This window comes from Xyrauchen texanus, chromosome 22 (assembly GCF_025860055.1).
Source record: "Xyrauchen texanus isolate HMW12.3.18 chromosome 22, RBS_HiC_50CHRs, whole genome shotgun sequence".
Classification (NCBI taxonomy): Eukaryota; Metazoa; Chordata; class Actinopteri; order Cypriniformes; family Catostomidae; genus Xyrauchen; species Xyrauchen texanus.
In genome coordinates, this window is record NC_068297.1 from 22,564,550 (window position 1) to 22,629,882 (window position 65,333).

General features: G+C 39.5%; 1 protein-coding gene across 1 annotated transcript; it reads left to right on the forward strand.

The window, feature by feature from the left end:
• Positions 1-1,208: 1,208 nt before the first annotated feature.
• eef1akmt2 (EEF1A lysine methyltransferase 2) lies at positions 1,209-7,519 on the forward strand. Its single transcript, XM_052153928.1, has 6 exons — positions 1,209-1,333; positions 1,633-1,698; positions 6,442-6,556; positions 6,704-6,811; positions 6,975-7,191; positions 7,282-7,519. The coding sequence occupies exons 1-6, from the start codon at positions 1,212-1,214 to the stop codon at positions 7,377-7,379; spliced, it is 726 nt and encodes a 241-aa protein (XP_052009888.1). The 5' UTR covers positions 1,209-1,211; the 3' UTR covers positions 7,380-7,519.
• Positions 7,520-65,333: the final 57,814 nt, after the last annotated feature.

The following is a 65,333-nucleotide window of genomic DNA, read 5'->3' on the forward strand; positions in this document are numbered from 1 at the left end:
TTCTAGAAACTCATTATAAGAGTAAAGACAACCATCCCTGTTAAATAATTGGTCAACAAAAATAATGTTATTATTAAACCAGTAATCAATAAATAAAGATTTGTGTTTAAACAATATGTCTTTGTTGTTCCATATGTAATATTTGTTGGGTGAAAAATTGTGTTTGAAAATAAGAGACCATGAAAGGAAGGCCTGGCGGTGAAAGGCTGACATTTTTATCGGGACTTTATCAATATTATAATTACAGGTTAAGAAATAGCTCAACCCACCCAGTTTTGACAGCATATGACATGGTATGACATTCCAAATAGAATTAGGGTTTTTAAAGAAATGTTTCAACCAATTTACTTTAAAAGTATTATTAAGAGTACAGAAATCAATAAAGTTTAATCCACCCTTTCCATAGTCGTTTGTTAGAACAGACTTCTTCACATGATGAGTTCTATTTTTCCATAAGAAGTTAAAAAGAAGCTTGTCAATGAGCCCGCACAAACCTGACGTGCTTGATTTTCATAAAATATATATGCGCTTTGATTTGTACATCCCGACACTTTTGGACTAAAATTAATAATAATCTTAATAAGACAGATAAAAACCTGTTCATTAATACACATTCTTCTTAGGATTGATTTAATCATCTTGAACACAACTGAAAATAACGAATAAGTATTTTGTCTCAAAATAAATGTGACAATTTCAGGGATTTTCATTAAGAACATAAATGTGCAATGTTTTAAATAGCAGATCAAATTACCTCACGATTAACCTTTAGAAAATACATGACCTCATGGATCAAGATAATTTTGGAGTTTAATTTTGGATATAGTAGTCTACTACTGCTAAATTAGTAGTAGAATTATATAGTTATATATGTTAGAGTAGTAGTATATTTATTTGTCCCTGTGGAGAAATGCTGTAATAATAATAATACTTATTATTATTAATTGTTCATTTTTTTTTATTTTATGATTATGATAAAATCCATAATCCAATTGTCAACCTACATTTGTCATATTCTACATCTGTCTCTCTCTGTGCAACTGAGATAAACGGGGATAAAACACAGGGATTGTAAGCATTCAATGTTAGACACTTAGTGACACTCAATGTTGTTGTTTTAAAAAGTAATCAAATAATCCACACCATGCTACTTTTATTTTGAAATGTTGTCCAGTTGTCTGGCAAATTCACCATTACGTCACCGGATGTTGATGAGATGTGTCTTTACGATGATGGATCCGTCAGTGAACACACATGGAGCAGAAGACTGTCCGGCGCAGTGTACTGAGTCACAAGATGATTTTGCTCCATCAAAACTGGGAACAAAAGAGTTGTAAGAGACTGTAATTTTTAAAATTAGCCCTGGTATTAGGCACTAACACAGAGTAGGTGTGTATTTCTTTTCTGAAAGCACAGTTGCATGTTGTCTTTTCTACCTAGCAACTTCTGCAAGTTAAAAGTTACAAAATTATCTAAATTGAATCATCTGACATTTGTCTTCTTAAGTTTTTGTTTCCCGTCACTTCATTTTAAAATACCCAACTTGTGAATGAATTATGATTAAAACAATATTTGTTTTATCTCAGAAATAATCAAGTGATTTATTTTAACCACTTTACTGTTTCCTTAAAGCTGGGATGATGCCTATAAAAGGGAGCTGCAGACTTTCAAGGATATTGGGGATGTGGGAGAAATATGGTAATTTTGCCTTTTTGTTGTCCCTCTCAGACATTCTTGGTTGAACTCTGTTTCTAAATGTGCTTCCATGCTTATTATCTGCTCCAAAGCAGATAATAAGCTATGACTCGAATCAAAACAATGCCAAAATATTTAATGCACTGATTTTGGCCATGACACATTTCCAAACCACATCTAAAAGTACTGTATTAAGGATATACTTCATGCAAAATCGAAAAACGAAAGGTTGTGATGTCATTTAGAACAAAATGTGGCTGAAAAAATAAATAAAATCATTTTTATTTTAATTTTTTGCATTTGTTCGGTGGTTTGTAACAGCTTGCTGGGGTAAACTATAAGGAAAAATTCTTACCGGCTGTTAAACACCTTACTGCCATTTGTCCACGTCATTGGGAAAGTGTGACCCAGAGCTTCACCTACCTTGTGGTTGATGGATAATTCTGTTTATTTTGTTCAGTGAGTCAAAATTAGTCAAATTTACACATCGATGTGCAGAGTTATTAGTGAGCTCGAACAAATGTACCAACATCTGTATGATTGTTCACTCAGAGACATTTTCCAAGTCCATGTCATGTGATTGTTTTTCTTGTCTACTAAAGGAATCAAATCTTCTCAAATAATCTCAAGTGCCCATTCACTCATGTGCCCATTTGCCATCTGCCATTCACACAACTGTCTAAATTAAGATATGCCTCTATCATCATTGTTTTATCTTTGTTTTGCACATGAACACTTTTATACACTCATCTTTGCAATGGTATCACGGTCATCATAAATCACAATAACAGCGCATATGATGGCCGTGTGTAGAATTAGAAACGCACATTAGCGTCATGAATTCATAATGTAAACAAGCCGAATAAAACAGTTTCTACTACATATATATTACTTTAAATCATACAACATCGTTTTGGTGCCACGGGTGGGATTGGTGCTCCCTCCAATGGATGATTCAAAAAGTCCTAGTCCATTTACATGGCAGTCACAAATTGCAAGCTGCATAAAGGCAGTCAGGCTACAAGTGCACAGTAGGGCTGGGTGATATGAAAGAAATATTTTCATGATCATTTTAGAAAAAAATATTGCCATGTCCAATTACCTTGTCAACCCCCCCTTGCTTTATTGTTTTTGCTTTAAAAATTTAACTTATGTTTTGAAACATGAAAAACTTAAACCAAATATATTTCTAAATTCAAATTACACATCAAACGAAACGAAAAAGCTATAAGAATAATGAAGTGGTAAAAAAAAATAGAATCTAAGCACCCTTCCTTTTGCCATCGTGCAAGTATCCATCTCCAGTCTGTGGAAAATGACTAATACAAAGTGAGATCCAAAGACAATTATAAATGTAAAAATAATAATGATAATTCAAATATAAATACATTTTAGGTTCAAGATGAACTTGTTTAGGTTGTATGTACATCTGCTAGATAAAGTGAACCTGCCGCTTTACGTGTGTTCCAGGAAACACGCTCCAGCTGTACTCCGCTGAACAAACAGCTTATCAGAGCGCATCAAAATATATAGTGTTTCTTCAAGCTCGTGTCGTTGTGTCTGAAGTTCAGCCCACTGTTGTCCATAATTTTAATCCTGTTCTTTGTGCATCTGTTCAGGTCCCAGCCAAAGAAAAAAACTTTAGGCTATGTGAGAGGCCCTTATGTTTGTCAGTATGTCCACTTTATTTTCATTTTGAGAAGACAAAGTTTCAGCACCTTTGGAACGGACTGCTCCTGTAAAGAAGCACTTACGTGCTGCTTTATAACGAGCAATCTACTGTGGTAGTTTGGGAAATGTTAAGAGGATCGTAAAAAAGAAACCTCACTAAGAATAAATTGTGCCTGGTAAATGCCCTATTTTCTATTACATGCTCTCTGTACTGGTTTAGCACCCCATTCATTAAAGGAATTATGCAGATCAGCCAACAGTGTAAACACGCCCACAAAAAGTGTGCAGAACACAATTCGCAAGCACAGTTGCAAAGGCCTCAGAAGCTTCCACCAATTACTACTTTTCAGGGTGATGAAATTGATTCTTGTTACTTCATATACATATTTTGAGATTTTAGTTGATGATAGACTTTCTTTTCAGCCCCGTATTCAGCAGCCTACAATAAACTGCTGAAACTGGGATTTGTATTTCTTTGAGGCTAAAAGGAGGCTGGTGTTAGCCACCTTTTTGCCTGTGCTGGGCTATGGCAGTATTTTATATATGAATGCTTCTGCCCAGTGTTTGAAATCAATTGACACCCTTTACCATGGAGCACTGAGATTTATTCTTAACTGCAAAAATGTTACTCATTATTGCACTTTATATGAAAGGGTTGGCTGCTTCTCTAGGCACCCGTAGGCTCAGTCACTGGCATGTTTTTATCTTTAAAGCCATTCTGGGGTTTCTCCTGTCTTATTTGTGCATTTTTATTATTTTTAAAAGTAACTGTTATTCACTGCAGTCACAGGACCTTATTTTTACTAACTGTCCCCAATGCTATCTTGTCAAAAGGGTTTTTATGTACTCCGCTCCATCGGCTTGGAATGCCTTACAATGTAGCTTAAAAATGGAAAAACTTGTTCTACTAAGGGTTTTTAAGTCATTGATGAAAGCTTATGAGACTGATTCTTTGGTTGAAAATGTTCACAAACATCTCTTAAAATCCATTTTACTACTTTTATTTGTAGCAGTAGCATGATCTAAACTGCGCCACAGCTCCAGGCTATTTTTGTGAATTAAGCGAAATTTACAATGAGCATAATTTACATAGAAATTAGGTGTCTTTTCACAGAAAGGATTGACAATGTCTGGGTTTCCTGATAATGTTGCAATTTAAATGTTTACCTTATCAAATGTTGCTAGTTATTTTAAGATGGAGTAATGTCTGTCTCTCAAACTAGCACTTAGATCCCTCTTTATAAAGTTCAAGGTAAAGTGATTAGTTACGGGAGCTGTCCGGTCCAAAGGAGCTATGGTAAAAATATGTCGTAGAGTTTGTCTTCTAAACATAAAAATAACGTGGAAATACTGACAAATAGAGAAGTTGTTTGTAACCTTGTCGTGACACCTAAATGTATGAACTATAACAGAATTTACAGACATAATGTTGGCTTTAGTAAGATGGGGTTTCAAATGTATTAATTCTCAACTTCATTGAGATTAATAAAAGTGAAAAAAATAAATAAATTTAACATGAATTTACGCGATATGCACCATAAGGGGCTCTCCCGTATTTGTTTCTTTGGCTGGGACCTGAACAGATGCATAAAAAACAGGATTAAAATTATGAGCATCAGTGGGCTGAACTATAGAAACAAAGTTATGTGCTTAAAGAAACACACTTTTATATTTTGAAGAAAAGATGACAGAATAATTTTTCAAAAAATATCATGAAAATATTTCGCCCAGCCCTACTGTGCATTTGTAGCCTGACTGCCATTATGCAGCATGCAATTTGTGACTGCCATGTAAACAGACTAGGACTTTTTGAATCATCCATTGGAAGGAGGAGGAGGAGGGAGAATTTATCACTCAATGCCCAAGTCCTCGTGGTGGCGTAGTGACTCGCCTCAATCCAGGTGGCGGAGGACGAATCTCAATTCTGAGACTGTCAATCCGCACATCTTATCACGTGGCTTGTTGAGCGCGTTACCGTGGAGACCTAGCGCATGTGGAGGCTCACGCTATTCTCCACGGCATCCACACACAACTCAACACGCACCCCACCGTGAGCGAAAACCACAATATAGCAACCACAAGGAGGTTAACCCAAACATGACTCTACCCACCCTAGCAACCGGGCCAATTGGTTGCTTAGGAACTGCTTTTTTTTATCCTCTGAAACCATTTCCAATTATCAAAATGTATTAATATGATTTATTAAATGTCCCTTTGTATCTGATAAACCGTGTAAGAGGCGAGAACAGTACATGCAGTTGCACTTAATGGGTTTAAGAGCAGTTCATAGCTCTAGTTAAAGTGTTTCTACGTGCTACTTAGATAATAATATTTTAAGGAAACATGCTGTAGTAAGTACAAATTAAGTACTACTAATGTTCAACTTAGAGCTTCGGGAAACCCAGCTCAAGCATCACCCACGCCGAGTGCAACTGTGCGAATGTGTGTCTGGTTTTTTTTCCAGGTTAAATTCAATTCATACCTCTGCTGTGTCCGGATCCCAATAATAACTTTGTGCTGATGTGCCAAAAGATGAAAAAGGATTTCTAAGTTGCTAAATCCTAAACTGAAGTATGATTTAACTAAATCATACACATCCATTTCTTGCATTGATGAAACTGCTGGCTCTTCATTCTGTCGTTGTGATAATGATGTGCCGTTTCTGGTAATTTTGACTTAATTCTCAAAATATTACTACTTTATTCCTGAAATCTTCTTTTTTACTTTTTTTACGTGGCACTAAAACGCATTCGAAAAATCATCATCGAGGTGTTAAAGCATCCTTTTTCTGACCTCATGTGAATTCTACTCAGAATGAGGCACAAAGTCATTGATATCACATTTTTAAGGTTTTACATGTAGCGTCCTCATATTTAAATGCACTTCTAAATGCCTCCCACATCGGTGTGGACTGTGTCTGAATGTTCGGAAACAGTGACTGTCACTCGGCTGTTTAGAAATTATTTTTACCCCTGAACAAAGTATGAAGAAGAAATTCTATGGAGGTATATCGAGGCCTACTCCAGGGCAGCTGATTAGTCAGTTTTTAAACATTTTTTTTTTATCAACCTTCAGGTTTGGTGAGGAAAGCATGAATAGAGTGATCAAATGGATGGAATCCAAAAATGTACCTGAAAATGCTGCCATACTGGACATCGGGACTGGAAATGGGATCTTCCTTGTGGAACTGGCAAGTCAAAACATTAATACATTTATTGATTGCTGCATTTAATTATTTATTTTGTAATACATTTTTATTCCATCAATTTAAGTATAATTTTAAATAAGCATAATAAATAAATGTTAAAATTATAATAATGTTGAATTATTCCCAAAGGCCAAGCATGGTTTCTCAAACCTTACTGGGATCGATTATTCCAAGGCGGCTGTAGAGCTCACCATAAATATTCTGGAAGAGCAAGGCTTAAAAAATGTTCAAATTCAGGTAGGGAAATTGCTATATATATATATATATATATATATCTATTCTATTACTATTACTGATACAGTTTCAAGTGCTAGCAGGCTACAATCAGAAGTAGATTCATTTAAGAGGATTTGTTTTTCTTTTTTGGGGTTTCTGGTCTTGGTTTTACATGTGATTTCAGGTGGAGGATTTCCTGAACCCCAGCACAGAAATGAAGAGTTTTGATATATGTATAGATAAAGGCACATTTGATGCGATTAGTTTGAGCCCAGAAGACCGAGAGGAAGCCAAAAATCGTTATGTTGCCTCTTTAAGAACTGTTATGAATCCAGAGGGTTTCTTCATCATTACCTCCTGCAACTGGACCAAAGAGCAGCTGCTTCAGATCTTCAGACCCGGTACAGTGGCTAAAAAGCATTTTTAAAACGAATTATGTTCTATTAAAAAATTCTGATGGTTGTAATATAGTTGGAATGCATTGGTTGCAGGCTTTGAGCTGGTACAAGAACTGCCCACTCCTCGCTTTCAGTTTGGTGGTGTGACTGGTAACAGTGTGACAGCTTTGGTATTAAAATGCATTGAGTGAACTTCAAGTTTAAGTTTAAACCCTCTCTTTGTGTTTTGTTTTGTTTTTTAAATGACTTATGTTTGTGTAATGTCTCATAATGTCAGTTATGGAAATTGTTATTAAATTATTTGGAACATTTCTCATTGGCTAATGTTTTTTTTTTTGTGTGAAGTCAATGTAATGTTTAATATCAATGTAATGCCAATTTTAACATATTAATAGTAAAATAAGTTAAATAAACATCCATGAAGCACGGAATGACAACATGCAAGTGATGTTTTTATATTCTAATGTTGAAAATGATGATGTTAATTAGAAAATTGAGATTTGAAGATTTTTGTGAAGTTGTAGTATTTTACTACAAAGTTATGGCAAAATGGCTTGGGATATCGGCAAATTACCATTAATCTGGCGTAGCATACAGAAAGGAACACAGGAGGGCAGTATTGAGTTGTGTTTTTATTAGTTGCCCATTGTACAAAGGTGCTAGGACTAGTTCCTTTACATGCAGGAGATGCCCTAATTCCGACCCCATCCCTAATTTTTATTTAGGGCATATTTCATTTACCTAATAATAAGGAGCCTGTAAGGTTGAGTAACATGCCAGGAAAAACACAGGCATCTTTCTCACATCAAGATATTAGTTCTTGTGTCTAACACATGGTGTAAAAGTTGTCATTTCCTGTATATATTGTCATATAAGATTCTGTTTTGTCCTTGCATGTAGGGTTCTGTGTGAAGCATTTTTCAAACATCTATTGCATATGTTGTGCTTGAAAAGTCACTTTGTTTTGTGCATGTATTCTGACAAAATGTAGGCCATACAATGACATCGAATATAAAGAAAAGTCAAATTTTGGGGAAGTTTAGTTTGTAGATCTTTAACAAATTTTATATTAGCATTTCATATTTTGGTTTTAATTTAAAGTTTGCAGACATCACTAGCATTTTTTTATTAAAATTTTTTACCACCAAATTGAAAAATCAGTTTAGCAAAAGCACAATATTGTCAGATGGCTCTTTTATTTGTGTTGCATAATCTGTTAATCTACAATTAGTGAACAAAATTTTACATTTCCATTATCTGGCCTTTTTTTCTAACAGTTTTTAAGCAGCTGAGCTTCACCCTGAAGCTCTCAAACACACAAAGTTATTATGCCAGTGTGAATGTGTGGCTAAAACCTGGAAATATAGAGGACACTGAAACAAATGTCACTTGGGTCATGCTATTGGCAACTCAAAAATAGCATCTATACATTCTCTGTAACCTCTCTCTTTCTAGGGGTCATTTTAAGAAAAAGTCTTGACAGCTGTACCTGGTAAGGAAATGACTGAGGATCCAGGACACGATTGCTCCCACAGCAACAATGCAGGAACAATAAAAGACTGGCCATGATGCTGTGGTACTTTTAAGTGAGAGAAATCCAGAGGTGGAAAGTTGATGAATTAGTAACAAACTACTCTCGTTACAGTACATGAGTACGTTTTACAGTACATGAGTACATTTTGTATTTTAAGTATAAATAAAAGTACTTTTACTTGAGTTGATTTAAAATAAAGTATTCACCTTTGCTAGTTATTTTTCACCACAATTCCATACAAAAAAATACATAATATTTCTGAATTTTTGGGAAGAAGAAATCGGCAATTTAAAAGTGCTAAATCAGTTTATAAACTAAAACATGCTGTATGTGGCACGACGGAAGCCCACAGGGCACAGCATCATAAGCACAGCTTCATTTAGGTGGGAGGGAACCATCTGAACACGTTTAACCACTGATCAAATTTCACTTGTTTTTAAAAATTTTTTAACTGTCAAACATTAACACAATGTAGTTGGACATATACACTCACCTAAAGGATTATTAGGAACACCATACCAATACTGTGTTTGACCCCTTTTCGCCTTCAGAACTGCCTTAATTCTACGTGGCATTGATTCAACAAGGTGCTGAAAGCATTCTTTAGAGATGTTGGCCCAATTTGATAGGATAGCATCTTGCAGTTGATGGAGATTTGTGGGATGCACATCCAAGGCACGAAGCTCCCGTTCCACCACATCACAGAGATGCTCTATTGGGTTGAGATCTGGTGACTGTGGGGGCCATTTTAGTACAGTGAACTCATTGTTCAAGAAACCAATTTGAAATGATTCGAGCTTTGTGACATGGTGCATTATCCTGCTGGAAGTAGCCATCACAGGATGGGTACATGGCAGAGTCCTGCAACGGGTCCCGTACCCGCGGGTACCTGTGGGTACCCGCATAAAAGTGTCTAAAACGGGTGGATTGTGACATTCCTAAAATTCACGGGCAGGGATGCGGGTGGATAATGAACTCCTTGCGGGCGGGTAGTAGCGGATGAAAAATATGCGCAATATTTGTATCTAAATTACCATACACATTCGCAACAATGATATGACCTTTGGACCCATTACGTCACCACTGCAACAGTGCGACTTTCGTTGATGCTTCTCGTAGCCTAGCTGGAGCGTTGCAGGAGTAGCTATGGATGAAGTAAAAGTAAAGTTGGCGAGCGGAGTATATAAAATTGTTGACAACGAGTCTTTAAAGGCAAAATCGGATGTGTGGAGAAAGTGTGGTGTAATACGTGATCAGGAAAATAACATCATAAGCGGATTTGCGGCTTGCAAAACATGCCATAAAGTTTTGCCGTTTGATAGCTGGAAGCTGGGCACGTCTTCTCTTAGGAAGCATGTCGAGACTTGCAGGAGCACAGCAGGGGTTTCCAGTGCTACAATTGACAGGTATTTTGCCAAAGGGTACAAACCTCCAAGAGGGGAAGACAAGGAGGCGATAACACAATTGGCTGTGCAATTTGTGTGCTGAGACATTAGATCATTTGAGACTGTGTGCGGCGATGGATTTTTGGAACTGGCACAGGGCTTAATTGACACTGGGGCACGAGCTGGCCTTGTGGACACGCATCAGCTTCTGCCCGATCCAACTACTGTCTCCCGTAGGATCACTACATATGCCGAGGATAAAAGACAAGGCATAATTCCGGAGCTGAGGGAACAATTGACCGAGAGCAACGGGGCTGTGACGCTGGATTTGTGGAGGGATGATTTCCGAAAAATTTGATATCTCTGTGTGACAATACATTACATTAAAAGCAATTGGGAACTGCAGGAGCGAGTGCTCTGCACAGCTGAATGGGACAGCAATTTACGTAAAACAGCTGACAACCTCAGGCCAGCCATCGTCCAAGCACTCTGCAAATTTGGACTGGATGAGTTCTTTCCCAAACTAGTGTACGTAACTGACAGAGGTGCAAACATTGTTGCAGCCCTCCGCACAGCCACGAGATTGAGTTGCGCAGCACATATCCTGAACACAGTATTGCATACCACACTTGGGAAACCTGCTGGGGACGATTTGTTTGGCGAAGAGGGATCTGGTGTCATTGAGTCTGCTAAGTCTCTTGTGACTTACTTTAAGCAGTCACATCTCCAGAATCGTCTGCAAAAAACACTGAAAGCATCCGTGGAGACGCGATGGAACTCGCTTCACACGATGCTGGACTCCATTAGCAGCCAGTACGATGCCATCTGTGCTCTTCTGGAGGAACGTGACGGAGAACACCGTTTAAACTGCATGAGCAAGGAGACTTTGCATGACATTGTGAATTTTTTGGCATGATTCAAAGAAGCCACCAAAGCCCTGGAAGCATCCAAAACTCCGACCATCCACTTGACAGCTGTGTGGTTGGAGCGCCTCAGACGTCACCTTCAGCCGTCTTCTACCAACAGTCTGACATTGTCATTGCTTAAAGAAAAATGCCTCAAGATTTTAACTGAGAAATTTGAGCTGCATCTCTTGCACAAGCTGGCAATGTTCTTGCATCCAAAGTTGAAAAGCCTGAAGCTGCTGGCAGATTTTTGAAATTATGGGAGTTCATAGCGAAGCATGGCGTCTTGTGAAAGGTAAGCTATTCAATCACAAACTTATATGCTACTTGTCTTTAATAATTAACAATTATTGTTAATGGGCAAATTAATAATTTAGTGAAATATATACATCCATGTGTCTATTTCTTTTAAATAGAACTCGGGGAGAAATGCGAAGATCTGCTACCATGCCACAGCATCTCGGCAGGCCCAGCTGCGAAGAGAGTTCGTTTGGTTTCAACAGCTGATTGTTTGTCAGACGTAGAGGACTCCAGCGATGACACTGTGCTGCCCGAGGATGAGGTTTCTGCATACATCGAGTTCAAGCCACCCAAGTTGGATCCTTTCGATGTTTTGTTGTGGTGGAAGGAGCATGCGAAAACATTTCCCAACCTGGCAATGATTGCGCGGAATGTTCTCTCCATCCCAGCATCGAGCGCTGCGAGTGAGAGAGATTTTCCACAGCTGGATTTATAATTCAAGAATGAAGAACGCAACTTAAACCTGGGACTGTGGACGATATCCTTTTTCTGCACAGTAACCTTAAGAGAAAGTAAATGCATAGGCATAGGCTATTGTTTGTGAGTGACAGGCTCAGGTAGGTTGTATTTTTTTCTGGTTCTTTTTTCACATTTTTTATTAATAGGTCTATTTGCGTTATCAGGTTCCATAGCCTATTTAGGTGCCGATGTAGGCTACTTGAATGGCGCAAAACAAAGCACACTTTAGCCTGTTTCATTTGCCCATTCATGAGGCTATTGTGATGTTGAGAGAGGTGCGAGATAAAAAATAAATCACTTTAATTGGAATGATTTTAGTGTGTGTGACTTATCGCGGGCACGGGTCAAATATTAATGGGTCTGGGCGGGTGCGGATTTAATTTTGATATTATCACGGGTGACGGGTCGGATCTGGTGCTGAACTTTGCGGGTACGGGCGGGGGCGAGTCTCCAAAAATGGACCCGTGCAGGACTCTGGTACATGGTGGCCATAAAGGGATGGACATGGTCAGAAACATTGCTCAGGTAGGCCGTGGCATTTAAACGATGCCCAATTGGCACTAAGGGGCCTAAAGTGTGCCAAGAAAACATCCCCCACACCATTACACCACCACCACCAGCCTGCACAGTGGTAACAAGGCATGATGGATCCATGTTCTCATTCTGTTTACGCCAAATTCTGACTCTACCATCTGAATGTCTCAACAGAAATCGAGACTCATCAGACCAGGCAACATTTTCCAGTCTTCAACTGTCCAATTTTGGTGAGCTCTTGCAAATTGTAGCCTCTTTTTCCTATTTGTAATGGAGATGAGTGGTACCCGGTGGGGTCTTCTGCTGTTGTAGCCCATCCGCCTCAAGGTTGTGCGTGTTGTGGCTTCACAAATGCTTTGCTGCATACCTCGGTTGTAACGAGTGGTTATTTCAGGCAAAGTTGCTCTTCTATCAGCTTGAATCAGTCGGCCCATTCTCCTCTGACCTCTAGCATCAACAAGGCATTTTTGCCCACAGGACTGCCACATAGTGGATGTTTTTCCCTTTTCACACCATTCTTTGTAAACCCTAGAAATGGTTGTGCGTGAAAATCCCAGTAACTGAGCAGATTGTGAAATACTCAGACCGGCCCGTCTGGCACCAACAACCATGCCACGCTCAAAATTGCTTAAATCACCTTTCTTTCCCATTCTGACATTCAGTTTGGAGTTCAGGAGATTGTCTTGACCAGGACCACACCCCTAAATGCATTGAAGCAATTGCCATGTGATTGGTTGATTAGATAATTGCATTAATGAGAAATTGAACAGGTGTTCCTAATAATCCTTTAGGTGAGTGTATGTGGGTATATCTTGTTTACTTACTACTATATGTATAAAACAAACTTTTTATATTCCTTAAAAAGATACAATGCCAATAGTGTCAGAAATTAACAGGGAATATCCCCAAAATTCTAAATATGCCCACGCAATGAATTCCCGTGTTTTATTAATAATATCCGATATAGTTACAATTACATACATTGCGATCTTTTGATTTTTCACTGAACATTATGTTTTCCAGCCGTCCGGTTCCTCGCACCATTGCGCTCACATACGGGCTGTCCGCTTCTATCAATCCACATCAGTTCGGTATTGTACTCCCGCGTTAAATTCTGTAACCGTTCGCCCCTCTTGTTCAAAATAATCCCGCTAGAGGCCAAAAGTGCGCAAGAGATGGATGTTATATAAAGAAGGAATGAAAAATCACAAAACATAATGTAAGCAAATGCTACAATTTACTTAATAATACTATCTCAATATGTTAAATAATCATCAAGACTTTATTACAACTGTAATACAATAGCCTTATACATATACAGAACAACCACTTTTAGTGTTTGAATCAGTCATATCGCTCACTAAATGTGTGAAATGTTTATTTTTGCCTTATTTTATTCAGTTGGCATGTAGGAGTTGATAACAGTTTACTTAATAATCTAATTCCATATCTTGATAATTGCAGCAATATCATAGAAAATACATTTCCTCCTCTATGATATTTCATTATATTAGTTTTGTAGTACAGTATGTTGAATTAATAGCCAAAATACTTGGACATACGTTGATGTGTTCTTGGTATTGTTATACATGAACATACAGACACATACAGAGAGCTGTTCTCATGTTTGACATCTTTACTGGGTTGCCTTGTGTTCTCAACTACTCACAGTTAAAGGAACATATACACTCTTACTGTGAAGTGTACCAACTACATACATGTGTGTGTGGGGCCTGGACTGAACCACTCACTGCATATATTACATTCCCCTTCTTAAGGTTTGATTAAAGTAACTACAAAACTTAAAACAACATAGTATACTGCAGACATCATGAGTGTTCCAATAAACATTGTTATGAACAGCAATATTAATACTAATTTATCATATTTAAGTAAACATAATTTTTGAACCGGACTGGTCATCTGATGGTTCTTCCAGCTCTTGTGCGTTCAGTACTTTGTGCAACATTTCTTGCCATGTTTTGAGGTAGATCAACTCAATCAGGTTCTGGAACAGTATTATCACTCAAGTCACTGTCACTGTGTATTGAGCAGTCAAGTTGTGGATCATGTCTGTCTGATCTGTCAGGTCTGATGTGCCGTCTGTTGCTGCTGTAAGTTGTGCCTGATGGTGTGACAACATCATACGAACGAGGCTCATCTCTGGTTCTGACTACTGTTGCTGGCTTCCAAATGTTTTTAATCCTGATATTAAAAACCCCATCTCTTTTGTTGTGATTGATGATGCTGCAGTGCTGATTGGACAAGCTCAGGTGTGGACGGTTGCAAGAAAGTTTTGCTTTTGAGCGCAAAACACGACCCATAATTATCTGGGCTGGTGAGTACTTGAGAACAGTGACAGGAGTGTTGCGGAGAGTCAATAGAGCAAGGTGTGGGTCAGTGCCAGATTGAGTAGCAGCTTTCAACATAACTTTAACAGTCTTTATGGCTCACTCAGCCATGCCATTTGATGGAGGGTTTTTAGGGCTGGAGTGTTTGATGCTGAATCAGGCACACCTTGTCTCGCAAATACTGCCTTGAATTTGGCTATCAGAGAACCTGAAGTTTTGTCTGACAGCTGTAGGACCTCTGGGTATTTAGAGAAATAATCTACTCTCAAAAGGAATGGTCATCCTTGAAAGTAAAAAATGTCTGCAGCTATTTTCTACTAGGGTCCATCTGGAACTGGATGTGAGATAAGTGTCTCTTTCTGATTCTCAGGAGAGCTCTCTTGACAGGGACCACAGGATTCAATCATCCTGCGAATAGCATCACTGAGACCTGGCAGGTAGAAACATGATCTGGCGTGAGCTAGGGATCTCTGTGTATCCTGATATGCAGCATGAAGTCGTTTCAGCCCTTCTGGTCGCAGTGCACGAGGGATAATAATGCGATCATCTTTCAAGAGTAGACCATCCTCGATGCTAATAGTGTGTCTGACGGACTAGTATGCTTGAGCAGCTAGTGGGACGCTTTTCTTTTTGTCAGGCCATCCTTTTGTATGTAGCTGCTGTATCTGTTGAAGTTCCGTATCTGACTGTGTGGCTTGATGGATCATGTGCATGATGTTTCCACAAAGTGATTCTCCATTCATGATGTAGATGACTTTCTCTTCACCCAAGTCAAAGCTCTCTGCTCTGTCAGAGTGAATATACGCTCTGGACAGCGTGTCTACAATTAACATTTGATTTCCTGGGGTTTACACAATGTGGACGTCATACCTTTGTAATTGAAGCAGCATCCTCTGAAGTCGTGCTGGTGCTGCTCAAATAGGCTGGGAGAATATTGCCTCTAGCAATATTTATGATCTGATTGGACTCTGATAGGGACACCATAAACATATTGGTGAAATTTCTTTAAAGCAAACACTATAGCCAGAAGTTATTTTTCTATCTGGGCGTAATTCTTTTCAGCCACTGATAGTGCCCTGGAATATGCTATGGGCTGTCGTTTTTGCATAATTGTGACTCCCAGACCATCTTTTGAGGCTTCTGCCTGTACCTCGATAGGCTCTCTACGGTCAAAATATCTCAGAACAGGTGCCGTTTTTATGGCTGTTTTCAGCTGCTCAAGTGGTTTTTCTGTTCTGGGTGCCATTGTCAGGATATATCTTTTCTTAGCAGCAGTCTGAGTGGCGGTATAAGAGTGGCCTCATTGGTAAGTATTGTGACAGGTAGCGTGTCATACCCAGTAGCTGTTGAAGGGCCTTTCTGTCAATGGGAGGAGGAAACTGCAAGATTGCTGACACCTTCGATTCATCAGGTTTCACTCCCTCTGCTGTGATGACGTGGCTTAGGTAAGTCACCTCATTGACCATATATTGCAGTTTGTCTCTGCTGAATTTCACATTGAGGCTTACTGCTCTGTTCATCACTTTCTCTAAGATGGCATTATGCTCTGTTTTGGTCAATGCTGCTATGATCATGTCATCAGCCACCATGAAAGCACCTTCAATGTCCCCGAAACTCTCTGAGTTCAGACGCTGGAACACTTCGCTCACTGATTTAATGCCAAAGGGCATGCAATGAAACCGGTACCTGCCCAACGGCATGTTGAAAGCACAAAGGTCAGCTGACTCCTCATCTAATTGAATCTGCCAATAGCCATCCTTTTCATCCAAGATTGTGCGCAGCATTTTTCCAGCCAGTTTGCCTCATATGTCCTCTAGGGTCGGTATTACATAGTGCTGTTGCAGTATGGCCTTATTTAAGTCTGTTATGGAACAGTAGGGTCAGTGTGAATATAATAGAATCCCGGAAACTGGCCTAGACCTTGAAACACAGAGGCATAGCGATTAAGGAGTTCAGTCTTTGTCATGGGTGATGATAGTGTGAGGGCATCTACTTTTCTTATAAGGTCTAACTGCACACATACCTGTCTCCCGAGAAGAGCTATGCCCGATGCAGTGGTCACGAAAAAACATCCTGTTAGTAGTTTTATTTTTAGCCTGCACGTGAAGCTTAGCAACACCTTCTGGTTTGATGCGCATGCCACCATATGATACAAGCACTGTGTATGTTTTTTGCATAGCCACAGAGATCTGCAGTTGATCAAATATTTTCTTTGGAAGGATATTCGCTTCAGTTCCTTTGTTGAGCTTGAAGTTGAAAACTGTGCCTCCCATGTGTAGATTTGTATGCCAGCATGTGTAATACTTGTTTGGCTGAACTACAGTCCCTATAAACAGTGAGTCTATTTCTGATAGCTCAGAGTCTATGTCAAGTGTGGTCATATTATCCCTTGACACAGTAGCAAAATGGTTCTTTATGCCACATTTTATGCATACCTCATTGTAGGCAGGGCACGGTCTTGGCATGTGAATGCATCTGCATCCTCGTATGAACTTTGGAGTTTATTGGTTTACTGTTTATATGCAGGCTGTGACCCCTTCTTTGTAATGGCATGCACAAATTGTGTTTCTGTTGATGCTGCCATAGCACTAGCTTGTGCTTTAGTGACCTCTTTAGCTCTGCATATATCAATGGCTTTTGCAAGTGTCAAATCAGAAATGGATAGCAGTCATTCACGAAGCCCTGTGTCTGTTATACTGAATACAATTTTGTCTCATATCATGAGATCTTCCATGCCTCCAAATTCACATGTGTGTGCTTTGTTTCTTAACTCTGTTACAAATTTGTCAATGCCTGCATATTCAGAGAATGTGTGGGCCCAGGATTGATGTCATTCAAAGACACGGTGCACAGTATTTCTTGAATGCCGCGAGGACCTCTAATAATTTTTCGTCTTGCGGATCTGCATACTCGATCTCAAGCGAGTTATAAATGTCAAGAGCCTCTTCTCCTATGCAGTGTAGCAGCACAGCTATTTTTTTCTTGACTCTTGATTTATCCACTAGTGCAGTGGCAGTAAGATACAAATTAAATCTTTGTTCCCACTTACGGCAATTTTCAGCCAAATTTTCCGTCAAAGATAATGGCAACGGTGGATGCAGTGATTGCATGTTGTCCATCTTGTTAGCTTGTAGCAGTTGCATGGATAATCTGGTGTTAATGATTTCGGTGCTGATTACTCACACAGCGATGATCTATAGTCGTTTTCTGAAGCGTGCAGGGTTAATTTGCGAATACAACCTCTTCTGACACAATGTTGTGTTCTTGGTATTGTTATACATGAACATACAGACAGACATCTTTACTGGGTTGCCTCGTGTTCTTAACTACACTAGTGATGGGTCGTTCGCAAACGAGTCGGCTCTAAGAGCCGGCTATTGTAGGTGAATGTTGGGAGCTGGCTCGCATATCAGGAGAGCCGTATTTATTTATAAAAAATAAAATAAAATGTATGAATAGAATTAACTACTTCAAAGAATGAAAAAATAAATAAAATAATATAGACCTAAATGCTCAAGTGCACACACATTGCTCTGACTGTCTGCTCAGACTAACAGCCTCACCTGTTGTTCCTGTCAATCAGACATGCAGTGTCAACCAATGAACCAAAGATGCGTGAGGGAGGGTGGAGCTTACTTATTATGCTGTTCAGATTGTATTAGTTTTGAATTGTTACATTTATCGGCACTTCAATGAGCCAGCTCACTGAAAAGAGCCGGAATGCCCATCAATAAACTACACACAGTTAAAGGAACATGTAAACTTACTATAAAGTGTACCAACTACATACATGTGTGGGTGGGGCCTGGAATGAACCACTCACTGCATACACTACATACGTGAATAAGAATAAACCTGAAATATGAATGTGTTTGTCACAATGCACATTTTGTAGAGATGATTTATGAGAATGAGACATTTAGAATGTTACAAATGGCTATTTATTTTTAAATAAATGTTGTATTCTTAAAATGTTCTGTTTGTCCAAGAATCCTCTTGCGGTGATGCCAGTCTTTGGCATATAGAAGCTGCTAGTTTAGGACCTGTGAGGAGTCTGTTTCTCAAACTAGAGACTGTTATTTACTTGTCTTTTTTGTGCATCTGGGCATCCACTACTCTCTCCATCCTGGTTAGAGATTCTTTTTTTCAAAACATTAATGCATGGAATAGCATTCATCGCTCACATTTTTTTAACTTTTGGATAAAAGAGAATTTCAGGAGAAATGTGTTCCTTTTTGCCTATTCTTAAAACCAAAATTAACTTGGAAGTATAAAGCAACTTGTAAGAACTCAATACTTCAGCAAATGGGGAAACCCCCCAAATGTATTGTGATTTCTGCATGGTAGCACAACAATTTTCAATTGTTCTTATAATAAGAAAATTTCTTGAGTACCAAATTAGCACTTTAGAATGCTTTTGTAAGGAATAAGTGACATAGTAAATGTTTGCCATCACAGGTAAAGACAAAATGGATTAAATACCACTTAAAACAATTATTTTAAACCATAATAATAATTAGCAATTAATGATTTTGGCAGTATTTGTTTTTTATCAATTTAATGCATCCTTGATGAAAGAAAGCATCAATTTCTTTCAAGAACAAAACTGTCTTCGTGTTCTAATTGTTAGGGTTACCTTGTCTTGTTTCACAAAAACTCTGGTCGGCGCTGCACTGTCTATTGTCCTGTTCATTGTCAGTAATTTGTTGTACTGTCCTGTACTTTTTGCACATGTTTGCATGTGCACTTTATATAGGTATATATAGGTAGTTTATATAGGTATTTTATTTCGTTGTGTAGTCTCATGTGGTCCTATGTTGGTCCTTTGTTGTTTTTATGTAGCACCATGGTCCTGGAGGAACGTTGTCTCGTTTTGCTGTGTACTGTACTAACTGTATATGGTTGAAACGACAATAAAAACCACTTGACTTGACTTGACTTGACTGTTGCCCTTTTGTTTGCCATTTTTGTCACTTTTGCATTCCTTAGTTTTCACTTTTGTCCCTTGTGTAGCTCCATAGTCTCCCTGTTAGCGTTCGTGTTCTCTGTCATTGTTTTCACCTGTCCTCATTAGTTCACCATTGGTTCTGTTCATTCACCTTGTTATCTTGTTTTGAGTTCTGTTTGTTCATTGGCCCCTTTGTCCTTTGTCTATGTATTTAAACCTTGTCTGTTTGTTCTGTCGGTGTCTATCGTTGAATGTTGTTAGCCTGGTGTGTGTTCCCTGCCCGTTTTCCTCAGTCTTGTGTTTATTTCCCCATTGAGGGTTTTCCTTTGTGTTTGTTGAGTGTCTAAGTCAATAAAGTAAGTTTGCATCTAGAGCCGCTCTCCTCGTCTGCCTCCATTCGTCACAGAACGATAGACCGCCAAATATGGATCTAGCAGCTTTCTTTAGGGAACTGGCCCAGGCGGATCTGACCATCCGCGAGTACTCCCACTTCTTTTCCGCTGTTGCCATCCACACCGGCTTCGACGACACATCCTTGAAGACCATCTACCAGCTCGGGCTACCAACATACCAGCTGAGGGAATTGCCGAACTCCGGAGACCTAACGTGGAGGGAATACGTGAGTCTAGTCTTGGGAGAACTCGCTGCCGGGGAACCACCTCTCTCGATCCCGGTTTCCGCCTCTGGGCTTTCCGTGCCTGCCACGGCCAACGAGCCAGCGTTGCCAGCTTCATCCGCCCGGCGGAGGAGGAGAAGAGGAAAGGCTTCTGCTCCCCAGTCTCCACCTTCCACGGCCAGCGAGCCAGAGCCCACGCCTGCCACGGCCAGCGAGCCAGAGCCCACGCCTGCCACGGCCAGCGAGCCAGAGCCCACGCCTGCCACAGCCAGCGAGCCAGAGCCCACGCATGTCACTGTGAGCGAGCCTGTCGCCTCAGAAGTCAGTGAGCCAGTGCCTGTCGCCTCGACCGTCCCCGAGCCAGTGCCTGTAGCCTCGACTGTCCAAGAGCCAGCACCAGTAGCCGGAACCGTCCAAGAGCCAGCGCCAGTAGCCGGGACCGTCCAAGAGCCAGCGCCAGTAGCCTCGACCGTCCCTGAGCCAGCGCCTGTAGCCTCGACCGTCCCCGAGCCAGTGCCTGTAGCCTCGACCGTCCAAGAGCCAGCACCTGTAGCCTCGACCGTCCCTGAGCCAGCGCCTGTAGCCTCGACCGTCCCAGAGCCAGCGCCTGTAGCCTCGACCGTCCCAGAGCCAGCGTCTGTAGCCATGACCGTCTAAGTGCCAACGCCTCCCGAGCTTTCCAGAGCTCTGCCTCCCGAGCTTTCTAGAGCTCCGCCTCCCGAGCTTTCCAGAGCTCCGCCTTCCGAGCCTCCCGAGCTTTCCAGAGCTCCGCCTTCCGAGCTTTCCAGAGCTCCGCCTACCGAGTCTTCCAGGGCTCCTCTCGAGCTTCCCAGAACTCCGCCTCCCGAGTCTTCCAGGGCTCCGCCTCTCAAGTCTCTCAAGTCTCTCGAGCCTCCCAGGGCTCCTCTCGGGCCTTCCAGGGCCCCGCCTCTCGAGCCTTCCAGGGCTCCTCCTCTCGAGCCTTCCAGGGCTTCTCTTCTTGAGCCTCCCAGGGCTCCACCTCTCAAGCCTCTCGAACCTTCCAGGGCTCCTCCTCTCGAGCCTCCCAGGGCTCTGCCTCTCAAGCCTCTCGAGCCTTCCAGGGCTCCTCCTCTCGAGCCTCCCAGGGCTCCACCTCTCAAGCCTCTCGAACCTTCCAGGGCTCCTCCTCTCGAGCCTCACAGGGCTCCGCCTCTCAAGCCTCTCGAGCCTCCCAGGGCTCCGCCTCTCAAGCCTCTCGAGCCTTCCAGGGCTCCGCCTCCAGAGCCTCTCGAGTCTTCCACGGCCCTTCTCCCCAAGCCTCCTATGGCTCCACCTCCAGAGCCTCCTACGGCTCCGCCTCCCGAGCCTCCTACGGCTCTGCTCCCAGAGACTCCAGAGCTTTCTAGGGCTCCGCCTCTCGAGCCTCCTACGGCTCCGCCTCTCGAGCCTCCTACGGCTCTGCCCCCATAGACTCCAGAGCTTTCTAGGGCTCCGCCTCTCCAGCATCCTACGGCTCCACCTCTCGAGCCTCCTTCAGCTCCGCCTCCCGAGCCTCCTATGGCTCTGCCTCCCGAGCCTCCTACGGCTCTGCTCCCAGAGACTCCAGAGCCTTCTAAGGCTTCGCCTCTAGAGCGCCCTATGGGTCTTCTCCCCGAACTGCCTACGGCTCCGCCTCCCACGCCTGCCACGGCCAGCGAGCCAGAGCCCACGCCTGCCACAGCCAGCGAGCCAGAGCCCACGCATGTCACTGTGAGCGAGCCTGTCGCCTCAGAAGTCAGTGAGCCAGTGCCTGCCTCCCGAGCCTCCTACGGCTCCGCCTCCCGAGCCTCCTACGGTTCCGCCTCCCGAGCCTCCTATGGCTCCGCCTCCTGCGGCTCCGCCTACCGAGCCTCCTACGGCTCTGCCTCCTGAGCCTCCTACAGCTCCGCCTCCTGCGGCTCCGCCTCCTGAGCCTCCCACGGCTACGCCTCCCGAGCCTCCCACGGCTACGCCTCCCGAGCCTCCTATGGCTCTGCTTCCGAGACCTGTCCCTGTCCAAAGGCCGCCTTCCAGGCCTCCTCGACCTGTCCCCGTCTTGTGGCCGTCTCCCAGGCCTCCTCGACCTGTCCAGTCCTGTGGCCTCTTTCCAGGCCCCCTGACCCAGTCCCTGTCCAGTGGCCTCCTCCCAGGTTCTCCAAACCCATCCTTGCCCTGTGGCCAGCTCCCAGGCCTCCTGAACCTATCCTTGCCCTGTGGCCAGCTCCCAGACCTCCTGAACCTATCCTTGCCCTGTGGCCAGCCCCCAGACCACCTGAACCTGTTCTTGTCCTGTGGCCAGCTCCCAGGCCTCCTGAACCGGTCCCTGCCCTGTGGCCAGCTCCCAGGCCTCCTGAACCTACCCTTGCCCTGTGGCCAGCCCATTGTGCCCCCCTGGACTTCCTGCCTGCCCTCTGTGCCCCCCTGGACCTCTTGTCTGCCCCTTGTTGCTCCCCTGGACTGCCTGTCTGCCCCTCGTTGTCCCCTGGACTGCCTGTCTGCCCCTCGTTGCCCCCTGGACTGTCTGTCTGCCCCTCGTTGCCCCCTGGATTGCCTGTCTGCCCTTCGTTGCTCCCCTTGGTCTGTCTGCCCACCACAAGCTTCCCCCCCAGTCAGTGGACATTTGTTCTTCCTGTTTTTTGTTCTGTTACTGTTGATCGTCTGGAATCCGATCCTTGAGGGGGGGCTATGTCAGGGTTACCTTGTCTTGTTTCACTGTTGCCCTTTTGTTTGCCATTTTTGTCACTTTTGCATTCCTTAGTTTTCACTTTTGTCCCTTGTGTAGCTCCATAGTCTCCCTGTTAGCGTTCGTGTTCTCTGTCATTGTTTTCACCTGTCCTCATTAGTTCACCATTGGTTCTGTTCAATGTAAACCCTGTCTGTTTGTTCTGTCGGTGTCTATCGTTGAATGTTGTTAGCCAGGCTGTTTCAGGGCTATCGTCATACAGCAGGGGGCCAAGAGAGCAGAGTGAGTGAGTGAGTGAGTGAGTGAGTGAGTGTGTGTGTGTGTGTGTGTGTGTGTGTGTGTGTGTGTGTGTGTGTGTGTGTGTGTGTGTATGTGTATGTGTATGTGTGTGTTCCCTGCCCGTTTTCCTCAGTCTTGTGTTTATTTCCCCATTGAGGGTTTTCCTTTGTGTTTGTTGAGTGTCTAAGTCAATAAAGTAAGTTTGCATCTAGATCCGCTCTCCTCGTCTGCCTCCATTCGTCACACTAATAATGGAAGCCTACATACTATATATAATATAATTTTCAGAAAGTAACTTGTAACGTACAGTTGAAGTCAGAAGTTTACATACACTTAGGTTGAAGTCATTAAAACTCATTTTTTAACCACTCCACAGATTTAACATTAGCAAACTATAGTTTTGGACATCTACTTTGTGCATGACAGAAGTCATTTTTCCAACAATTATTTACAGACAGATTGTTTCACTTTTAATTGACTATATCACAATTCCAGTGGGTCAGAAGTTTACATACACCAAGATAACTGTGCCTTTAAGCAGGTTGGAAAATCAGATTATTATGTCAAGCCTTTAGACAATTAGCCAATTAGCTTCTGATAGGTGTATTGAACTGGAGGTGTACATGTGGATGTATTTTAAGGCCTACCTTCAAACTCAGTGCCTCTTTGATTTACATCATGTGAAAATCAGAGGAAATCAGCCAATACCTCAGAAAAAAGGTTTGGTTCATCCTTGGGAACAATTTACAAATGCCTGAAAGTACCACGCTCATCTGTACAAACAATAGCACACAAGTATAAACACCATGGGACCACACAGCCATCATACCACTCAGAAAGGAGATGCATTCTGTCTCCTATATTTAAACATAGTTCTGTGCGAAAAGTGTAAATCAATCCCACAACAACAGCAGAGGAACTTGTGAAGATGCTGGAGAAAACAGTATCTATATCCACAATATAACGAGTCCTATATCGACATAACCTGAAAGGCTGCTCAGCAAGAAAGAAGCCACTGCTCCAAAAACGCAATAAAAAAGCCAGACAACAGTTTGCAAGTGCACATGGGGATAAAGATCTTACATTTTGGAGAAATGTCCTCTGGTCAAATGAAACAAAAATTTAACTGTTTGGCCATAATGGCCATTGTTATGTTTGGAGGAAAAAGGGTGAGGCTTCCGCAAAGCATGGGGGTGGCAGCATCATGTTGTGGGGGTGCTTTGCAGCAGGAGGGACTGGTGCACTTCACAAAATAAATGGCATCATGAGGAAGGAAAATTATGTGGATATATTGAAGCAACATCTCAAGACATCAGCCAGGAAGTGAAAACTCTGTCACAAATGAGTCTTCCAAATGGACAATGACCCCAGGCATACCTCCAAAATTATGGCAAAATGTCTTAAGAACAACAAAGTCAAGGTATTGGAGTGGCCATCACAAAGTCCTGACCTTAATCCGATAGAACATTTGTGGGCAGAACTGAAAAAGTCTTTGCGAGCAAGGAGGCCTAAAAACCTGACTCAGTTACACCAGTTCTGTCTGGAGGAATGAGCCAAAATTCCAGCAACTTATTGTGAGATGCTTGTGGAAAGCTAACCAAAATGTTCGACCAAGTTAAACAATTTAAAGGCAACGCTACCAAATACTAACAAGGTATATGTAAACTTCTGACCCACTGGGAATGTGATGAAAGAACTAATAGCTGAAATATATCATGACATTTCACATTCTTAATATAAATTAGTGATCCTAACTGACCTAAGACAGGGAATGTTTTCTATAATTAAATGTCAGGAATTGTAAAAAACTGAGTTGATATGTAATTGGCGAAGGTGTATGTAAACTTCTGACTTCAACTGTAATTACTTGAGTAGTTTTTTGGCAAACCACTTATTTACTCTTCCTTGAGTCCTAACATTTTGCAGAACCTCTACTTGTACTCCATTGAATTTTCTTCAGTAGCAGTGCTTTTACTCAAGTAAAAGAAATCTGTACTCTTTCCACCACTGAAGATGTGTGTGTGTATATATATATATATATATATATATATATATATATATATATATATATATCCTGAATATATATAAAACTGACAAGCTATAACATTTTGTTTTTTACAGAAAAAAAAAAGATTGTGGAAAAAAAAAAATTTCTGTTACATTTGTATTTATTAATTTATATGCTAAAAACTAGACAGACTTTTGGAAGACTTTATTTTTTTTTTCACTTGTAGCTCAGGGCATCCGTACTATAGCTCTGCTCCTTAATGTTTACAACATGTATTACATTGTGTTCTTAACATCTTATGCATTCTGTGATGTCAGGAAATTCTGTTGTAAACCATCCAATCTAAACCCTGAGAACAAAATCAATTGCCACTTAACTTGATGAAATTAAGTTAAACAGGTTGAATAGAAAATGACTCCTTAGAGCAGTGGTTCTCAACCTTTTTTTGATGATCGCCACCCTACTTCATTTCCTGCGAGTTTAAGAGCTCGAGGTTTAAGAGCTTTGAGCTTGTGCTGCTCTGTCCATTGAGACGTATCCATCTACATAGCAGTAAAGGTGCATTAGCCAAGGTTGTGCCTCCGCCTGTGTATTTGACGCTTCTCAGAGGCGTTTCCAGCATTGAAGGACATCCGGGGCTTAGCCCAGACAATTTTATTTTCACACTAGCAACCACTTCTCTGTAGTCCAAAGCTGGTGAGAGGGTATTCTTTGAGTTTTGCTCTGGCTGGGCCTGTTTCTACAGTTCCTAAATCTTCCACTCTAGTACTATCCTCAACATCCTCTCTCCTCCCTGAATCATCTGTGATGCAAAAGAACAGATACAGCACATAACTTATTGCAAATCAGCTTCAAACAACTAATTCATCAAGTGCTACATATGTCAAATTGTAGACCAATACCATTGAAGAAAATGTATTGGGAAGAGCAGATCAGTGGGATTGCCCTAAGATCTATCATGATTCTTGAATTTTCATGTACATTACACATAAAGTCATCACAAAAGAGTTATATTATAGTGAGTAAAGTGAGGTAAAAAAATATTGAATATAAATAATTTATATTTTTTGACATAAATAGTCAAAATGATGTTTAAGATCCTAAGTTAAAGCAATACATGAATGACTTTAGTCTAAGTTCATTGACACACTATGGCATCGAACTGTATATAATTCTCATCATCTCTATGAGAATAATTCATCTGTCAAAATCCTTTCATTAGGATCATTGAGATAAACAATGTTTCACTTTTAACTTTCTCTAAAGTAAAGTGACTTATTAATTGTTACCAGTTTGCATGCCTGATTCTGGCACAGCTGCTGCTCCTCAGTCTGTTGCTCATCTTTGCTACACTCTACAAAACCATTTAATCAAATCAAAGTGTATATTTCCTACAAACTAATATCACAAAACAAGTCACACATACATTTTATGTTAATGCTTATTGGTTATCCTTAGAGAAAACAACACCTGATAAACAAGAAAAGTACACTCCAAACAGGGCTCGAACCGCAGTCTCCAGCATGAGAGCCAGTCTGCGTTAACTCAGAGCTACCAAGTTGTGTAAATCTAAATGTGGAGGTTAGAGGCTACAACTCTTGAGGTTTAGCCTACTGTGGGTGAAAGCCAGCTAGATGATGATCTTAAGACTTTAAGGACAAAAACAAATGTGAATTCTTACCCACTGACTTCTTTCGGAAAAATCCCCAAAGCCTCATTTGCTTAATTTTTGCTGTCTTTCCTGCTAATTGCCGTTAACTCGCCACTAAGTAAAGTTAGTTGATGTCAACGACTGTGCAAGCTCCTCCTCTACCTGCTGCAGAGAGGAAGAAACAGAGTCGCCCTTAGGCTACCGACAGCAAAGGAACTTATTCTATAGGCTAGATTATGCCTATGTCTATTTTTACAGGCTGTATGCAGTATGTGCAAAGCCAAAGCACAATGAAATAAGGCAACTTATGATTTCGGGGGTTTACATAGGCTATTGTCCGGTTTCATATTTGTCAGTCAACTATTCAAAATACATTCGGGGCTACACTCAAAACATTCGGGGCTGAAGCCCCGGCAAAATCGGCTGCCGCCGCCTCTGACGCTGCTTAACCAGATACTTCAGATGTGTCATAGACTTCAGAATCAGATGAACCTTTGAACAAATGCGTACAAACCCGTATAATTGAGAACCAACTGATATACTCTGAGTGGAACTAAACATTTTAATGCAAAGAGATCTTGACAATAGACTTGATTATGACGACTGATAAATGCCCCCCATTTGTAACCTAGCCCCCGCCCATTAATTTGCTCTCAGCACCCCCTGACATCTTTTGAATTGGGCGGTACTGCCCCCATTGAGAACCCCTGCTTTAGAGTATACAATCCTCTCAGTGTTCTTCAAAGTAAAACTGTTCAGGACTGTTGACCTTTATTCTCTACTCAAGTTTTTAGCGTAGGGCTTAATTTCTGTATAATTGGGTTGCTAAGCTATATTTTAACATTCAATCATGGGCTGCTCCAATGAAGAAAACAGTATCCATTGTTTTTAATTGAATTAATTTACAGGTTTTTTTACAATCGCTATGACAATTTTTTCAATACTTTTAACAAATTTCCTAAACTCAACGCACCAACACACCTACAACACACAATTGGCAAAACATTTAATTTCATGCTCAAAATCACACATTGTAAACTAAACTCCAACACTTATTTTCAAAATACAATAATACACTAGCAACAATACACTATGTCTACCAAAACACTGCAAACATGTCTCAAAATCAAATAATTTTTCAAAACACTAACATATGTTCTCGTCCAACAGGAAGATTTAGTCAATCATAGCACAATGTCATAAAAACACTAACATCAGATGGAATTACAGAAACTGCATTATTTTATATGTGTCAGGTATGCCCTTATACAACAAACAGTATATTGTATTGATCATAGATTGTGTTTTGCACTGCAGTTTCTTTTGAAGCCTCTCTACATTTTTGTTTTGTTGGGTTTAGGTCTTTTGCTGCAGAAATTCAATAAAAAAAAGACCCATCTCAGAGTGCTTTATAGAATGTACGGTTAATGAAAAAACGAAGACAGAGACAGAATTGCTGCAATAAAGACTTTATTTGCAAAAGGACATTACTGCAAAACACACAATGTATAGTACAGTAATGACTGTATTGCCTAACCTTACCTGGACGTATTGGTGACGGAGTTCTTTGATGCGCTCACCATTCCTGTCAAAAGGAACTTTGTATAATTGTTTCATTTGGACTCTGTGTTTAGCTAGAGTCCGAGAAATGGATGTTGTGCTGATTGCTGCAATGTTCCTAAAGACAAGGTTGTCCTCTACAACTCTGGACTGAATGTCCTTCAGTTTTATTTCATTGTCAGCAATCACCATGTTCTTCATTCAGGAGCTTTCCTCTGCCCCCTGAGGGAGGTAGACGTTGAATCCTTAGAGGGACAAAATACAGTGACATATTAGAGACCGGAGGCACTCAGTCACTGTAATACATGGTCAAATTATTTACACTTTGCAGTAGGAGAAGCAATATCCTACCTGTTGGTTTCTCTAAAAATCCGAACAATTGATGCCACCGTGTCCTGGCTAAGATTTGGCTATACTCGTTCACCAGCCTCTCTGTATGATAGCCCATGGTTTATGACATGGTCTATTATAGTAGCTCTTATTTCTGACCCTTCTTTGAGCTCCACCATGCATTCTAACTCCTCTCCCTTGCCCTTGTCCTTGTCCTTGTCCTTGTCCAACTCCTCTTCCTTGTCCTGGTATACGTCTTCCTCTACCTAGTGCAGACATTTTTCTTTCTTTCTTTTGTTGCTCTATATTGTTCCCTTTCCACAAAACATCAGCCCAAAAGGTCCTCTTTTACATTATACCATATTGTCATGCGATTGAAAGAACCTCAACACCTGAGTGTGTTTCCTAGATGGGAATCAGCTGTGATTTATATATTTGCATAATTCAATCAGCTGTTTCTCAGAAACAATAGAATAAAATACAGGGGATATATTTGTGTTTCAATTCACAATATAAACAGCTGTTTACCTTGACTTTAGCCTGTAACGTTGATGTTATCTGTTCTGACACACAGTGTTAAAGCATTGGTAAATTTGGCAGTAAAAATCCATTGATTTGGTCTTGTTTGAGCTTGTGTGTAAAAGAAGTTCAAGCATTTTAAATTTGTGTTAATTGTATGCATTTTGTGTTTAAGCAACAATAAATGTGTTAATAGTATAGCTTACACAGACGGAAGTAGTGCTAACTGTGTTAAGAGTTTTGGAAAATTGTTAAAAGTATTGAAAAATCTGTCATAGCAATCGTAAAAAACTGTAAGCTACTACACCAGTCTGCTCCATATTGTTCTAATATGGAGCAGACTGGTTGGACATCTTTTATGAGAAGTCATGATTTTGTTAATGTTTTGTAAGCATGTTCAACACACTTAAATGCACATGGAAGATGAAAGAAAGGAAAAACTGGGCTGGAGGCTCTTTCTGTAACATCTTTAACACAATCTTTCTCTTGTCTCACACAGGGAAAAGATGGGAAGGTAGAATACAGCGCATGCAGAGAGAAGTAGCACCTACTCCTTTGTGTAGCAATTGATTGGATCTTGGTGAATTGATGGCATTAAGATTAGGGACAGAGTGGATGCTAACAGGGCCAGGCCATTGTTCATTTTGCAGTAGTTAATAAACCAGATTTGATCTTTTGATATTCTGAATACAGATAACACCCTCTGAGGCTGTCTATTTTGTCATCCATTATAATAGACTGATATTCCCTTTCGTGGAACTCGAGCCGCATATGATCACTATGGGACACGCTCTGAGTGTCACAGTTTCTGAAGTCCATATACAATCATGCCAATTTATTGGCTGATGGCACTTAAGCGATGTCCCGTAGGGAGCTTCGTCACAGGCTCAATAAAGGTGCTCACTTTCATGCCAATGATGTGCCACAAAATCAGATGTTCTGTTCTTCAGTGCACAAATTGTCTGTATGTTTCTAGTAGGGATGCACTTTTACCACTTTTTCTCTTCCGATCCAATTCCGATATCGGAAATCTCAGCATCGGCCCATACCGATCCCTATCTAATACCAATGTTGGTTTTTTTATATAATCAGATTAGAATATCTTGACACTATTGTGTGGAACTAATTAGGTGTGCTCTTTAATATGTAAAGAAACACAAACCTCTATCTAAACATTATACCAATATAAATGTATAGATTATTAAGATACACTTTATTATTAATTAGTATACTGGATAATGTAGCAGCAAAACTAACAGTAATTCCAGTATAAGTCATCAGCAGAAAAGAACACGCTTTTTTTTTTTTTTTTACAAAATATTTTCAACTTGTATAGGGACTTTAAAAGATTCAGATCTCTTTTTTTTTGTTAGATATCAGCTCAATTTTCATTCACACAATAATATTTTTGGAAGCCATTCAACTGATATATTGTTATAATTTGTAAACAAATGATAATAATAATAATAAATCTATTATAATAGTAATATATATGTGACAGTTTGAGTGTCTCCTGTATTTTCCCTGGTGCTTGGTTCTTTGGATTCTTGGTTCTTGCTATCTTAATGTTTGTGCACATCTCTAAATGGGAAGACCCGCCCACTGGCATCTTGACACACCTGTGCGGCTCAATTACTGAGGCACGTTAGGTTCTAGTGGCTTTATAAAAAGCATGTCTATGTGTGGTGTTGTGATTCTTCTGCGTGTGTTCATTTTGTGGGCAGTAAGGCTCTATTGGCTTCTATTTCCTGTCGCTTTTCCCTGTCGCTTTTCCCTGGTGAGTCACCTGATTTATTGCTTTTTCCTTACAGATGCGATTCATTGTCTAATTATGCACTTGTTATTTGGTGTGTGGTGTGTTGTGTGGTCTACGGTCTACTGTAGAGTAAGAATTTCACCTAGGAGGTAAGATAATTATTGTGTTTGTTTTATTTTATTAATCTTGACAGAATTTATGAACATTAGCATACCACATTTTTATTTCAGGTGCGGCCTGAGAGTGCTGCCTGCTGTTTTCTATGCCTGTCTTTTACCGCTGATTTACAGAGAGTTTTAGGATGATTCTGCCCTGTGAATCCATTTGATTGTGTGAGAAGTTTGACAGTTTTGTCCTTCTGAGTTTATAAATTAAACCAATAGGTCTGTATTCTGATTTTTAAATATTAATTGTCATTTAATCTCTTCTGAAGTTTGTTTTGTTATATTTTTCTTTTGTTGATGTTTGATTTCTTTTTGGTATGTTAAATCTTGTTTTTGCCGGTGTATATCCACAGTCATATTACATGTTAATTTCGAACCTGCTGTGATACTGTAGCTTAACAGAAAGGGGAGTTTATTTGTTTTTTTTTTGGTCTTGTTTTTCTTTTTGGGTTGTCATTTGCTTTAAGAGTGTTTATGCACTGATTTGATGTGTGATTAGTCCTTTCTGTTAATGTTTGATTTATTTATTGACTGTGGGTATTTAATTGGTAAGCTGTCAAATGGTACAGTTTTAGAATGCTTTTAGTGGAATACATTTATTTTGTGAAATAAATTGGTATTGTTTGGAAGTAAAATCTCTGCCCTTTAATCCGATCCGAACCAGCAGGGTCCTTCATATTATTGTAACAGCATTTGGTTTAACTTTTGGAGGTATTTTCACTTTATTTTCCAGGGTGGTAAAATAACCTAGGTAATAACATCTTACAGTTGAACTTGAAACAGTGTGTTTTTCAACAAGGGCTATGTCTCGGTGGGAAGGATGCGTCCTCCGGAGGTCGCATTTGTCGACTGCATACTCCATCGAGGCTGTCTCGTTTTTGTGTCTCTTTTTCTTATTGTTATTGTCAAGGCTTTTTATGTATATGCACTTACATTTATACAATTGTTAGCCTTTTGTATTCCCAATAAAAAAATAAACGAGACCGCTTTTATGACATATGCCGCCGAATAATGCGACCTCCTTTACGATACTTTAAGAATTACAGCGTTTTAATAAGAGCCGTACTTCCTGAGGTGGGTGTGTGTGTGTGTGTTTGTGTGTGTGTGTGTGAGCGTGTATTTATCACTTTGTGGGGACCAAATGTCCCCATAAGGATAGTAAAACCCAAAATGTTTGACCTTGTGGGGACATTTTGTCGGTCCCCATGAGGAAAACAGCTTATAAATCATACTAAATTATGTTTTTTGAAAATGTAAAAATGCAGAAAGTTTTCTGTGAGGTTTAGGGGTAGGGTTAGGTTTAGGGATAGAATATAAAGTTTGTACAGTATAAAAACCATTATGTCTATGGAAAGTCCCCATAAAACATGGAAACACAACGTGTGTGTGTGTGTGTGTGTGTGTGTGTGTGTGGCGCTCTGTTCCACTCCCTGCAGACACAAGTTCTTTTTCCTGTCATATGTTCTGCAGCTTTCATGGTGACAAAATGAGAGGATGCAAATACAAGTGCATTGCTGACCATCCATGGCTTGTCGACAAAGCAGACACATGGCATTATTTTGCTTACATAGCTGACAGTCAGGGCAAGCCCATGGACACCAAAAAGCCATTCTGTAAAAGATGCTTTAAACCTACGCAGGCCAAGGGAGCCAACATGTCCAACTTGGCAAAGCATTTTGCCGACTGACATCCCGACCTGTTCAAAGAATTTAAAGAACGACAGGTTAGCTAATGTGATTGATAACGTAATTAGCCTACATTATGCTCATGCCTTCAAATAGAAGTCAAACGAGTGTTTTATTTTGTGACAAGCAAACTTTTTTCACAATCAGTGTTTGACAAGGCAATAGAGGCAAATAATAACGGTTTAATTTGGCTTAATCCTTTTAGCTAACTTACCAATGTTGCAAACATCACATGCAAATGCAACATTCACACTGGTAACACTTTACCTTAATTTGCAAGCTGCTAAAAATCAGCTGTACAAAAGTATGCACTGCAGATCAACAACACCATAAATAATCCTTTTATACTCAATCAGTAATGGTAATCATGGCATGTACATTTTAGCCAATAATTATTTATACTGGTAACTGCGCTCTTTGAAGAGTGAACAGACCTCTGCCAAGAGGTGTATTGAGTCTTATGTTATACACTGTTTAATAAGTGATATCGGGTTGCAAATATAAAGTTCAAAACAATGTAAAGGCTTTAATAACACTGTGACCTTGGCTCTGGACAAGCATGTCTGCCTTTTCCAGGTCAAACAAAATGATGAGGTGCTTGAAGGAGAAACAGAAGACCTTGAAACTACCTGTGCAAAAGTTCATTCATGATGAGCCTACGAGATTCTGTATACAGCAACAAGCCGTCTGTTCTGTTTTGTCTGTGAATCGAAAGAAGTGGCATCTGATGCATAAAGACTCAGACATGGTAAAACACTAGAAACAGTTAGAGAGGTCCTTGGCCCATAAAGCAGCTTCACTGATGCATTAAGTGGAGAGAAGGACTTCACAGCAAGGGGGGGTCATTCTACATCCCCTGCTGACCAACTTACAAATGAATTCTTATTGTTCAAACAAATGACAGAGATAAGTGCTTCTGAAGACCCACTCACTTTGTGAAAGAACCATTCAGCCACCCTTCCAACTCTTGCACATTTAGCCAGACAGTACCTGTGAATTCTAGCCTCAAGCTGCACTTCAGAACTTGTGTTCAGCACATCAGGCTTTATCTCCTGTCCTAGACGCATTAGGCTGACTGAGGAGCACACCGACATGCTTGTTTTCCTTGCTAAGAACCTGGTCAAAAGAACTGTTCAGAATATAAGTCAGAGAGAGAGGGAGAGAGAGAGAAAAGAGGCTGCTGGTTTCTGGTTTTCACATGTCCATGTTCTGTGACAAAAATCTTTCTATTTTGAACCAATGTTTATTTAAACATGGGTATAAAGCTCAGCAGCTGCAACAGGATAATTGTATTTTTGTTCAAACATGTAGCTTAGCAGCTGTGATGAGACATATTTTAATTTATTTAAACAATTCATGTTCTCATATATCATTTCAGTATTGGTATCGAGATATTTTAGTCAGGTATCATATCGAAGTCAATATTTTGGGATCGTGACAACACTACTCTCTAGCAGCTGCATAGGCTTTTGCCTATCGATGACGCAAAAGCGTGTGCTTTTGCGTCCTGTGCATGTAGCTCCCTAGGGGGCGTCAATTAAGTGCCATCAGCCAATAAATTGGCATTATTGTATAAAGGCTTCAGACCATGTGACACTCGGACGGTGTCCCATAGTGATCATTCGCAGCGTCTCGATCCCCTCAGGGAACCAAGGTTTTGTATGTAACCGAGACGTTTTCATTCAACATGGTTCACCCTCTACATCTAAATGGGTGATCTTAAAGATATGTGGAATGAAATGTCCACAGGGATCTTATAATAGCTACAAGGAAATTTAATCTCAAGGGGCCTTGGGCAGAACACTTTTGGGATTAGCAAATACAATTGCCCTGTAATAGAGAGTTCTCTTTAGCCTGTCCTCATTTCTAAATTATAATTATGTGTAAGAAAAATAAGTGCACAAGAAGTATGGACAGGTACAAATTTCCTAGATCATGGAGTGTGGCGTGCAAGTGACAAAGAACATTTCAGGAATTTGACCAGGGTCAGCATTGCCTACTAAAGTCCCACACTAGATAGGCAGTAGATTGTCAAATTTACATCTTTCTAAGTCTTTTCTTTATAGCTTGTGTAATATTTTTTTTTTTTACAATTTCGACATGTTCCATCGGACTATTGACGTGCATATAGCCGAGCTGTGAGGGCAGTGCTATTTACACTTATTGCAAATACTGTAATTATTTTGCTTCAATTAATCAATGGAAGGGGGAGCCTCTGGTTGCCGCGGGGGCCCTATGCAGCTGCTTATGTCGCTTAATAGGTAGGCCGGCACTGAGGGCTGGATTGGTTGATTCTTGCGGCCCACTGGGGATAAATTTCATAATAGAGATCTATTGTATATATCATTGTTATTGATTTTGTTGTTCGGTGTGTTGTCTTTCAGTGTGAATGGCCCCTTTCTTTCTTTGATCCAACAACTTTAAAGAAAGATGGTTGAATTATGCTGTTGTACTTAGTGTTGGATGTGATCTAATTACTATCTAAGTAAAAAAAGTAGTGTAGTGCATTACATTTCAAATTCTTGTAATCAAATTACAGTTTCTTACCTTCAATTAAGGTAATTACATTTAAGTACAAACTTGGGTTACATATATTTCTAAAATAATATTATGTAGAATTAATTTAAAACATGAATTACATTAATATGTGCATCTGTTTGTGATTCTAAGTTATCGTCTACTAATACATCAATAGACTTGGAGGAAATGGACAGGATTTTGAACTTTGAGAAAGTTACTAAAAATAATTTAGTAATGTTATTACTAATGAAGAAATTGGTAAAGTCAGTAATCTGATCATTTTATTAGAGAAGTAATTATTATTTGAAAGTAGTTTTACCTATTTGTTGTACTGATTATCAACATGGGTTTGTACTTTGGCTGAATCACAGCCTTGCTGATAAAGTTCACCTTGACACCAGGAGGCTAAAAACCTCTTGCATCATTTGTTTGCATACATACATTTTAATATTGCTTTAATATTTTGTTTTCTAATAAAATACAATTCATAAATTTGTATTTGTGTTTTAAGTGTTCAAACACCTTTTTGGGCCACCACAGCATCTACAGTAACACTTACCTAAACCTCAAGTGTACCGCCTGCATGCTCCATAAGAGCCTGTTGAAGGAGGAATCGATCTATAAGCTTCTTTCTGAGCCAAGATTTTGAAAGTACTTGGAGCCATCTCTTAGTGAAGAGGGTGTTGGGTAAGATTTAATGGGCAATAGGAAGTCACATATCTAACCCCCATTCAGTTCAAAAGAGATTTAAAAACTCAATTGTTTATTCAAATATTAATTGCTTGAACTCAATGGCTCTAGAGTAACCCATTGGCACAAAATCAATAAAGTTTGAACAGAAAGTTGTACGCTTTGTCTGTACTGAAAGGTTTGAATTATGCTGTTATTCACAGGCGTGTGAGTTATCTTGATGGAGTTCATAGCGCCAATTTCCATATATGATAACTAGAGGCTAAAGGGCCATCTGCAGCTCACTGTGATCTCCATCTGGGGCTGGTCAGACTGATGTGCAATTACTGGTCTGGACAGGCAGATGTTTATGATATGTCATCAGGGTGACATCCTGCTAAATGTCTACACTGGTTAACTTCTATCATTATTTGTCTGCTAAGAACTGTCAAAGAAACAGAGTCATCTTTAAGAAAAATTTCTCATTTCTGCCACACTAGCAACACCAGACAGAACTACAATGTAATGATTGTTTCCTGAACATTTCCCCTGCCTTTCACTGGCCAGGAAAAGAAGAAAGTCTCACCTCCAAACTCACCCATGTTCTAACATCTTGTTGAAAGTCTTCCCAGGAGATGAAGCCATTAGGAAGGACCAAATCTCTACTAATGCCAATTGTTTTTAAATTAAATGCTCAACAAACACGTACGGGTGTGGAATTTGGGAATCCGCATAATTTTGGCCATACATGTATTCAGTTATAATCACAGAAGTAATGCAAATACAACATTTACAAAAGTCTTCTGTTGTTCTTCTCAAAATTCAAGGTGTGACCCTTGTCTGCCAAGTTAAAGCTGTATTACAATTCATCATTCCCTTCCTCAAACTCTGCACTGCCCCTCTATCGTTTGGCTTCCTGCTGATTTATTGCTTCATATGACATTTTTTTACACAGTTTTTGTCTCAGCTGAGAAAGTGGACGCTTAATCAGCTCTGCTAATTGATCCTTTAAGACTTGTAAATCATGCTGGTGTGCCTCCTTTCTGTTTCCCTCAGCCTGTGGATTAATCTCATTAAGAACTGTATTACACTCGCCAAGACATATTACAATGCACTTTTGCAGCTTAGAAGGGACTCCTCCAGTTGACCAGTTGAAGACTGTTACATAATATTTGCAATGTTGCAATGATCTTCAATTAAAATACAATCGGGTTCCAGTTAGTGACCCCTAAAGTTAGGGACACCTAACAACATAATTGTCAAACTCACAAGAGATTCAGAGAAAGAACTAAGCAAAAGGTTGACGCTTTAGATTACAGCCCGAAATTTACAGCGTAAGTACACAGAATTTATAGCATACAATTTTGTAATAATAGTGTACCTATAATTTACTTGCGTGTAGGTATAAGGGAACAGTATGCAAAGTTTGGGTAAAAAGGGGTAACAACCTGGAAAATTACAAATAATTTATACTGTATTTTATTACTAATGTGAAACTATTCTAATTTTATGTGGTATGTATGACCTACTATGCAAAACGGATATTTAGTGGAAATACGTCACATCGTCTTGCCGAGTTTAGTCGGAAGTATGTCATGTGGAGAAGTCCCATGGTAGGTCTTGACCAAAGGGGGAGGAGGCTCTACGGGCATGGAGACTGGGGCAGAGGGGCCCCAGGAAGGATGCCCAAGGAAGATGCAGTTTGCCAACAGGGAAAAGTTTTCAGCGGAATATACGTCGCAAGGGGCTGCCTATGGGGAACCGCCGCATGCCGAGCACCTGTCCCAGCACGGGGTGTAGTTAGCACAAGTACTGGGCTGGCAGTGAGTTTCTCTGCAAACTCATCTGCCGCAGGGCAAGGAGGAAATCAACCAGGGAACGCATTTGTGAACCAGGCACATCTTCAGCTCAAGGGAGGTGAAAGGTGCTAGGCACAAGCGATATACCCGGCAGGTCGTTCCTGCTAAGACAGGCTCAACCCGGAGATTGTAGAATCTCGCAAAGGTCATCTAGAGAGGCACCACTGGTCAGAGCCCAGGAGGCCGCCACAATCCTGGTGGAATGGGCTCGTAGCCCTGCAGGGGGTGGCACGTGCTGAGCCTGGTAGGCAACAGCTATGGCATCGATAATCCAGTGGGCGATCCTCTGTTTGGAGACTGCGCTTCCTTTCTGCTGTCCACCAAAGCAGACAAAGAGCTGCTCAGAGATCCTAAAGCTCTGCATGTGATCCAAATAAATGTGTAAAGCGATGCAGCAACGCTAAGGCTGGGTCTGCCTCCTCCTGGGGCAGCGCTTGCAGGTTCACCACTTGGTCCCTGAAAGGGGTCGTGGGAACCTTGGGCACATAGCCTGGTTGGGGTCTCATGTTCACGTGAGAGTAGCCAGGACCGAACTCCCGGCATGTTTTGCTGACAGAGAACGCTTACAGGTCCCAAACTCTCTTGATGGAGGTGAGTGCCGTCAGGAGCGTGATCGTGCCTGGTAACGTGTGCATGTTAAATGACTAGAAATAGCATTTTAGCTTTTCTTTTAGTCCGCTTGAAAAGGGTGTCTGGGGTATGGTTCATGTTAACTCCGGTGCAGTTCGCTGCTTGTCCATGGGAACGCTGATCGCTCCCAGGGAGACGCTGATTACGGTAAAGGTTTTCTCACACGTTCCACCTGTCCTCCTCTTATTGATCTCCCTATTTCATCCCTTGTGTTTTCCCTGTATGTTTGCTGGTTTGTTGTTTGCTGTACCTTGTTGTTCTCTTGTTTAGAGTGAAGTTACGTTCTGTTGGTTGCTTTGTGGTGTGTGCCCATCAGATCGCCATTGCCCTGGTGATCGTGCTCGAGTATGATTCCTTGGAATCTTCTCATGTATCTGGAGACTTGCTTGTCTGGGCTCTGCTCTCGCACCACACCTGCTACGGATTGTTCCAGACCTCCATAGCGCTACACACTGATGAACATCCTCACCACAGTGCCTTCCATATTGAGCTCGACCGAGCTGACGCAGGAGTGCTTTTGTGTTCATCAAACATGAAAGAATTGTTGATTTATCCCCTCTGCTCTTGGGTCTTTTGTCCCCAAGAAATGCCTGACAGATTCTGATGTGAATGCAATCGTGCCAAATTGTGGAAGTGAACCGTTATTTATAATGTATTATTTGCATCTTTGCAGACTCCTGATAGCTATTACAGTATTCTGGTTTATATTTCAATAACACATCGAAGCTGATGTCTACATCTGCCGCTTGTACTCACGTTGATGATGTAATCAGATTGTGGTTTGGACCCAAAAATTATAGACCAGCGGGGCCGGGGGCCAGCGGCCGGGGGAGGGGGGAGGATACAAACTCGGGTTTGGTCCAAGAAATCAAACCAAGTGTGAAAGCACCCTAACCCAAACCTATCACATTGTGTCTAAACTCATGGATTTAACCACTGGAGTCTTATGGATTACTTTTATGGATTACCTTCCTTTGTGTTCTGCAGAAGAAAGTCATACACAACCAGGATGGCACAAGGTTGAGTAAAATTATGTGAGAATTTTCATTTTTGAGTGGACAAACCCTTTAAATGATTTTACTCACAAAGCACTTTTCCGTGGTCCTCTCATTAGCTGTTTAGAGAATTCAATTTGCTTTTTCCCTGCATTTGGAGAGAGCCATGTCTTGAATTGAGGAGAGTTGATTTGGGATATCTGTCCTTATTCTGCCAGTTAGAGCCAAAGAGCTCTCACTAGATACGTCTGGACTAAAACAAATCTGAAGAGGTAAAAACACTGTATCTCAACATATATTATACAAGGGACAAGCTTCGGTTTCTTTCTTATATGAAGTTGTGAGGGGGGCCTTATTACAATGAAATTTTAAACTAATATTCTTCTTTTCACATACAGTATAGTGTGATCATTAAATAACTTGCCAGGTCAACATGTAATATATTGCAGTATATTCTTTGACCTCAGTAGCATGAGTTACATCAGCAAACGTTACATGATAAAATTACACTAATCTATAGATCTTTCTGGGTCATGACAGAAAGGTGAAAACAAGAACTTCATGGACTGTAAACCCTATAAAGGGTTTTACTATTCAAATGAACGTTTACTGAAGAGCTCATGAATGTGTAAAAATAAGTGGAATTCAGCTTATTAATGCAATTCTATTAGAACTCACCCCCTGAGGCTGATGCAACTGTAAAACCAGGTGAATCAATATGCTTGTTTTAGGAAGTGAGTATGGTGATCGAAGAACAGCAGTACTACTTCATATGTATAACAAGCTATGAAGAATTCTCAGACAGCTCTGTGATGGATTCCTCATTAGATCATAAGAGGTATTCAGAGAGTTTACTTCATCTACAAAGATAGAAAGTCAATAAATGTTTGGCTCATAGGACACTTATCCAATTACCAATGCTAAGGTCAAAAAATATTTGAGCCATTCAATGACTGATCACTAAAAACAAATTATTGTAAAATGACTTCGATATAGACAACTAAGCATTTGCTCTTTTTTCAGTAATGCTTATCTTAAGTATGAGAAAGGTTTAACATCAGAAAGACTCTAACCCTGAGACTGACAAATGTTTTTGATCTATTTTGATTTCATAAGTATTTTTAATGCATTTTCTTTTTACTGAAAGTGCAAAATGTCCCAGATTTCACCTAATTCAAGTCAAGTGCAGCGCTTTTCACAACACATCGTTTCAAAGCAGCTTTACAGAAAATCATGCATTAACAAAACATGAAACTGTAATATCTATAAAGTCTGAGAGTGATCATTGTGTAGTTTAATTAAATATGATTGTAAATTGTGTATAAATAATAACAAATTAAATAATTGTATTTAGAACCACTGTGAGCAAGCTGAAGGCGACTGTGGCAAGGAACACAAAACTCCATAAGATGTTGGTTAATGGAGAAAAATAACATTGGGAGAAAATAAGCTCACTGTGAGGGCCAGTTCCCCTCTGACTAAATAACATGAATATAATGCCAATATTTGTTATTCTTGTGCAAGTCATGGTTTGTAATCTATGTAAGTGTGAATGTCCAGTGTTTTATGAACTGTAAGATTAATGACTAATGTCTTTGAAGTCCATCCTGGATTAACTGCAGAAATTCACATAGATGCAATTGTCCATTTTAATTTGGCTGATTTGTTGGCAATTAATTGAAAGGCTATGTATTACATTTCAAGAGTGCAGTCCATCAATAGAAAATATGATGCCGGCAGAGATCAATTACGTGCATCGTAATTCAACCAGCAGGCCATTTTTGTGAGGTTTGGTGGGTTCATCCTAAATCCAAGGTTCAGGTAGTGGCATATGATGTATCCAATGTTTTACAGACTTTAAAAGACTGAAGTGGTGTCTGGCTAGCACCGGCTGCATTTAGTTATCATCACTCAGAGACGCGTAATAGTGGAGTCCGACACCAAGCAGGAACAGAGCTGGATCTGAATCCCGAGGTTGAAACATGGAATCAAATAGAATAATATTAGCATAGAGTCCATTCAATTTTATGCAGTTATAGATCATGATAGATGTTTTTGGTGCTGACAGACCTAACAAAAGAAGCCTAGTTGTGAGTTGATGGATAAATGCCTGACTAAATAAAGATGGGTCTTTAGTCTAGACTTAAACTAAGTGAGTGTGTCTGCATCACAAACAGTGTGAATGAAACTATTCCATAGTTTAGGAGCCAAATAGGAAAAGGATCTACCTCCTTTTGTGGATTTTGATATTCTAGGAAACATAACAAGCCAAAATTTAGCAATTGTAGATTGCTAGAATGATAGAATTTAGCATGTCATAAGGTCACTTAAGTAATGTGGAGCTAGACCATTCAAAGCTTTGTACAGAATATTTAAATGAATAAAAAATTAACAGGTAACCAATGTAACAACTATAAAATGGGGCTAATATGATCATATTTCTAAGTTATAGTCAGCACTCTGGCAGCTGCGTTTTTAACAAATTGAACTTTATTTATTGAACTTGCTGGACATACTCCCAGTAATGCATTAAAATAATCTAGTCTTGAGGTCATGAAAGCATTAATTAGTTTTTCGGCATCAGCAACAGAGAGCATGTGTCGTAATTTAGGAATATATCTGAGGTGGAACAATGCTGTTCAACAAACATTGGACATTTGATTTTCAAAGAACAGATTGGTATCAAATATATCACCAAAGTTCTTCACTGTTGAAGATGATGTAACAGTACATCCATCGAGAGTCAAATAATATTTTAGCTGCTTATTTTTAGAGGTTTTTGGTCCAATAATTAGTACCAATGATTTGTTGGAATTGAGTAGAAGGAAATTTCTGGCCATCCAATCTTTGATTTCATTGATAAACTCTGCTAATTTGGAGAATTGTGAATTTTCGTTTGGTTAAAGGTGGGGTATGTGATTTTCTTTTTTGACCATTTTTTCAAAATAACTTGAAATCCTATTCCTAACCCACTTACTGGCTGTAAATTAGAAGCACTGAAATGAAAATTAAGCAATTTAATCATCTGTGGAACGGGCAGGACTCGAAAAACTCCAGCCAATCATTTTCAAGACCATCTAGAATCATTGGACAGAAAATGTGTCAATCAAACGGTCGTACCATGCCCCCTCCCCCACCACCCTGGCGCTGCGTGTCCCGCTTCGTGCGCATACTCAAAGCTCGTGGACCCAGTAACAGGAAGCGATTGTATTTATGTATGGAGAATAGAGCTTTTATAGTGCTAGTGGGGTTGTTCCACATTTCTATGAATCCTGTTTTGAATAGAAGACCGCTGTACAGACGCCAGGGCTGGCGATGTTCTTTTTTTTTTACAGTTATGAGAAAATCAGCTCTACACCTTTCAAGAGTGGTATGCTCTGAAAAATTGTCTGACAGGTGAATGCACTGTTTGACTAGTGAGTCTAGAACACTGCTAGAACACTGCGCATCTGAGTTTTCGCTCGTGCATGATTGCGCGTCCATGTTTTTCGAATGGGTGGAGTCAGGGCCAGCGTTGGAGGAGAGAAGGTAGGACCTTAGAGTTGTGTATTTTCAAAATCTGCCGGCCGTTTTGCAAATCACATACCCCACCTTTAAGAAAAAATAATGTTGGGTATCATCGGCATAACAGTGGAAACATGATTCCTGATAATATCTCCCAGGGGAAGCATCTATAATGAGAAAGCTGATCAGTCCTAAAACTGATCCCTGTGGTACGCATTACTTAACCTTTGTTTGGTTTGACAATTCCTTATTTACATAGACAAAGTGCTAGCAATCCCAATTCCAAAAAAGTTGGGACAGTATGAAAAATGCTAATAAAAACAAAAAGGAGTGATTTGCTAATTAAATTCGCCCTTGCTATATTGAAAGCACTACAACTACACATTATAATGTCTTTCCTTGTGAATGATTTTTTTATTTTTTTTAAAATGTACATTAATTTCAAATCAGATGATTGCAACATGCTCCAAAAAACTTGAGACAGGGGCAAAAAACAGCCTAGTCCTTCAAGAGCAAGGATCATTCGAAACTTGTCAATTTGCCAACAGAGGCTTCAGCAAATAATCCAGCACTTTGAGAACAATGTTCCCCAAAGATAAATTGGAAAGATTTTGGGCATCTCACCCTCTAAAGTGCACAATATAGTAAAAAGATTCAAGCAATCTGTTCAAATCTCGGTGCGTCTAGGGCAAGACGAAAACCACTTATGAATGCATGTGATCTCTGATACCTCAGATGTCACTGGCTTAAAAAATGGCATTAATCTGCATTGGCTATCATGAACATCAGCTTGGGATAACTTTAGTAACCTTTGTTAGTCAACACCATTTGCCGTTGCATCTACAGATGCAAGTTAAGACTTTTCTGTGCAAAGCAGAAGCCCTACATCAACACTGTCAAGAAGCGCTGCCGACTTCTCTGGTCTGGTCTTCCACATTTAACATATACTGCCCTCCAGCACCGTCTTTTCAAGGGACGACCTGGAATTTTCCAGCAGGACAACTTCAAACCACATTCTCCCCAGATTATAAGTGCATGGCTGCTTAAGTAGAGCGTGTGGGTGCTAGATTAGCCTGCCTGCACTCCTAACCTGTCTCCAATTGAGAATATGTGGCACATTATGAAGCACACCATCCAGCAATGAAGACCCTGTACAATTGTGCAGCTAAAGACTTAAATTACAGATGATTGGGGAAAAATTCCACTTTCTAAACTTAACAAACTTGTGTCTTCAGTGCCCAAATGCTTAATGAGTTTTATTAGAGGAATGGTAAACATTCGACTGTCCCAACTTTTTTGAAATGTGAATAATGATTTCTTTAGGATTATGAGGATTTTGGGTGGATTATTTAAACTTCCAAAAATGTATTTGTACCTCCGATAATTAAAGATGCATTATGTAAGATTCAGAAACCCTTGTTATTAATGACACTGTTTTAGTGGCCGTTAAGTGAACTGCAGCCAGCAACCTGTTGCTCGTACTCACGCTCCTGCTCACACTCTTGGTACGTCCTTATGCCCCCCATTTTCTTTAAAGCTGCCCAGCAAAGGATGAACACCCTGTGTTATAAAAAGTGACATGGAAGACTAGTCTTGCATATTTAGTTCACCCCAAAATGGGCCAGTAGTATTTGCACATTGTCATTTCTGCTGCTTGACTTCACGGAGTAAGGATCATTATGAAATTAATATTAGCCACAGAAGAGGTGAACAAAAATATATACATTTTAAAACATATTTATGAAAACCACGGTGAAATACTCTCTCAACCCAATGCAGGGTTTCTAAATAAGTGCTCATATTTTTGGCTCAAGGGACTTAAATTCAGGTAAGTATATATAAATACAAAAGAACAAATAACTGATTTTGAACACAAGATTTATTGTCAGAGCAGGTTTTAAAACCTGTCAACATCCTGTCTACCCCTGTACTACAGTATATTCCAGACAGACTTGCTCTCTGCAGGGGTTTTCACACTGCATTGTCTAGAATGCACAGAAGAGGCAGCATGTTTGCTCTTCAACCAGGGCCTTGTATACTTTCTAGTATCAAACTTTTAAAGTCTGTGCTGATATTGTTCACAAGGCTAAAGTTCCTTTCACACTCTGCTGTGCTGAGGGAATGTTTTCATATAGTTAATGAACGGTTTTAGGTCATTGGGCTCACTGTTGGGCTCTTCAAGTAGGTCCCGCATCCCATTCAGTGCTTGGTGTGTGCACAAATTAAATCACTTGCAAAGTCGCTTAACTTGTTCTTCCCCATGGTGGATGCTTGGGTTTGATGGCTATTTACTCTGAGCAAGGATGCTGAGGTCCTTGATGGTCCCATCTTCGAAAGACAAGCGTTGCTCAAGATTGTTCACAAGGCTTTGTAAGAACTGGCTTGGATTGATAGACTTGAGATTTGTATTTCTTTTCAAGGCTATAGATCAATTCACCCCACTCTCTTTTGCTTCTAAAGCCTCACCATATTTCTCACCTGGACTCTCTTTAAATTAATGTATTACCCTGATTGTGCGTTTCAGCAGATGCTCTGCTCTGAGCAGAGTTATAGAACGAGCCTGTAAGCTCCTGTGACAGGACACTTAGTTCATGGAGTGTGTCATACATGAGCCCAAGGTCACAAAGAAATGTGACTGACAGAGTTTACCTCATCAACTGCATCTGACACAGCTTGTTCAAGTCTATGGTTCATACAGTGCCATACAAATAGCTTTGGGAATATCAAGGTAAACCTGGTTGCTACTCCTTACTTTTTTCCTAACATGATGCTGGTGCCATCAGAGACAAAACTTTTACTGAGTTTCAAGAAGCCATTCTTCTGTAAAGCCAGCATTAGTTACACAAGTGAGTAAACTCTCTACTATGCCATCTGCTCTCTGATTTTCCAGTTCAACAAGCTCAAGAAATATTAATTCAGGGCTTTCTTCTTCTTGAACTGATGCTTTAACAGAAACTGTCATGACAGCTTTGTGACTTAAAGAAGAGGCCTCGTCAATTAGGATGGCTAACTTACTCGATGATGCTATTATGCTACTGACGATTTTTCTCTGCATCTCATTGGCAACATTTTTGGTTATTTGTGTTGCACTGTAACGTGAATGAAGTATTGATCTTTATACCATTCAATTCCTGCATCTCAATGAGGCTCTCATGGTCAGAAAAGGGTCTGTTTATTTTGGCCAAATGGTAGGTTGTTCGAAACACATCCCCCTCAAGGTCGGCAGCCGTTACCCCACTCACAGGCCTGCCCTCCTCCCTGCCACAATTACATGAAAATTGTTACATACTGCACCTTTAAATGAAATTATTTTTTGCATGTACAAATGAATAATCATTTAATTTAATTAACATCACAATTTAATTAACATCACAATTTCTTTTAATAACACTGAAGATACAGAATTGTACAGCTTAGCAAGTGTAATTTCTCTCCATTCATTAATTATTCAAAGAAAATGTCACTGATATGTTGTAACTAAGTTTACAGATAAATAAATTTATGCATTAAGATTGCAGATGACTTCTTTGATGATTTCACACTGAAGTCTAAAAACTGCAAATAATCCTAATTACAAGTACATGACAAGGTCACTGATATGCTTATTAATGTGGTCAGTGACTGACTGAACCTGGTCGGGTTATAAGATCAACAGTGACAGCTAATAATATCACTGCAAAGGTCAACATTATTAATGGCAAAACATTTTTTTTTTTGAGTTAGTGAACTATGAGTGACAATGTGATAAGGGCATAGAGGCACAAAATACCAGAGGGTATTTTTTTTAAATAGAAAGTGATAAGATGATGACAAAATTATCCATGGGTGTGAAATCAACACACCTGTATTGGTGAGATCAGAGATTTAACATAATCATGTGAAATGAACCCCTTGTGATCTCGATTTTAAATGATTAGTTCAGCAAAAAAATACAAAATAAAAACCTCACCTTTGTTATCTAGTCTGTCTTCTGATCAACATACAATTCCCTCAGTCCTGTCTCAGTCTGCATACACAAACTCATTCTAACACAACGCTAGACTCTGAACAAAAAGTAACAATGCTACTGAAAAAGAGATAGCAGATTAGGACTTTTTACAGTGTGTTGCAGCACCAATTTTTGCAAATATTGTATACTTAGACTGCATCATGTAATTCTACATATGCACTGTATTTTTTATACAGTACTGATGATGTTTTTGTTTCATTGTTGTTTTACTCTAAAAAATATCCACCCCATGTTTTTCCACATGAATTTTCTTGCAAAACACAATTTATGCAATTAATTCTCAATACATTTTTTCTTGGTTAAAACAGATTCAATTTAAATGGATTCAAATGACTAATTAAGCACAGCTGCCTTCTAATGAGCAAAATGCAAATTAATGGACTTCTCTGAAAAAGGAGATATTGGATTGAACAAATAACTCACAATTTTTGTTTTTTAACCATATTAAAGGTTTCTATTACAATATCAAAATAATTTTGTCATAATACACCTTATGTAGCAGATCTGATGTAGTATCAGAGCTGTGATCTTCTATGAGCTCAAACAAACTCTTCTCCCATTGCCCGAAAGCAATACTGCCTTTTAAGCAGATTAGTAACTCACTTATTTTGTTTAACCTGACAACTAATCTAAATTGATAAAATATCTTTGCACCACATTACCAGTAAACTTTACCTGCAGTGTGCATTAAGGAAGCTTAAAAGGATTAATTCCCTCAAAAATTTATATTCTGTCATCTTTGAATCATCTTCTTCCAAACAAGTGGTGTGGCATTCTGTAAATTTAGCAAATATGGTTAGCAAAGATCCCTTTAAGAGCATCATTCATTGCAACAAGCTTTATCTTCACATCTTTAACCTTCCAGTGCAACAATCGAACATGACTAAACTTGAGAAATAGCCTTTGTATAAATTGTTATGCTATACATTACAAATCTTTTGGCAATTTTATGGTTATGAATCAAGTTGATAACATCTAGTCATTGCTCATGCGGGGGTGGGAGAGGTTTCTCATTGCCATGGAGATAAGAGTGCTTCATTTTTTGGTGAGTGGAGTGGCTTGTCAAGGTCAGAATCGAACGGTTCCTGTGCTGTGTCACAGCCCACACAAGAGAGGGAGGAACAGAGCACAGTGGTAATTGCTCACTGAGGAAGAAACCTACTCCAAGGGTTTGAATGTAATAAGAGGGCTAGACTGTAAATAAGGATGCTCTTCTACTCTATTTCCTCCAGTCCATGCTTTCATGTTGTAGCAGCATCCTTAAAAGCTTATAATTTGCTTGAACTATTGAGCTATTCTGGCAGGACTAAAACCCAGAGTTTTATATCAGAACAAAGGTTTTATGTTGGCTATAAGTAAAAAAAACAAAACCTTACTAAGTACTTACTTGTCCTTTATAGGCTGTAATGGTTGTGTTCCTGGTTTTTGTGTTCTTGTATTTGGTTTCCAGTGTTTCTTGTGTTTGTTTTGTTTAGCTTCATTAAAGTTGCTGTTAGATCCACTCCCTCATCTTGTGTCTCCTCATGCGTTATAGAAGACTGACTGCCTGATTCCCTGGCCGCCTTGACCGCACTGCTTGAGTCCCCAGCTACTATATTCTTGTCTACAATTAATCTCCTCCTTTGACCAGCCACGATTTGTAGGTGGCTGAACGTGAAATTGAAAGTCACTTCCACATTCTAGCGTAGATTTATGGAAGAAAAGGATGTAAATATTTATCTATTTCTCACACACATCTACGATATCGTTTCTGAATGTATGGAGTAGAGGCACTGGAGTCTAATGGATTACTTTTATGCTGCCATTAAGTCTTTTTAGGACCTTTTGTGTTCTGGTCACCATTCACTTTCATTGTGTGGATCTACAGAGCTGAAATCTTAATTTGTTTTCAGTAGAAGAAAGAAATATTATTATTAATATTATTATTATCTTAAATGAAAATATGTCCTTAATTAACAAATAAAATTGTCCAAGGTTCTTAGAAATGTAATAATTGTGTCCAATTTGGTTTATTTTCAAAAAACATTTATAGCATTTATATGTTTAGATTTAATGAGATTTAATGACTTTGTATGTGGTGTAACCATCAAGTAAAAACTGTTAAAGTACTTTCCTTGAACCTTAAATACATGAGATTGTACACAACATTTTATTTCAAAAAGGTTTTTGGACACATTTTTTAAGGTAAAAAATATTTTTTATAAATATCATGAATGTTTGAGCCAAGAATATCAATACGTTTTTTTACGGTTACTCATGACCTGAACAAAGTGTGCTTTTTCAGAAAAATATTGGATTTGTTATTATTTTTTGTCTTGTGGGTCTAAAAGGGTCTTTTCTGTTTTATGTTTTTTAACAACATAAACAACAAAATGGCTCCTAAATGTTCAAAATGACTTCAATTTGGTGGACAACATTTTTTTTCAAATATGAATCATACATTATTTTAAAACACAATTGATTAACTGCTAATTTTAAATATTTTTTTACATTTATTTTTTCAAACATATCACCTTTAAATGTTACTTATAATTTTACTGTCTCTGGATGGTTACACCTCTTTACTTTTTTACTTTAAGCCCCAGAAAAAAATCTATAAATGATAATGACTGAACCCCAGCGACACTGGGGATTGGAGCATGTGTCACGGCCAATGGGCCAGGATGCCGGGTCTCTATTCATTTCAAGTGCCGGGAAGTAGGGAAGCCAGGCCACTTGAGGTCCCAGATTTCTATTTGTTTTGGACATTTTAAATAAATGGCTCTCTGAGGCCTGACACCACACCCACTATGTCCGTCTCTTGCTCACCCCGCCACAAAGCCTTGTCAGATTTTACTGCTTATTTGAAATATGTTCTTTTATCATAATCTTGACCAACCGTTTTGGAGATTTTGGTCTCTCCCCATTGAAGTAGATAGGAGCTGAACTTTCATAACACTTTGTAAAAGGATTTAGATGGGCAAGGAGGAGGCGAGAACCGGATTGGCAGTATAAATAATACTTAAATGAGAAACTTAAACAAAAGACACCAACACACACATGGCGGACATGCCCGTGAACGATGTCTGTCTCCCGCACCATCTTCCGCAGTCGGCCTTTATCCCTCTCGGAGGCTTGATTAGCCTGATAAGGGACCAGGAGTGTAGAATCACCACCCGGCCCCACCCTCCGCCATGCCACACGCTTGTTTACAGCCAAACTGCTCAAGAGTGTTCCAAAGACGGCCACCGAATGGACTGACTTACCTTGAAAAAGAGACTTTGTTAAAAGGATCCGGAAATACCTTTCTATTTCCTTTGTTTTTGTTTACATTCTTGAAATGGTAAATATTTAAGAAAATATTCACAATATAGCACAGCATTTCATTCTCAAACTTATCTTGAATAAAAAAGGGGTACAATTTTAATACACTGGTCCACTTGGTCGGCTCCCAGTGGTTGAAGCTGGAAATACAGTTGAACACATGCAGACCTTCATGTGGCGTACTATGCAAGAGCAAGACATGAGCTGCATGGACATTGTCCAAATTAAAATTTTGAGTGGTGATTACTTTAATATACTCCTAACCCAAACACAATCCTAGCCATAACCATAACAGTACTGATACCAAAACTGAGTTATTTCTACTTTGCAAATGTAGTGTCTTGGTAGCCAGCGAACAAAAGGGATATGACATCACTGCGAGGTATGTACGCAGACATATTTCTGTCCAAACATTTACTTTCTTATTCACAGGTATATAATGAAGACAAGAGTTACATTTTAAGGTATGTTCCTAAATAATGATTACTGCTACAAACCTGTTTTATGAATGTTGTGTGCAATCAATGTATCACACTGTAGAGAGAAGCATGCGGCTGTCCCTCCAGTGCTGAGGGCCAAAGGAAGAACTGCTTCATCTGTAATTACGTATGATTATGTGTCTCATCGAGTGGGAGGGAAGACTAACTGTGATTATATAATTATTAATCAACCCTGTCCATAACCCACTGCTGGTTGCCAAGTACAGTGGAATCCCTCATCAGCTCATAATGTAAGAATTCTGATGAAGTGATGACACTTTTACTATATTACACTGTGAAAGGTTCACATAGCAATCCATGCTGACACTGCTTCTCAGATTGTGAGTGTCACACTGAAATTATCAGGAACATTTAAAGAAATACATTTCCAGTGCTATTTCCTAACTCTGGGATCCTTCAGAAGACATGTAGAGTGGCAGATGCTACACACAGCCAGGAATTGTGCATTTTCCTATTTTTTCATATTTAATTTAATCGTATTTACTGTCAGTGCTGACTAAAATTGTAGTCAGTAACAATCTCTTTGATTACATTTGAAATAAATTCATTTAATTGCTTTTAGATTATTTTTGGATTAGTTATGACCTAATTCTTTTGTATTTTGTCTCAGGGATTTCAGTAGGATAGGCTGGTCCCATTTTGACATAATGTTGCTTAAATGCGTTTCAGTCATGACAACTTTTGGAAACATTTAGCATGTAAATGTGGGTATGACATATCAATAGGATATTGGTCTTGGCGGACTAGATGTGGTAATGCTGCTTCTGCTGGTGCTGCAGATCAAGTACGAGACTACTGCTAGAAATTACACATACATACTGAGTTATCATGTGGACATGTTGCTGCACAAAGGGCTGGGCGATATGGCCAAAATAAAAAGAGGTAGTGCGTGTGGAGCGGGACAGGGCATAAATGAAGCATGTTCAGTGCTAGAGAAAAATATTCAAGAATACAGTGCAGAAAGATCAGAGCTAGTGTAAACAGCACTGTTGTTTTGTCACACTTCTCACTAGAGACGATGAGAGGGGACAACCACCATCAGGAAGTCTTGTGGTTCGGTTGGAATCAATTCAGGGTCTGGACGTGGTGACAAGCGTAGCCTAATTGTTTGCAAGTCAGCTATCGTTAGCAACTTCATACAGTCTGAAAAAGCCGAACTGCTTTTGTTTTTAGCAACATGCACCTGATCGTCTAGCTGTAGAACATGGGCAAAATATCGAAAGTAGCTGAAAAGCTTATTGATATCATGGATTTTTTTGTGTGATAAATATTGTGATCATTTATCATCCAGCCCTAGCTCCACATATTGACAAAAAGCAAGATGCGCTGCTCTGAGGATGTATATTACATGCTGCTGCACAAATAGACATTACAACAATCCCCCAACAAAGCAGGGAAGCTGCACAAAACACAACACATAAAAACAAAACACAATCCCCCAAGCAACCAGATCTATCCTCAAGTCTTGTGTACTGCTGCTCTGAAGAGCCATGTGCACAGAGTGTATGCTAGTTAGGATTGCCTTCACCACTGGCCAATGGTGTAATGCCAACGAACTAAATTTCTATGTGTGGCTCGGCCTGCTTAGCTGGAAATAGCTCAAATGGTTAGTGACTTAATTCATAATGTGTTCCTGAGCCAGGAAAGCTCAGAGATTATTTAACTAGTGACTTAGACGAACTATGTGTGGATTTATTTAACCTCATAACCTAAAATAGTGATGTGTACCAGCCAGATTTAGCTAAGGCTTACATTATTAAAGACACACTTCTATGTGTCATGGCCAAAAGCAGACCTTTCCATACAAGCTGACAAAAGAAAAAGCCCCAGCATGCCACCTGAGCAAATAGCATTTTCAGAGAAAAACTCTCACAGCGTTTCTGCAGAGAAACCAATGATTCAGTAAACTGAGCCATTTAAATGTTTGCCAAAGAGAGAGACTCAGTTTGATTGACTACCTGATAACAAATCAGAGGACCAGTCAGCTTACACCATGCGAACTGATTGGCTAACAGATAACAAGTCAAATAACCTATCAACTTTTGCCATATAGAGTTGCATGGCTAAATTTTGGTAATTAAAGAAAAATGTTAATGGATCAAAATATGAGAAATCTATATAATTATGTGTGTGTTTGCTGCACTATTTCCCTGTTTCTGAGTGAAATAAAAAAGGCACTTAATGTTCTTACTCAGGCAATTTTGGCAATAAAAGTGCCATCCATGTGTGGGTTACAGATCAGGGCCTCGTATACCAAAAGCATCATAAGCCTAAGTAGATCGTAGAATCCATTTTCCCAAAATTTCCAAAATTTTCGCAGCCCATTTCCCAAAAGCATCGTAACTGAAGTAGCACTTGAAAATGTTCACAGCGTAAAGAGCATCAAAAGCACATAGACTAATGCAGACACCTGCAGGACAAACATTAAATTACACCTGATACAATTTAAAGACCTTTAGCTACACTTCATGCTAAAACTGTAATATCAGGATACCTATGTTTTATTTATTTTTATTTTAACAGAAAAGTCTAATAATAATAATAATAATCATAATAATCATAATAACAAAATGCACAAAATAGTCTATATAAATTGATGACTATATAAAGTAAACAAATAAAGTTATTTGTGTGGACTTGTTGGTCTAGTTGGTAACAGCAAAGTGGTGGCATGATTGATGCAGACAACTGTATAAATTAAAATCAGAGAGAGAAGAAAAAAGTAAATTACTGCATGAAAATAATCAGTAAATATTGGCTCATCAGCCTTGTCTCCACTTCCTGTCTGAAACCCAAAGGCACTCTCACAAGCTCTATTGCAGTTGTGTTGCACCGTATATAAAGGATTGCTGTATCTTTATCAATTCTGGGAGTAACGAGCAAGCTCATCTTCTAAACGTCTCCTTATTTTGTGCTGCGTGATAATACAGTGAAACTCGTAATATTCTATGAATGCTTGTAATTAGCAGGTTCATACAAAGGGCCTCCGCTGTCTTTACTAGACTTCTTGGAAGTTTTCATATTGAGAGAAATTTGTGAAAACGAAATATTACACATGCAAACCTGATTATGGAAGCAGATTGTGTAAAAGAAGTAGATTGTTTTGCACAAAATCATTATAAAACGATACGTAAATATTTAGTTAATTACGTTGAATATTTAAGAAAAAATATAAAACAAGTATTAGCAAGGTAAATTACAAATGATTGTAAAGTTACACACAAATATAAAAAGTTGCACTATACAGTCACATTTCAGCACTGTCACAAGGACAGCAACTCTATTAAGTAGCACTTAAAGCGATTTCTCGCTCATTCATTAAGTGCAGTTTGGGGAAAAGCACATAAAAAATAACAAATGTTCGTAGAATCTCTTGTAGAAAAAGCTCTTAACCACTAAGATAAATCGTTATTGGGAAACAAGGCCCAGACCATTTATATTTGTGAATTTGTGAAAAAAAAAAAAAAAAAAAAGAAAACTTCTTTGAAGCTTAGTACAAAAAAAATTCATGAAACTAAAGCTAACTTTGCTGCACTAACGCAATCCGTTCGACACTTATGTTTGGATTACTGCTCTTTCTTCCATGTAATTATAGCCAACCAATAGCTCATGCCAGGTCTTTGCACAATTCTGTAATGCTCCCTAACTTACAAAACACTTGAGGACTTAGTGAACATATTGTATATCAGCTGCAGGCAGATTTTGAATTAAACATTTAACAAGAAGAAAATAAGAGTGATCCATAAATAATTTTTATGTTAATCAGCAGTTGCCTGATTAAAATGTTATCATGTAATCCATACAAAAGTAACTATAAACTGTAAAGTATGAGTATTTTGAAATGTAATTTAATTTACTACATGTGTTAGGTTTTTGTAATGTCATTACGTAATCCAGATTAAATGGATTACTTCCTGAAGAGAATTCACTTGGTACGTAAATGTGGCGGTTACATTTAATGTTTCACGTTTCTGACATCAGAAATCCAAGGATTTCAGAACAAGCCATATTTTCAATAAACACTCTTTTTAGAATGGGGAGGAAGTTTTGAGGTCTGCAAGTTAAAATTTGTATTCATATAGTACAATGAACTCTTTCATCATTCATAATTCTTTGATTGTTCATGACCCTTCTACCAAAGGGGGTAATACAGTAAAATGCATTAATTGATACTCAAAGTAGTAAGTAGTAGACCCCTGACCCCTATGATTTTACTAACAACACAGATAACAAAAGCGTGATCTATTGATCTAACATTTTTAATGTAGTTCAATGTTTGAATTCTTTTCTTGCTTATAAATATCCACAGAGCTGAAGGGAGTTTGTAAGGCAGCACAAGGTCATTCTCAATCAGAGACTAACTGTAAACCTCATGCATCATGATGGCAGTTTTCTGTGTGCGGGTGTGACTTCTGACTGTCTTAGATAGAAATATTTTATGGCCAAAATAATATAATAATAAAACTCATTCATCCTCAACAATAAAATTAATTCACCTTCAACTCCCTTTTATGACCTGTCATAACCTGTTTTTTTTGTTGTTATTTTAGTTTTAAGTCATGCTTCATGTCTGTAGAAGGACATGATGATGTGCTGTCTTGTTGCCTCTTGAAAGTAATTGTTAAGAGCATCTGAAATATCCTCTTTGACTAGATGTTTTCCCAACATGACATTATTTGGAGTGTGAACCCAGGACTTGTGTGCCCATCCATGCCTGTCCATGCATGCGTATGTGTGTGTGTTGGTAGCCTTGGCTATCAGGCTGGGAAGCATCTGTGGGATCAATATGCTTCATCTCGCTTTGCAAAGTGGAAACAGGCCCAGATCACTGATTTAGAGCCTCACTGGTCCACACACACACACACACACACACACACACACACATACACACACACACACACACACACACACACACACACACACACACACACACACACACACACACACACACACACACACACCCACTCACACATACACACACACACACACACACACACACACACACACACACACACACACACACACACACACTCACTCACTCACTCTGCTCTCTTGGCCCCCTGCTGTATGACGATAGCCCTGAAACAGCCTCACAGTCCTAACCCGCTGTAAAGGGCTTTCAGAAAGTAGGGTGCCACCCATTTCCATAGAAGAGCCTCTAATTAGAGAAGCTGCATGGGTGCCCAACTCTCAGTGCACAAGTGAATAATAGCTGCAATTTGTCTCAATAAATGCCCCTATGTAAACTGATGACACTGTGTGAGGAGAGGAGGCAAGACAGAGGAAGCAAGAGGAGAGATGAAGTGATATTTAGCTCAGACAGAGAGACAGTAATTCCTCACTGTTACCTCATTTGTATGTATCAGCCAGAGGTCAAAGAATTAGTCTAATAACAAGTGTTTTTCTATCATTCTGCCAGACCTGTCAAATGCTAAAAATTGCCAGACTTTTTTTGATCAAATTATGCCTGCATTATGAAAGAGAAAAATTATGGAAAAATAAAATTTGGGACTGATCAGTTTAATTATCCAACTTCAAGTTAATGTAAAATGCAATCTGTGGAGTACAATATGCATTGTGCATATATTTTTCTGATTTTAGCTTAGACTATCATTTGTTTCACAATTCACATATTATTATTACTCTTTTACAGGGTATTTACATTTTCAGCCAAACATTTGGAAAGAGTGACTAATTTATTAATTATTACTACTATCCAAATATTAGAATGACAAAGTCTACAAAGCTATGATATAAGTAATGGAAGTAGTAGAATTAGGTAGGGACCAAAAAAGAAAAGAAAAAAAAAGAAAAGAAAAAAAGTTGTGAAAAAAGGGTGAGTGAGTAATGAGAGAATTTTCATTTTTGGGTGAACTATTCCTTTAAGCTGAATCAACAGCATTTGTGGCTTAATGTTGATTACCACAAAAGTTTTATTTTAACTCGTCCCTCCTTTTCATAAAAAAAAGAAAGAAAGAAATAAAGGTTACAGTGTGGCACGTACAATGGAAGAGAACAGGGCCAATTTTGGGGTCAACTATTGGTTTCATCAGGCGCATCATTACATCAACAGGTAAAATAACGCAAACCGGGGTGGGGGGATCCAACTTGTTTATGAAACAGGCCGCCCCTGGTTCAACATAAGCAACACTAGAAGCTCAAGAATTCCCAGCACTTGTACCTTGTTGCACTTCTAATGCATATTCAGACTATAATGAAACATGATGTCATATTACACAAGGTGTATGAATCTTTGCCCACCTCTCGTACTCTACGGGAATGGCTCAGTTTATATTTGCATCGGTGAAGGAGAAGAAGATGAATAAGTAGCACCTCCTAATGAGGGCACTGATTACACAAAGCGCATCATCAATCAACAGGAGCATTTCTGCTTGAATAGAGCTAGACAAATGCAAAAGAGGTAAAATTGAGAGCTGCTCAACCAAAGGGCCTCACAGCTTTTATTAGATTCTCTCTGCAATGTTAATATGCGTTGCAATGTTAAAGAGGCCCTATTATGCTTTTTAGAATTTTACCTTTCCTTTACTGTGTAATAAAACTGTTTGTGTATGTAAAAGGTCTGCAAAGTTACAAAGCACAAAGTCCACGCCAAAGGGAGTTACACTCTCCCACAGAAAACACTGCTCCTGAACTACCGGAAATGCCTGGATTGCAGTCCAGCCATTACGTCCGTGAAATAGCTACGTCACTATGTAACACATTTGCATAATGCCTGTCTCAGGAATGCGTTGCTCAGGAAGCCCAGGAAGCTGAAACTCGGTTATGGCAAGGGGCGTTACATTTCCGACACACGCTCTAAGTGGTTGACCAATCACAACAGACTGGGCCAGCTGACCAATCAGAGCGAGTCCATAGTATTTGTGATGCAATGAAAAACAAACAAACAAACAAAAATAATGTAACCATATGTCCTCTTTTCCCCAGACATGTCCTCTTTTTTTAGACCTGAAAAAAAAAGCATCCGGCCGGGATTTCAACATTGCCTTTAAATATCCAAGATTTGTATTCATAATGATATGCTCTCTACAGTTAGTATTATCATACATTCTGTGTATTTGATCCTGCATATCAGTTTTCACATGTACAGTATATGTCCTTACATGTGATTATTCTGGCTGAGAGCACAACCACGCACTCTTTCAAAGTACTTATTAACTCTCTTGCTGTATGTGTGTGCGGGAAAGAGTTCGCCATTCACCAGACGTGCTCTGCCGCGCTCATCCAGAAATATAAATTATGTAAGTACACTTTAAAAAGTAAGTTCCCCAACTCAAATTATTGAATAGAACACGTTTTAGCAGACTCATGCTTATGCAAAGTCATTTCTAACTGGATATGCTGACTCTATCGAGACAAAATAAAATGTACTACATATCAGGGACATTTAAACTAATATGACAGATGAAATAGACCATGATGGAAATTGTACAACTCAGTCCATCACATATTTATAGCGCAACTTCTGTGTGTTACCTGTAAAGCTGGCACTTGCATTTCAATGGCAAAAAAGTCAGAAAATACAATGAAGAACACAAGTGAGGAGAGAACTCTCTATTTACCTATTATCCATACTAAATATAATGTGAAAACTTCAGCCCCGGGTGAGTTTGTCAAAAATGTGATCTTGTCTTTAAGGAAGTAGTCAACACCTGGACAAAGCAGGAGGACTGAAAAGTGTGAAGTGTAGTACTGTAGTATATAAATATATATTTTTTAATGGTATCTGATCTTTTCTGTTTTTATTTTATGTTGTTGCATTTAATTTTGTGGGCATTATTAAATGTTTTAAACACATTAAATGTTTAATGTTTAATTAATTACATTAAATGTATTTCACCCATAATTTTAGATAAAACTAAACTAAATTGAATGGCCAAATTTAAAATGTAATAGTAGAAATAAAAGTAGAAATAAAACATTTATATTGACTAATTGTTTTTCTTAGCTGTGAAGGTTAAAATAAACGTAAAATATTGATGTTGAGTTTACTGTTACAATTTTATTCAGATTCTTGAACAGATTCAACAGACTCGACTCAGACTCAGCCTGTAATGGACTCAGTCTTGAGTCAGATTCTGCCCCTTTTGGACTCCGACTCGACTGAGACTCTATTGTTTTAAGACTCTGACTTGACTCGGACTCGACTAAGGTGGACTCGAACCCAACACTAATATGAACTCTATAATATGCGTTATTCATGCCATTACACCATCAAAAGACACTCAGAACAAGGGGAGAATGTTGATTAGCACCAAATTTGGAGACTCACTTTGTGACAATTATTGTCAAGAGAGTCTTGGGGTCACATTTAGTATGTTGAATTGCTGTCTATAGTCTATTCAATTAATTTAAACTGAGGTTACTTTATATGCAACATCAATGAATAGTTTCATATTTAGTGTCACTGTTCAGCAAGATATAAAGCAATATGCATTTGAGACCATTACTAATATAACAGTGCATTACAGCTAACTGTTGCACAGTTGTTTATATTTAATGGTTTTGCATAATATAATTGGAGATAAACAGTTGGACAATAATGTGTGGTGCAAAATCAGAAAAAGCTTTAGAATTGTAACTAAGCACTATCACACTTAATCACGCAATCATATATCTTTTCACAGCCAACAGTTTTAAAACAAACCAAAGCACCAAGATTTACATAAGCACTCCACTCCTGCTCCACTCCGGGTTTTTCATTTCCCACTCCCCACTTGCTTGTGAGTGAAACCCTACTCTTAGTTATCTATTTAGACTCCCTAATGAAATGTTGGATGGATGGGGATTTTTTTTTTTTTTTATCATTCAGGGGAATAATTTGACTTTCATTAAAACATTTTCTTTCCTTTTTGCATTTAAATCAATGAAATGAACAGGACCACCATATTCAATTATTTTTAGTTTTTATAGGAGGTCACTTAACTCTTATGTTCCCAGATATGTTACTGTTCCCAGTGCTGTTATACTAAATAGGTCATTCTATGAACACTGTGTCTTTTGTGTCCTTCATTAACATATCTGTAAATAATAACCATGACAATGAATAGCTAATGCCAACTTTTCCGATGCATTATTATAAACAATTTTCTTAAGACCTCAGCATAAAGCCAGTAACTTCATTTTTATGCTTTTTTTTTCATTGCATGAGGATGCCTTTTGGACTGTACCTAGCCCTGTGTTTCCAACTTCCAACTTCCACTTTTGAAATTATTGAGAAAAAAGAAATACATGCAAATAAATGCTAGTATTTAATATTTATTCTCTATATGTTTTAATGGACTTCATATAATTTTTAAATTGTATTCCCCAGTTATGTCACAACATCATAACATCAAATTATGTAATATTTCATAAAAACAAAACAAAAACTCATCCTCACAGGACGTGAACTCTACAAGTTCAAATAAGTGTTTCCTATTTTTCATCACTTTATTGTATATATTTTTTTTTAGGTTTGCCAGTAGAGGACGATCCTAAATTGTGTTCCTATTATCATGAGTTTATGGCATTAAATTCGAATAAACACCTTGTCGTGTCATGATCTTGTGCATAAATCTAGTTATGGCCATGCTGTTGTGTAATTATATAAAGAAGAGAATATAACAATAATCTAAAAAACATCCCACCACAATTCATCTGCTTTCCCAAAGAGACAAGCAACTAGTAATGTGGTGTCACATTATAAAAATTGGCACTCTTACAACAGCTTTTCACCTGAAGATAACACTTTCTTATGAAGCTTCTTAACTAGAACTCTTGCAAGGATGATATTTTAAAGTAGTCATGTTTTTTGTTGAGGGTAGTCAAACTTTTGTGTGGATAACAGCATGCTGGAAATAAACAAGTATGAAAAAAGATTTAGATAGGCTACGTCTCTCTCAGGTTCACTTTTACATGAGCTATTCGATTTCTTATCCTCCTTATTTCTTATATTATGGGATATATTCAAGAGGTTGAAAAAACTTCAGGATTGCTTTGGCAACCGTATCCTCGGAGATCCTAGTCTTTAAGGAGCCATGCCTATTTAGTGAATTTTATTAAGTAAGCAGAGCTCTGAATGAAAGTTTCTATGGGTTTACATACACAGCATATAGATCTCTGAAGATAACAATGCTAATTAATGTTCATTGCACTGACGATTTTTTGTAACAGCTAGAATGTGATGATTCACTCAAGTTTTGTAGGTATGGCTTTCATTAGTTCGTAAGTGAATGTAATCTTGTGTTAAAGCAGTAAATGTATTTGGCTTGCTGTCCGTATATTGGAGGGCTCTGAGCTCGAGACTCGACTCGAGTCCTGATTACCCCACCGGACTTTACTTATTCAGATAGAGAATAGGTGGAGATGGGGTGGAGGTGGTATGTCAGTAGAGTTGCCACAGGAAGCAGGTAAGCAGCGGCTTATATACTCCTGCTCATTGGCTGTGATTTATCAGATTGAAATGAACATGCTCCTCCCGAACTCCTGTTAATTAACTCCATTTTAGTACTTCATATTTGAATGTAATCTTGTTTTAAATTAGTAAAAGTATCTGGCTTGCTGTCCATATACTGGAGGGCTTGGAGCTCGAGACTTGACTCGTGTGAATATTATCATCGGTGAATAGCGGAACTAGAGGAGACTTGATATGGGAATGTCTGTAAGTGAGAAATGAAGCGAGAGATTGGTAAGGTTGGATAGGGAGGGCAAATTGAAATTGTAAATCGAATGCCCCTTTTTAAATTGATCTGTTTTGCTTTGTTTAATGAAGAGTTGGATTGTTTCATTATTTATAATTTGCAGGTCTGAGAAGGAGCCGAAAAAAGCTCAAATAAACATAGTGTCGAGCATGCGGGCTGTGTTTAATAAATGGTAACCAAGGCGGATTGTTAAGTATTTTGTTAAAATGGCGAATGTTAGAGGCATTCTGGTGTCTGTGTGTGCAGGTTGGGATTTTTAAATTCCTTTAATGAGCTGAGATATTTGGGAGTTATTGATTGCTGGGGCTACCTTGCCGAATAATTATTTGTGGAAGAAATTTACGCTGGTCAGATTGTACCTGGTTGAATGCCTTTGAATTGATTTAGGAATTAAATAAAAGATGAAATAGAAAGTAAGGAAAAATTTGGGAACTTCAGCTTATAGGTTTGGTGAAATTGTTTGAAGCTTTTCCAGGCTGTCCATTAGTTCTCTGTGAGAATCTTGAATTATGGAGTCAAGTGATGCATTGAGAAGTAGTTTGAGGAGATGGTCTATAGCAGAGGTGGGGAACCTTTTTTCCATTAAGGGCCATTTGAGTATTTATAAAATTATTCACAGGCCATACAATTGCTTGCAATTTCTGATTGTGGGTTGAAATTAATGTACTCATTCCGTTATGTGCTCACAAACCAAAAACACCAAAAGGTCTGTCTATTATACAATATTTTATGTTGTTCAGAGCAAGGCCATGCATTAAAAGTCTATGTGTTGGATAAAAAGACTAAACAGTGTAACTGTTCATGAAATGGATAGCCTGTGGGAAAAAACTGTTCCTGTGCCTGACGGTTCTGGTGCTCAGAGCTCTGAAGCGTTGGGCAGAAGGCAACAGTTCAAAAATATAGTGGGCTGGATGAGTGGGGTCTAGAGTGATTTTTCTAGCCTTTTTCCTCACTCTGGAAGTGTACAGTTCTTGAAGGGGGGAAGGGGGGCAACCAATAATCCTTTCAGCAGTCCGAACTGTCCTTTGTAGTCTACTGATGTCTGATTTCGTAGCTGAACCAAACCAGACAGTAATTGAAGTCCAGAGGACAGACTCAATGACTGCTGAGTAGAACTGCATCAGCAGCACCTTTGGCAGGTTGAACTTCCTCAGCTGGCGAAGGAAGTACAACCTCTGCTAGGCCTTTTCACAATGGAGTCAATGTGTGTCTCCCACTACAGGTCCTGTGAGATGGTAGTGCCCAGGAACATGAATTACTCCACTGCTGCCACAGTGCTGTTTAGAATGTTGAGGGGGGTCGGTGTTGGGGTGTTCCTCCTAAAGTCCACAATCATCTCCACCGTTTTGAGCGTGTTCAGCTAGAGGTGGTGTTGACGGCACCAGACAGCCAGCCGTTCAGCCTCCCTTCTGTATGCAGACTCATTGTCATCTTGGATCTTGGCGATGCAGTCACTGGTGTAGAGTGAGAAGAGTAGTTGGGAGAGCACACATCCCTGGGGCACCAGTGCTGATTGAACAGGTGCCAGAAGGGAATTTCCCCTGTCTCACAAGCTGCTTCCTGTCTGTTAGAAAGCTGGTGATCCACTGACAGATAGACATGGGAACAGAGAGTTGGTGTAATTTTTTCTGGAGTATAGCTGGGATGATGGTTTTGAAAGCCGAACTGAAGTCCACAAAAAGGATCCTAGCATATGTCCCTGGTCTGTCCAGATGTTGCAGGATATGATGCAATACCATGCTGACTGCATCATCCACAGACTTGTTTGCTAAATAAGCAAATTGAACGGGATCTAAAAAGGGCCCAGTGATGTTTTCAGGTGGGCCAACACCAGTCTCTCAAATTAATTCATGACCACAGATATCAGAGCGACAGGGCTGTAGTCATTAAGTCCTGTGATTTTTGGTTTCTATGGGACAGGGATAATGATTGAGCATTTGAAGCAGCATGGGACTTCACACTGCTCCAGTGATCTATTGAAGATCTGTGTGAAGATGGGGGCAAGTTGGTCAGCACAGAATCGAAGACACACTGGTGAGATGCCTTCTGGCCCTGAAGCCTTCCTCCTCTTTTGTTTCTGAAAATCCTGGCACACATCAGCTTCCCAGAGCTTAAGTGCAGGTTGAGTAGCAGGAGGAGGGAGGAGGGGGGTTGCAGTAAGTGTCAGTGTTTGTGTGAATTTAAGATCAGAGTGGGTGTTGGGTGTGGGATTGGTCCTTTCAAATCTGCAGTAGAACACATTCAGGTCGTCAGCCAGTTGTTGGTCCACCACAGAGTAGGATTCCTGTAATTTGTGATATATGATCTAACAATATCTGAGAGCTTGTCCCGGTCTGTGGCTGCAGCTTCAAAAACACTCCAATCAGTGCAGTCAATGCAGGTTTGCAGTTCCCACTCTCCATCATTTGTCCATCTCTGTACAGTCCTTACTACTGGCTTGGTTGATTTTAATTTCTGCTTGTAGTTTGGAAGAAGATGAACCAGACAGTGGTATGTGTCTAGCAAAGATTATGATTTGACTACAGGTGGAAATTGAAATTAGACGTCTTAGAAACTCTTTGTTGATGCAATAAACTATAGCCTGATTATCGCAGTGGACTATGATCCTTTTTGAAGTGCATTAGTTTCCCCACAGAAAGGCTGCGACCACGATGGAGTATTATTCCTACAGGATTGAGGAAGCTGCTGATTGTGGCAGGCTGGTGAGCTCTGGGGGCCAGGTGGAGGAATCAGTAACCTTGGTATAATCCCCGAAGCCTACGGACAGAGTAGCATCGGTGAAAAGTTGGATGTCTTCAGGCAATAAGAGGCAGTCCTCGTAAAAGGAGGTAAGTCTATTCAATTGTTTAAGGAATGTTATTCATAGCTGGAGGTCGGCACTGGCATCATAGATTTAGGGTTATTGTATCATTTAATGCAGCGACGGATGAGGCGAGGGGGCGCGAAATGAAGGGTCGGCCTTGGAAAATTCTGTGCATGTCAAAACTGAGATGCCCGAGGAGGGAGTCGAGCTCTCGTTTAGAGCAGCTTTTGTTAGCTAGGAGGTTGGACATAATTAATATTATCCTGTCGATTTTCTCTTTTGGCAGGGAGGCTTGAAAGACGTCTGTATCGAGAATGATACCTGGCCCAATCTGGGGCAAGCACGTTCAGACAGCACCGGTGACGGTAGCGTACATAAATCACCAAGGCGGCGTGTGCTCTCGTCATATGTCACAACTCGCCCGCCATCTCCTCCTTTGGATTAAGCCGTGACTCATGTCGCTGCGCGCCACTCACATCCCTGGCAACTGCAACACGACGGCGGACGCGCTGTCGTGGCAGGTTTTGCCCAGCGCAGAGTGGAGGCGCCACCCCCAGGTGGTAAAGATATTTGTGTATTCTGAATAACTTTTTAATTGATGTATTAGTAATACTTTACTGAATACATTTAAATGGAGTTCTATTAAATGGATCAAACTATCTGTTGCAACAGGAGAGTGTCAAGTGCCCGCCCGGAGAGAAAACATGGGCAAATAAGCTAGCACTGAGGTGGAAACTTTATTTATTATGACTGAAAGATGGACACTCTGTCCAAGAGCACATCAAGGTCATGACTGAGACATGTGATGCACTGTCAGTTGTAGGTGATAACACACTGGAGATGAAGATTGTGTGGTGCACCTACTCTCCAGTTTACCAGACTCGTTCAACATGATGTTACAGCACTTGAAGCAAGCATAGATGTACCTATGATGGAGGTTGTTACGGAGCGTTTACTGCATGAGGAATGTAAAATAAAGGCTCAAGATTTTGGGAACAATGGTGAAG

What these genes read in the sequence shown, in the direction of transcription:
- eef1akmt2 (XM_052153928.1), top strand. Translation starts at nt 1,212, where the DNA reads ATGAGATGTGTCTTTACGATGATGGATCCGTCAGTGAACACACATGGA. An exon ending in GGATCTTCCTTGTGGAACTG is followed by an intron (nt 6,557 to 6,703) that starts GCAAGTCAAAAC and finishes TTATTCCCAAAG; the next exon opens with GCCAAGCATGGTTTCTCAAA. An exon ending in TAAAAAATGTTCAAATTCAG is followed by an intron (nt 6,812 to 6,974) that starts GTAGGGAAATTG and finishes ATGTGATTTCAG; the next exon opens with GTGGAGGATTTCCTGAACCC.